General features: G+C 37.3%; 3 protein-coding genes across 5 annotated transcripts; 1 reads left to right on the top strand and 2 right to left on the bottom strand.

Annotated features, from left to right (window-relative positions):
• Window positions 1-27,705: 27,705 nt before the first annotated feature.
• On the bottom strand, window positions 27,706-30,677 carry LOC133520357 (pickpocket protein 28-like). Its single transcript, XM_061854733.1, has 3 exons — window positions 30,484-30,677; window positions 29,434-29,601; window positions 27,706-28,689 (listed from the first exon to the last, which is right to left on the bottom strand). Exons 1-3 carry the CDS (start codon window positions 30,516-30,518, stop codon window positions 28,617-28,619), a joined length of 276 nt encoding a protein of 91 aa, XP_061710717.1. The 5' UTR covers window positions 30,519-30,677; the 3' UTR covers window positions 27,706-28,616.
• A 243-nt stretch (window positions 30,678-30,920) lies between these two features.
• Window positions 30,921-41,689, bottom strand: LOC133520356 (pickpocket protein 28-like). The gene is made up of 11 exons (XM_061854732.1): window positions 40,952-41,689; window positions 40,228-40,401; window positions 38,404-38,533; window positions 37,647-37,771; window positions 36,823-36,946; window positions 35,463-35,614; window positions 35,061-35,187; window positions 34,636-34,728; window positions 33,814-33,953; window positions 33,165-33,295; window positions 30,921-31,135 (listed from the first exon to the last, which is right to left on the bottom strand). Exons 1-11 carry the CDS (start codon window positions 40,954-40,956, stop codon window positions 31,062-31,064), a joined length of 1,275 nt encoding a protein of 424 aa, XP_061710716.1. The 5' UTR covers window positions 40,957-41,689; the 3' UTR covers window positions 30,921-31,061.
• Window positions 41,690-49,937: 8,248 nt separating this feature from the next.
• LOC133520354 (pickpocket protein 28) lies at window positions 49,938-60,996 on the top strand. Of its 3 annotated transcripts, none has more exons than XM_061854730.1 (14): window positions 49,938-50,895; window positions 51,555-51,719; window positions 51,849-51,978; window positions 52,772-52,893; window positions 53,578-53,716; window positions 54,256-54,407; window positions 54,553-54,715; window positions 54,913-55,005; window positions 55,440-55,579; window positions 56,101-56,231; window positions 57,464-57,523; window positions 57,970-58,132; window positions 59,735-59,893; window positions 60,147-60,996. In XM_061854730.1, exons 1-14 carry the CDS (start codon window positions 50,891-50,893, stop codon window positions 60,217-60,219), a joined length of 1,695 nt encoding a protein of 564 aa, XP_061710714.1. In that variant the 5' UTR covers window positions 49,938-50,890; the 3' UTR covers window positions 60,220-60,996. The 3 variants fall into 3 exon arrangements, with proteins under 3 accessions (XP_061710714.1, XP_061710713.1, XP_061710715.1); XM_061854729.1 differs by having other exon boundaries at window positions 59,726-59,893; XM_061854731.1 differs by lacking the exons at window positions 49,938-50,895; window positions 51,555-51,719 and having other exon boundaries at window positions 51,853-52,254; window positions 59,726-59,893.
• The last annotated feature ends 11,093 nt before the right edge of the window (window positions 60,997-72,089 follow it).

Here is a 72,089-nt window from a genome sequence, read left to right as displayed (position 1 = left end):
GATTTGGGAGGTGTAAAGGCTCTCCAAGTGTTCAAGAAACCTTATAGCTGAAGACTGTGATGGATGGCGCAAGCGTGTCATGGAGGGGAGAAGGCTATTTATGCAACCAAGCCTGGTTTAATGTGTTAGATAGCGGAAGGTGTCGTAGAAAGCAAACCGGGTCTGGAGCCTCAGCTGACATGAGCTTTCTCTGCCAAAAATGTGGGAGGTCGTGCCGCTCACGCATCGGCCTCCACAGCCATCAAACCCGTTGTCTAAACAGCAATGCTTAAATCGTCTGCAATAGACCCAAAGGCCTGTGATGATAATGTCACCGTAAAAATCCGTTGTTAGTGAAAACTAGTTGTGACTAATTGTTCAAAATTAATTTTAGTTAATACTGGTTTTGATTAGGAAAAACGCGTTTTCATTAAAAATGGGTTTTACGATAAATTTTTCATTCAATAATGATTATGGCCCAGTAGGTTTGAATTCTTCTCTCGCTCTAACTGAGCGTAAACGTGAGCGCAATATTGCATTTTTTGCACATTAAGCAATTTAAGCGTTTAAGCATAATATTGCTATTATTTAGGTCCAAAAAATTCATACTTTTAGTTTTTGTGCAAAATTCACTAAAATTATTTTAAGTGCATTTTAGACTGATTGTGATGTGATTTTTTTCTAACGAGCGAAAGTGAAAAGACCTCAAATTGCTAATTGAATTTTTGGCAACCATATTGTGATGTATAAAAACGGTACGGTTTTTCAAAAAGTTTTTCTATGAACCCACGGCACGTTATTACTGTTTCATTCGGGTGACGATTGCAGCAACGTAAATATGACATTCGGATTTGATCTGCATCAGTAACACTGCAACAGCAATTTCACAATAGTAAATAATATGTACCTAGAGTGTGCATCTAAATATCTCATCTGTGCCGCGCTTATGCAGTGCGTCACAGATGTTCGCTGACGCGCACGTAACATGCTTCAAAGCAGCAATGCGCCTGCGAGCCGCATCGCTGGTACGGCGCGTGCGCGCCAGCCCCAACACCATCCTAACTATGATTGCGGATAGGATCGACTGTCCGTACATAATGCATTGTTGCGGACTTCATAAGCCCAGTAACGGTGAATCGTTATGATTTTAGTTAAGATATTTATTGTTACTAACATAGTTTTTAAGTTTTATTGTACATAACTAACATTTTATGAGCCACATGCGCTTGAAATAAACGGTAATTTTTTTTTTTTTTTTTTTTTAATGTAACCTTTAATTTTTTATCAAAAAAAAATTGTAATCAAAAGAAAATTCAATAAAACCTTAAATAAACATTGTAGAAAATATATTGAATTCGAATCACATCACCCCTTAAAATACAGGATGTTTCGCCGCAGGGTAAATGACTCGTCGACACCTGGGGCACTATTACATACACTTACCTAGTGTTTGTCTCAACCCAACCTACATAAGGTCAACAACCTTAGGGTGAGGTGAAGTAAATTTTTTTTTTATACTACATCGGTGGCAAACAAGCATACGGCCTGCCTGATGGTAAGCAGTCTCCGTAGCCTATGTACACCTGCAACTCCAGAGGAATTAAAAAATTAAAATTATTTACAGATTATTATTATACTCATGATTTTTTTTTTATTATTATTTAGATTTTTTTTACAGGGCAAGATGAACACATAATAATAATATTTTGATTTATGAAACGGCCTAGAGAACATTTGTTTGGAATTTTTATATTTTTCGTTCTGCTCTCTGTGGCGAAAAAACTGTTTCTCTTTCTCTTTCCTATTCTTTTTTTGGAATGGACTCAACTACTGACCGAGCTTGTAACTGGAAAAGATGAGGGGGCTAATCGTCTCAAAGTAATATGAACCTTTTAAATTTGTTTAGGCAATAAGTGATTTTGGACATTCATTATAGTAACAAAAAAATCTCTATGGTTGATAAAACATTAAATTTGGAGATGTAAAAAACCCTCAATGCTAGAAAAAATACTAAAAACAAAGAGATTTGGAGATGTAAAGTGTCTCTAGTCGTCAAAATTAAATTATATGAAATAAGTGTTTCACGCCTGGATTTCGAATATTATTACAGTGAGAAGTTTCCAAGTAGCTCAGAAGGCCTACCGCGAACCACGCTCGACGTGCTGCCTCCCTGTCGTACTTACGTACGAGTTTACAAGTGCGACAGAGAGGCAACACGTTGAACGTGGTTCGCGGTAGGCCCTCTAGTGTAAATTTATTCGATAGCGAAACGTAACGTACGCGTTTGCGTTAAGTTAGAGTTTCCAAAACGTCTCGCTTGGCGCGCTGTTTCTAAATCCCATACAAAATGAGACTTCACGCAAACACGTACGTCACGTTTCGCTATCGAATAAATGTACACTAGGGGTACGGAAATTAAATTGGTTAATATTTTCTACCGTTTCTCTTGAGCCAACCGCTTGCTTGGCAAGCAATGGAAATAGTACAGGGCTTAGTGATGGATCACCGACCAAGATTGATACACTGCTGAACTGATAACCAAGGAAAAATGGACTTTAATACCTTCTAGTTAAAGTTGACAACTTGAACTTTTTGATACTTTTAGGTTAGTGATTTAGCACAGTGCGGTAAAAATTAAAAATTTGACTCTTAAGTACTGTTAGTTTAAGGTATAAACTTGCTTGATAATCTGTGCGGTTTAATGTGATACGAAGTTTTTCCCTTATACCTATATGTTTGGAACCGATCGTTATTAAATATCCGTTATTTTTCAGTGACCACTATTATTATTATAAAATAAGGGTGACAACTGGTAACTACAGTTACCAAAAGCAAGTGAGTGATATTAAAAAAATATATAATTTGTTATAAATGTTTACATGTACAGTCAGCATCAAAAGTAGCGGATCAAACAAGGTCTCAAAAGTATCTACCATTCTGTAATAACTTAACAAACAGTGATGGTTTTATATCTAGAACAATCAAGACTGTAAAAGATATACTTTTGAATGAAAATTTTAGAGATTTATCTATATTTGGGAAAGTTATCCGGGATGTCAGATACTTTTGGCACGTTGTTTCATCAGCTCCTATTGATGCTGACTGTACAGGGAGAGATCAAGTTAATTTTAATTAAATAAAATTATTTCCAGAAATAAAAATATCCATTACAAAACATGGCAGTAAGTGTAATACTAGTTGCATTTTTTGAAACAATTTTTCTTCACTTTAGATTTAAGCAAATTTTGCGTTTTTTATTGTATTTCTTAGAGGATATCCGGATGTTCGGAGGAAACTTTCACTCGCTCTATTTATAATAGAAAATGTATTTGAAAAAAAGTGTCAAAAATAAATACATATATTGATATTGAATAACTTTTTTTAGGTCCCTTGGTCCATATTTTTAGTGCACTTTAAAATTATGTTAATCGAGTATAAATATAATTATATATTTTTTTTTTTTACATTACATAACATAATAAATCACATTAAAACACAAATCATTTCATTTGACATACGTATGTATTTTTTTTATACTACGTCGGTGGCAAACAAGCATACGGCCCGCCTGATGGTAAGCAGTCTCTGTAGCCTATGTACGCCTGCAACTCCAGAGGAGTTACATGCGCGTTGCCGACCCTAACCCACCTCCCCCTCGTTGAGCTCTGGCAACTTTACTCACCGGCAGGAACACAACACTATGAGTAGGGTCTAGTGTTATTTAGCTGCGGCTGTATTTGTGAATTTAAAAGTCAAATCAGCCAAACAAAAGTCCTTAGCATTGTTTTAGTTAGAGTTTAGAATAAGGTGTTCCCTAAAATTCATCAAAACGCGCTACTCCCCCCGAAGCCAACGAGTCGGCAAACAGCTCTAATAAGAATTGACAACAAAATCTGCGCAAATGCAAATTGAATCACGTCACTTACTTGCCGATGGGGTATATCCGTCTCATTCGCACCCGGCCACGGATTATATAAATCTGTAGGTATACCGTTAATGGATACGAAATAGGAACAAATATTCATGTCACGCAAAACCTTCCCGGGATTTGAATCACAGCAGGAGGCATTTTTAACGCTTCAGCAGTTGCTTATGGGTCCGCTAGACCCAGTGGCCTTCATTATGAATTCTAACTTGTTCGTTAGATAGGTATCGCACGAAGATGCCGTTCTTAGTACCTTCACGTAGAAGTTCGTCGCGTCGATTCGTCGTTTTGCCTGTCCGTCAGCGCAGCGACGGACGTCTGAAGTCTTTAGAGGTAACTGAATCTACCCTCCAACATACTAGTATAATAAGTATCATAAGCCATTAGGTGACCTCGTCTTTACATTATACGAAACGGTTTTTTTTTTTAATGTATAAAAGATGGCTGTTCTGTCCGGAGTTCGTAAATAGCTGAAATTTGGAGTTCATTTACGGATTTTATTTTAGTACAAATACATTATAATCTTTTTGTTATTTTCTAATGAGTCAATAGTATGAATGTATGTATGTATGTATATACTTTATTGTACATAGAAATAAAAACATGAAAAACACAGTTAAAGAGTAAATTAAATACAACAAAGGCAATAGTAGTAGTTTAAGACAAGAAAGTAGCCATAATTAATTATTTTTGGTCCATTGTAATATTTAACAGTATCATATCTCCAATCTATCGTGTGATCCGTGCTCAGTAATGTCATTAGAAGGACTCCTAACGCGCTGATTATATTTGACGGGCTAATTTGGCCCCGTACTCCACATAGTTTAACAGTGGCATATCTCCACTCTATCCTGTGATCTGTAACGTAATTAGGAGCACTCTTAACGCGCTGATTATATTTGACGGGGTAATTCGGCCCCGTACGGATGTAAATGAATACGGAATGAATCCATTATGCCGCAAACAAGCCGCGGGGCTGGTAATTTAAGACGGGGGATTTTTAAGGAGTTGGTAAAGCGATAAAGGTTTCGCAAAAGCAATTTAGTATAAAGCTGTGATTTTTGTCTGTGTTATGATTTCAATATTTTTATTGTATGTTATTTGTACTCAGAATAACTAGTTTGTACTTTCTATGGCGGTAACTTAATGGATTATACGGGAAATGTGTGGAAATTATGGGACACTTGTTTAGGGTTCCGTACCCAAAGGGAGCCTATTACTAAGACTCCGCTGTCCGTCCATCTGTCTGTCTGTCCGTCTGTCACCACCAAAAACTACCTACGTAATTTGGTCGGGTTATTTGTTGCCCACAAAATTTACAGTGGGGAATAAAAAAATTAGACCGTGACAAGGACAAAATAATAGCGCTTTCTCTGCTACTTCTACAACATGATACATAATGACTATCCTTCGCGGTCACTTCCCCCCACTTTTTTTTTTTGGCTCATGCCTGATCCAGTTATACTAGATTCATGTATGTGATATTTTCAAATTTATTAAATGTGGTGTATAGACGTTTCGAGCGCTTACGTCATGGTGACGTCACTAACAGTTACAGTCAATCGATGTTAGACCGCCGAGTAGAACAGTCATACGATGATGAAGAGCCGGCGAACCGTTGGAAATACATAATATCATATGATTTACTGAGATAAAAACAATACATTACAATAAGTAACAAAAGTTAGGTTAGTCTAGCCACTCACATGCTTCATATTTTTCAGTGACTTCTATTATTATAATAAAATAAGGGTGACAGCTGGTAACTACAGTTACCAAAGGCAAGTGAGTGGCTAGACTCAGGGCCGGATTTAGGGGAGGGCATTCGGGGCTACAGCCCCGGGGCCTCCACAAAAGAGGGGCCCCCACAATAGAGACTTCGGAGAAATTACCATTTTATTTGGAAAATAATTTGGGGTCAGGGGGCCTCCACTCCTTTCAAAGTCAAAGTCAAAATATTCTTTATTCAAATAGGCCTAGCAACAAGCACTTTTAAATCGTCAATTTTTACAAATATCATCTTAATCTAAATATCAGAGCAATTTATTGATGCAGTTATTATTGTTCTAAAAAAAACATTGAACTATTATAGATATGGTAAACTTAATAATAAGAATTTCACAAAAAGATCGTCAAACATCATTGCCCGAGGCCTCCAGACCTCTTAATCCGGCAGTGGCCTAGACTGAGTCGGGTAAAATGGGTCCAAGTCTTACCCACTCTATATAATGCCTTGTCCGGAATAATAACCGCGTTACCATATTTCCTCCGGCGTCGCCCGGGTTATTTATTGGCTTAAAATTGTAGTCATCGCATACATTATGTATGAAGCCCGTAATTACCCGAGCTCCCCTTCTTGCTCTGTTCTCATTAAGCGACTGAAATAAATGAAAAAATCGAATAATTTTCGTAAAAGAAATAACTTTTCTTGAAAATAAACCTTGCATTTTCTATTTTGCACAATTATTCGAGAAATTTGGACAAGTTATAGAAATTAAATTAAATGAGAATAAAGGCGAATTATAGTAGCAACACTTGACTTGTCAGAACAATCGCATTTTTGTGAGATTTTTGTAGACATAATATTTATTTTAAACTTTCGATATTAATAATAATAAGTTTATTTCAGAATTCATTTATTCCATATTCACTTAAAATCTATACACATTTTTACATTTAAAACTAGGTGCACAGCATGTGGATCTGGTTCCGATAGTAATGGAAGGTACCATCCCGTCCTGCCACTGTCTTCAGGAGACTGTTGCGGCTACCGGCGATACGTCTCAGCTTATTTTTCGAAATAACTGGTTATTTTTAACGCTTACTATTTAGCATCAAAATGCATAAAACAAGACTCATAAAACTCGGAAGATAGTAAGTATAGAACGTGTTTCAAAGGTGGCTGGCCAAAATTTCAAGTTGCCGTATGGTGATCTGAACCCCTAGTGTAAATTTATTCGATATCGTAACGTGACGTACGGGTTTGCGTTAAGTCTCTTTTTGTATGGGATTTAGAAACAGCGCGCCGAGCGGGTCGTTTTGGAAACTCAAAATCCCATATAAGAAGAGACTTAATGCAAACACGTATGTCACGTCACGCTATCGAATAAATTTACACAACTGATTTAAAGTTCGCTATGAATGATCTGCTATGACGGATAAGTATCATTACATTAATTACGTCACGCTTATAGGGAGGGGGTCCAGAAAATGTGACATGTTGTGAAGGGGGAGGGGGGAGTCACAAACTTTGTGACGTCACTTTAACTTCATCAGTACCTAACCGAGAAAACATTTATATTTTTTTATTTGCTGTACATTTAAATACCGAGTTTTGAAACGATTTTTTTTATTCGTGTAATTTCTTTTCTAATAGGTTTTGTGTTATAAAACTACCGATATCTCTTTGATCAAAAATATTTTTTTATTAAAATAATAATACTCAACTAGTAAAACAAAATTGTCAAAAATGTAACGTGTCACCAGAGGAGGTGTTTGCAAAATGTGACCAAGTATGACAAGGAGGGTGGAGGGGTAAAAAACCTAGAAATTCGTGTGACGTAATGAATGGATGACAAATAACATTATTTTGATAAATCAAGACATCGATGTAAAATTATCTAATTATCTAGTTGTAAACGGCACAGGAGCTGGAGATAAAATTAAATTCAGTAGTTCAGCGGCTGGAGTGGTGGTTCCAATTAAATGGCCTGGCATTAAATAAGGAAAAAACTATGTTTCTCGTATTCCAGCTTAATGGCACATCCCAGCCACCCTGCCGGGTCACTACTGACCAGCAAACAGCGCTGCAAATGGTCCAAACGACAAAGCTGCTAGGCTTTCATGTCGATAGTGGCCTAAAGTGGGACCACCACATAGAAGAGCTCTGCTCCGAGTTGGGGCGCGCTTGCTTCGCGCTCCGTCGTCTAGCGAGCACGGCTTCGCGCGACGTAGTATTGTCGTGTTACTATGCGACTGTCCACAGTCTCCTCACCTACGGCGTGGAACTGTGGGCACGCGCCGCGGACGCCGGGCGAGCTTTCCGAATGCAGAAGCGGGCTGTGCGCGCCATTGCCGGGTTGCCCGACGATGCATCGTGCAGAGAGCTATTTAAGGAGTTCAAGATTATGCCCCTTCCTTGCGAGTTCATCTACCAGATAGCTCTCTTCACGCACAACAATTTGAGTACGTTCCGTCAACGTGGCGTAAACCCATCCCGCGAGATGCGCAGTAACAAGCTCGCCCACCTCCTCGTCACCCCCGTACACAAGCTACGCAAATCCGAAAGGTCGGTGTACGTCGTCGGCCCGGCAGTGTACAACAGAATACCGGATGAAATAAAAAAAGATGCGGCTTCTGCGGTGGCCTTTAAGTTGAAATTGCGCAAGTGGCTTCTTAGCAATACATTCTATTCCATAGACGAATTCTTTGATCTGCCTAACATATAAATATTATTCATTTACTATAATCTAGTCACTTGTATAAAGCATAGATACTTAAATTAAATGTGTAATAATTAAATTGAATAAAATTAATTAATTACCTAATGATATGAAAACCATCATGAACATGACATGTAACTTGGCGTTATAAATAAATTATTTGTATTTGTATTTGTATTTGTTCGGTATCACAATGTGAACACGGCGACTCGATGACACTTCACTTCGTTGACGGCTCGTGATTAATTCATATCGGGGTGTCCGTCAATGTTCGCCCTTCGAACATTGTTGGCCGCTAGTTTTTTACAAGTTTCTTGTCGATTTAAATGGAACCACGGTTTTTGAGTGCTATTAAAGCGATGAAAATATTCCTTACTTTCGTTGAAATCAAATTTTAACGTAGTATGTCAATATAGGGAATTATTATATAGATAATTAATAATAATAAATATAATAGGACATTATTACACAAATTGATTAAGTCCCACAGTAAGCTCAATAAGGCTTGTGTTGAGGTTACTTAGACAACGATATACATAATATATACATATTTATAAATACTTAAATACATAGAAAACACCCATGTCTCAGGAACAAATATCCATGCTCATCACACGAATATGCCCTTACCAGGATTTGAACCCGGGACCATCAGCTTCGTAGGCAGGGTCACTACCCACTAGGCCAAACCGCGGTCGTCAATAGAATAAGATACATAAATGGTTCGCAATGCGCTTGTGAAACATATTGTGTTGCAAACGTCATTGAAGTTAAAACTACAATTATTTAACTAAAATAACTTACCAGACTTAATGTTACACCTTACAGAAAAGCGCAGCCAAATAACACTAGACCCTGCTCATATTGTTGTGTCCCTGCCGGAGAGTAAGGTTGCCAGAGCTCAACGAGTGTGCGGAGTGTTAGGGTTGGCAATGCGCATGTAACACCTCTGGAGTTGCAGGCATACATAGGCTACGGAGACTGCTTGCAATCAGGCAGGCCGTATGCTTGTTTGCCACCGACGTAGTATAAAAAGCCAGCATAACTAACTAACTAACTATAAAAGGACAAGCGAGTTTACAATACTCAGTTTGTACGGAGACTGCTTGCAATCAGGCAGGTCGTATGCTAGTTTGTAACCGACGTAGTATAAAAAGCCAGCATAACTAACTAACTAACTATAGAAGGACAAGCGAGTTTACAATACTCAGTTTGTACGGAGACTGTTTGCAATGAGGCAGGTCGTATGCTAGTTTGTCACCGACGTAGTATAAAAAGCCAGCATAACTAACTAACTAACTATAGAAGGACAAGCGAGTTTACAATACTCAGTTTGTACGGAGACTGCTTGCAATCAGACAGGACGTATGCTTGTTTGCCACCGACGTAGTATAAAAAGCCAGCATAACTAACTAACTAACTATAGAAGGACAAGCGACTTTACAATACTCAGTTTGTACGGAGACTGCTTGCAATCAGGCAGGCCGTATGCTAGTTTGTCACCGACGTAGTATAAAAAGCCAGCATAACTAACTAACTAACTATAGAAGGACAAGCGACTTTACAATACTCAGTTTGTACGGAGACTGCTTGCAATCAGGCAGGTCGTATGCTAGTTTGTCACCGACGTAGTATAAAAAGCCAGCATAACTAACTAACTATACAAGGACAAGCGAACTTACAATACTCAATTTGTAAATTCCTCACCACCTAACGCTTAATCTTACCTTAAAATTCTCAGGGGTCGCAAACATTTCCCCAAAACTTCTTTTAACAAAACATTATTAAACTTGGCGCAACTAAAGCGATCCCAACAAGACAAGTCCCCCGATTACGCTAGCTATTAACCTGTCGTTGCTCGCCGTTTAATTCAATTAACACCGCTCTTCTGTCTCGCTCTGGCACTTGTTAATCGCTTCTTGCGTCTTGCTCCCGCACTGTAATCTGCCTTGCGGTGACCCGTGGTAACGGGTACAGATAACGACAGAGAAGTCATTGAGATTTATAAAACGTTGGTTTCCGACAGTTTTGATTTAAATCTGCTATTTACTATTTTTCTCAAATTGTTTTATGGCATTGAATTTGAAGATATTTTAACCTGATAATAATAGAACATCTAATTTAAGGTCACCTAATGTCCATCCGGTTCGGCTGAACGGGTATAAAAATGTGTCGAACTACCATATGCCCAATTTATCCATTGCAAGCACCGTAAACTCATTGGTCAAGAACGTGTATTTATAGCCCTAAGCCTGGTCCGCAGGAAGGAAAGGATTTAAACTTGTATACGTTATGTTTTAAGATTGATACGTCGTTTCATTTAGCAGAAGATTTGTAAATTCATTGCAGTGAATATGATTGCGCTAGTGAAAGCTCATCCTCATTCTTACTCATTATCATTCTCAAACGTTGAAACGTAGTTAAAGGGTCGCGTGACGGGTTTTCGTGACGGAAAAATCTTACACTTTTTTTATGCCTAGGACGGATGGGTCCAAGTCCGTACCGTCCGATAAGGAATTGTTCTAATTCTATGAAGTGGCCGCGTCAGTGTATTTATACAGAGTGATTTGGTTATGTCTAACCATACTCTGGGGGTTACGGGGCCTACCCCTAGTAAAAGTTCTTCAGTATGGCCTACGTATTGTGACACTCAAAGTATAGTCAAACATAACAAAATCATCCTTGTAGACGTTCGCACGTTTTTAACGCGAGTGGCATATCTTCAACTGCATAGTCTACGTGTGGTCCGTGCGGTTGTCATTGTTTAGGACCGCGGGATAAACTCGTCGGTTCAATACATTTATTGTCTACGGGTAAAAATTTAATGTGAGCTAAAGCAGAAGAGAGACAGCTGACATCGCGCTAAGCTAGCAATCAATAGAAACATTTTACGCTAATATGGTGCGCATGCGTTTATACTCTCCTAAGGCTCACGTAAATAAAATTATATTTATTTCCTACCACAATATTCAACACTAAGGTTTCAATTTCACTGGTAAATTTACGACTTTTATCCACCACGTTGGTAGTAGATTTTCACGAGTTTTTTTATCGTGAGTGGACTATCTTGAACGGCGTAGTTTGCGTGCGGTCCGTGCGGTTGCCATTGTTTGGGATCGCGGAATAAACTTGTTGTTGTAAATAAATGTGAATTAAAGCAGAAAATATTCAGATGACAGCCCACTAAGAGAAATATATAGCATTTTGCGTCGGTGTTATACAGAAATTCCCGCGTTTTTGTCGTGAGTGGACTATCTTGAACGGCGTAGTTTGCGTGCGGTCCGCGCGGTTGCCATTGTTTGGGACCGCGGGATAAACTTGTCGGTTTAGTACATTTGTCGCAGCTTTGTTTAACTTTGTCGCAGATTTAACGGTTATTTATTGTTATGTTGCAATGTTTCGGGAATGTTGCTAAATTGTAAACTTTATCTTAAATGTAAATCAAAGACATGTATTGTAGTGATATTCTGTAATGAAAAAAGGTACAATCACACTCTAGCACATTTAGAGCGACTCTGTTTTCACAAGCTTTTGGACCGATGTTCCTTATCGGATGGTACGGACTTGGCGGAAGCGAAAAAAAGTGTACGATTTTTCCGTCACGAAAACCGGCACGACCCTAAAACTTCGTTTCAACGATTGAATTAAAATTAGCAAGAATGAGAAAGAGGATAAATGTGAAAAGCAGTTAAGTATCTGTCAACTTCCTTTTTCCTTTTTATTTAATTTATGATCTTCGTGCGTAAATAGTCTTCATAATTTCCTACACAATTTTGGACACGGTATAATAATAAAGGCAACAGGAGCTTGAAAATCTGATTAAAAGCAGATTCATCTGAATTTGACACTACAAAGATTTCAACCAAAATGACAAATTACCCCGTCCCAATGCCTAAATCGTCATTAAGGGTAATACGTTACCCGAACTACCCTTTAATTACCCGATAGAGTCCAGCGAGATTTACCGCCGTAATAGGTGACAATATGCAGGCAATTTATGGACGGGGATCCTGGACTATATTAATGGGACTGCCCCTTAACTGCTTTTATTTGTAGGTATTGGGAATGGTTGGATGTGTAATGAAATTGCAATCAATTATACCTTGAATTTGATAGATAGATAAATCATTTTTTTTTTATACTACGTCGGTGGCAAACAAGCATACGGCCTGCCTGATGGTAAGCAGTCTCCGTAGCCTATGTACGCCTGCAACTCTAGAGGAGTTACATGCGCGTTGCCGACCCTAACCCCACCCCCCTCGTTGAGCTCTGGCAACCTTACTCACCGGCAGGAACACAACACTATGAGTCGGGTCAAGTGTGATTTGGCTGCGGTTTTCTGTAAGGTGGAGGTACTTCCCCAGTTGGGCTCTGCTCTAGATCTGGAATGACATCCGCTGTGCTGTGCCCTACCACACAAGGCGAGATGACATTCACAATGCCCATACCTCTCTTTTGGACGTAGTTTAAGGACATACCCGGGTCCGCAGCAGGTTGGCAGCTGCAAAAACACACCATATAAAGTTTAAATCATCATAACAAAAACACAAATTATGACAGTAATAAAATAAAAATGGCACAAAAGAAAATTGAGACAACGAAATAGAGATAAGCACACACAAAATGGAATAATTAATAAAAATAAAATAAATGTACCTACCTACATACTGTGTGCGTTGCAGCAGGACAAAAGGCTCACGGCTCAGCAATGAATTATGTTTCGGCTTATGTTTAGGTACATACCATTACCATTTTGCTAGAAGATCATTACATTTTTAAAATTTAGTTTTACGGTTTCGCGCTTTTGCCAATATGACACACTACAGTGCTTTGGCAGCCGCAACAGCATCCTCAAAATATTGTTAAACTCGTATTGGACTCTCAGTGCATTGTATGCCCTGTGTAAAATCTACCCACAGGCTGCAAGTGTAAAACGTCTGACAGACGTTTGAAAAGCGTCAATTGGACTCGTTCATTACACCTTGCAAATCTGCGGGCAAGCATATTACCACGCACCGCCATCGCCCTTCTCTCCATCTCTAGATCCAGTGAATCTTCTGTAAGGATATGCCCCAGTTATTTGAACCTCTCAATTATTTGACGACCGGTCTGGCCTAGTGGGTAGTGACCCTGCCTATGAAGCCGATAGTCCCGGGTTCAAATCCTGGTAAGGGCATTTATTCGTGTAATGAACATGGATATTTGTTCCTGAGTCGTGGGTGTTTTCTATGTATTTAAGTATTTATAAATATTTATATATTATATATATCGTTGTCTAAGTACCCTCAACACAAGCCTTATTGAGCTTACTGTGGGACTTAGTCAATTTGTGTAATAATGTCCTAGTACCTGGGCGACCGAGCTTTGCTCGGTTATAACTATTTATTGTAATATGGTGGTCTATAGGTGATAATCTTAACTACATTTTTTTTCTAATTTAAACTTGTCTAAAACAATAAAAATTAAAAAATTATATATAAACTTGAACATATAAAAAAAAACAAAAGTTAGTCACCGGGCGAGATTCGAAGCCGTAACACTTGTTTCTAGCCGTCCGCGTCTTAACCCGCTGGACCAGACGGACAGTGGCCGGCCACACGAAATTAGCGACCATATTCTGCGTCGAAAGAAAAACGCATGAAAACTCGAAAACACGCGTTTTCCCAAACATAAGACTAATCTAGATCGATTGTATACCCCCAAAAACCCCCATATACCAAATTTTAGCGAAATCGTTAGAGCCGTTTCCGAGATCACAGATATATATATATATATACAAGAATTGCTCGTTTAAAGGTATAAGATAATATTTATTTAATTATCTTTAAGGGAACGCCGCACAGCATGATCTTAGATGTTATTGTAGGGTTGTATTTACGGGCTTAGAAGACCACGAACTCGCTCTTGCTATTGCTAGGGTCTACATGGGGTCTACACAATCATACCACATTGAATTTCTTCGCAGATGTATGCAGGTGTCCTCACGATGTTTTCCTTTGCCGAAAAACTGCAGTGATAAATATCAAATAATATTCCGTATGTATTATAGATCGTGTCATTTACGAAGACGCGTGCCTTATTCGTATTATAAAGTTATTAAAGGTTAGATTTGACAGATCTGCGCGTCATCGTGGATGACACGAACTATAGTTTCGAAAAACTTATTGCTACGAGCCAGGAAAAGTCGAAATGTATTGCGAATTTTGTTATATTTGAGTGTGTCAAGCAACGACAATTATAACGATGATAGCGTCCATTGAAGATACGAGTAATATTTAATCAGTATGAAAAATAAGAACTGTAACTTCATAATTTTTGAACGTTATTGAACGAAAAAGTCATCATTTGAGGTGTACAAGGTAGAAGTACTAGTGCTCGACGCTGCACTAGTACTCGACATGGGCACTTTATGTCAAAGTGACAAGGATGAAGTTCGAATACAGAAAAATCTTCGCTGTTCAAATTTAACCTATATTTCCATGAAATAAAGTGCCCATGTCGGTGATTAGTGCAGCGTCGAGCACTAGTACTTCTACCTTACAATCTATTTTTTAAATATTTGCTCGTATTACAGGCCCGACTTGGCCTGTATGTCATATGTCATGTATAAAATAATTTCAGATGCTTGTCAGGTACATCTAATGAAAGCTGTAAAATATAAAATATGCATAATTACATTTTCAAAGCCTCATACCTAGTTTTACAGCAGTTGGGATTACTTGACATTAACCGGCTTAGCCAAGTTGAATAATGGTTTAGCTGTGCTTAGTTCTAAACGATGATTCATTTTAACTGCTTGTTGTAATCGGTTTAGTTTTAACTGAGATAAACGATTATGTTTTGTAGTTATTAATGCTAAGTATTATAAGTGTGCCTCAGATTTTTTTTTTCATGTAACTAGGTTGTTTTTTTAATTACTGGCAATATTTTGCGATGTGAATTGAATAGGTCATACTGACTCTCTGACTCTCTCATAGCAAATGTCAACGTCAGTCCAGCCAAAATGAATGATTTTTTTTTCGTGATTTCGGGGTTGATTCCATAGTAAAAGTTGCTAAGTACATCGTAAATTATTGCAGGTAACTAAATTTTTCATCCTGTATAGTCATCTATATATGTATGTATGTATGTATGTATCTGTGTATTTTTTTATATATTCATCACGCAAAGTATTGTCGGCAAATAAAAAAAACCTGTAACTTAGGCATGAGTATCAAATGCGATTTAAGGAAATAATGGAATGTACAGTCAACCAATTTGATTCCTAGGCCACTATAGAACCATGCCATAATGACTTCTACGACAGTTCTTATTGAGTGATGCATGTCAAGTATCTAGTAGTTAAAGCGACAAGGTTCTATAGTGGCCTAGGATTCTAATTGGTTGACTGTACCTAACTCTACCTTACCGTAATATCCAAAAATGTATAATTATATGAACTTAAACCTTAAACAAAACAAGACCACCTATTATCAATCTTTCGAGACTTATAGTTAGTCTAATTATCTCTCTTTCTGGCTTACACATATAAAAAAAAAAAAATATATATGTATATATATATATATATATATATATATATTATAGGACATTAGTACACAAATTGACTAAGTCCCACAGTAAGCTCAATAAGGCTTGTGTTGAGGGTTCTTAGACAACGATATATATAATATATAAATATTTATAAATATTAAAATTCTATTTTCCTTTAAAATTCATTTGTAGTTTTACATGTACCTATGTAAAATGTAAAATTGTTGGTGCAATAATGAATATTTACTTACTTACTTACTTACTTAAATACATAGAAAACACCCATGACTCAGGAACAAATATCCATGCTCATCACACGAATAAATGCCCTTACCAGGATTTGAACCCGGGACCATCAGCTTCGTAGGCAGGGTCACTACCCACTAGGCCAAACCAGTCGTCAAACCCCCCCGGTTTAAAGTAAAGAGAGTATTATTTTACATAACTCGAAGAAAAAGTATTGTATACAATAGTAATATAATCTAGCTATTCAATCTCGTACCTTATTTAGGTACACGGTACTCGACTGAAAAGTTCCCCATTATATCACTATTATATAAAATACTGTTAAAACTTAACCAAAGAAACAACAACATTCTTATTATCTGCTTGTATTTCCCTCCTAATTGACCTTTCAAAACATTTACCACTAGCATGCCCGTCCAAAGTAAAAAGCTGTATCTTTTCAAGAGACTCATAGATACTTACGACGTTATTCTTAGCTTCTTTTAGAAACATCGTAAAGGCAGATCTGGCAACTGGTTAAATCCAAACTATCCGCAACCTACTGTAAAGTACGTCGTACGTTTGCCCAAAAATATACTACAGAAAACGGGGTTAGTAAAAATTAGGGATGTGCTTTCTAATTCGATAGTATTTTTACCCAGCAGTGGAAACATCCTCTTAGTACCAACATTTTTACAAACTTTTATTTAACTTTCACTGTTAGTATGTATGTATGTAACAATTACATACTACTATGTTAGTGTTAGTCAAATTTTGGAAGCTATAATTGACCCACTTCCCGATTTTCGACCGAGCTGAAATTTTTGTAACTCAGATGATAATGCAATATTATGATGATATGGAGCTGATCTGATGATGGAGACAAGAGGTGGCCATGGGAACTCGATGATCAAACAACGCAAAATAATAATGTTTGGAGTTGTTTGAATTGTCTCGATGAGTATTAGTTGCCCGTGGAAAGAAAAGTACAGTCAGCGATGAAATCTTGTACCTAAAATGATTTTTTTGGCTTATTGACTTAAAATTTTTTGGCTTCTTCACTATCTGAAAAGTATCACTGAGAGTTACCCCTTCTGCATAAGATACACCCCTCCCGCAGCTTTAAATATTACCATTATTACCCAATACGCAATTTCCCGCTATTAAAAAAAAAATTCGTCACTGAAAGTTGTGGTCGGCTAAAGTTCTATGTGCGATTTTTGAGCTCAAGTCAGAATATTGTTGTTATTCCAGTGCGTTGGCTAAATTATAGATAAGTAGTATAGTAATGTATAGATATAATTCCATCGCTGAGACAGAATGTAACAAAAATAGTGGGGATTCGTTTAAGGGTATGTTGAATAGAGGGTTGGCCGACATGGATGACTTTTTCCTAATCACACGACTTTTACCTAATACAGAGCCCATCCTTACAGAAAATAGCAGCCAAATAACACTAGACCCTACATAGTGTTGTGTTTCTGCCGGTGTGTAAGGTTGCAAGAGCTCTACGAGGGTGCGGAGTGTTAGGGTCGGCAACGCGTAACTCCTCTGGAGTTGCAGGCGTCCATAGGCTACGGAGACTGCTTTCCATCAGGCGGGCCGTATGCTTGTTTGCACCGACGTAGTAAAAAAAAAACAATACCTAATATTCCCTTAAACAGATCCCCACTATTTTTGTTACACTTTGTATGTATGTATGTATGTCACTTTATTGCACATAAAACAGACAAAACAAAAACAAATCTTGTATCAAACAAACTCCATTTTGTCAACCCTAGCCAAAACATTTGAGGTAAAAATGCGCCAGTGTGCGCGCTCGTTTCTATGTAAATGTTATTGGCGTGTTCGTTTAATCCACGCGTTTCCCGTCCAAACTGCTTGTATCTGCTTTAGACCGGATTAGGGTTGCTAAACTCGACTCGATTACAGTCGCGGAAAGGGGTAATGTTAACAGTTTTTTGGTGGAAATTAAGTGCATAATGTGGATTTTAATTTGGGTAAATATTTTTTTATGATGAAATGGGTTACAATTGAGTTTGGGATTATTTAAAGTGGCATTTAAGGGATTTTTAACAAGGTTATGTTTAAGGCTTTCCCAAGAAAAAAAAAGTAGGTCCAGTTCATGTGAAATTAATATTAAGTCACCAGTCCGATTAGCATTTAGTACGATAGCTTTGCATTTAAATTTGAAAATCCTATCCTAATTTAAAATTGATTGTATTTGTACAATACAGCTAAATATAATAAACCTGTAGAGCTAAGATGGTCGGCTCTTTATCATTTGTCACTGTTTGTCATGTTCTAAAAAGTATGTAAGCGCGAAAGTGACGGGCATAGTGACAAGTGATAAAAATGGAACCATACTGCCACTGCTGTGCTTCAAATTCGACAGCTTAAATTGATGGCGCTTTATAGTAACTCTGGCTGTCAAAAGTTGACATTATACAGCTGTCATATAAGCATATAGCGCCTTGCAGCAACATCACCTTCTGCAGTCAAATTTGGTGAATTCTTTTTACACTTTTATAATACTATTTGCTTAACACCTTTGCATACAAACTTCTATGCAGAGGGGGTCACTTTTCTCTGCAGCTGACTTACTTAAATTTTGTCTGTTTTTTTTATTTTATACCGCGACGGTGGCAAACAAGCACACGGCCCGCCTGATGGTAAGCAGTCACCGCAGCCTATGGACGCCTGCAACTCCAGAGGTGTTACATGCGCGTTGCCGACCTTTTAAAAACCTGTACACTCCTTTTTTGAAGAACCCCATACTGTAGACCCTCTGGAAAACCTCGGAAGGGAGCTCATTCCACAGCCGGAGCGTCCGCGGGAGGAAATCCCTCTTGAACCGCACAGTACGCGACCATTTAGGTTCTAAGGTGTGAGGATGAACACCGTGCCGACGGCGAGCGGTGCGGTGATAGAAAGTGGCCGTTGGCATCATGTCAAACAATTCCTCAGAGCACAGCCCATTGTACAAGCGGTAGAACACACACAAGGAGGCAAAGTCCCTCCTTAGACTTAAAGGTTCAATACCGCTTGTGAGTTTGGGATCGTCAACGATTCGCACAGTGCGCCTTTGGACTGAGTCAAAGGGTCCAAGCTGGCATGCTGGTGCTCCTGCCCAAAGGTGACAGCAATACTCCATATGGGGTCTAACTTGCGATTTATATAGCAGCAGTTTTTGCCCCGGAGCTCTGTTTCTAACAAACCCAAATATTAAAATGAGGGATAGGGACAAACGATTCTAAACAGCCTGTTATTGACCGAAGCGTAGTATTTAACAGATGTTTAAGTATAACTTCATTTGACTTTATACAATCCCTGAATCCTTGTTTGACGCAAGAACACGAAAAACCTTAAGCTGCACCAGAAATAACCCATGAGTTACGACACATCGTTACAAAAAAAAACCTCCATAAACCAATTTTTATTGGTCGATCAATAATATTTTATACGCGCATTCAATAACAACCAACGTTGCTCAAGCGAATAAAGCAATAATTACACCGAATGGTACATAAAGAAGATTTACGCGAAACAGTCCATGGAAGTCGTAAAATCCTCGAAACGGGAGTTGTGTAAACATCCCTAGTGGGAAAGACTCGCATATATTTCGGGCTCAATAAAATAAATCCGGCGGCTCCATAATAACATTCAGAGAGGTGAATTATTTTCTAATCCTCGGTTGGGAAGCTAATAGTTCGCACGTGTTGGCATCCGGCTGAGTTAGGGAGGAAAACATCCCGAGAAAAACACGGTAATGCTCGCTTAATGCGCTCCACCTTAATAATTGTCTAATAAATTCGGCGGTAAAGCTAGGGATGTTATTACAACCAAACCGTAAGTCGAACGGTCTTTAAACTAGTATAAGGTACAGTCAAGTGGGGTATTGGGGTAAATTCGATAACGTGGTAGTTTAAAAAATAATTTGGACCTGGGTATGTCCTTAAACTACGTCCAAAAGAGAGTATGAGCATGTCATCCCGCTTTGTGTGGTAGGGCACAGTACAGCGGATGTCATTCCAGATCTAGAGCAGAGCCCAACTGGGGAAGTACTTCCACAAAAAACCGCAGCCAAATAACGCTAGACCCTACTCATAGTGTTTGTTCTTGCCGGTGAGTATGGTTGCCAGAGTTCAATCAGGATGCGGGGTATTAGGATTGGTAACGCGCATGTAACACCTCCGAAGTTGCAGGCGTCCATAGGCTACGGTGACCGCTTACCATCAGATGGGTCGTATGCTTGTTTGCCACCGATGTGGTATATAAAAAAAGTCGCTAATATCTGTTGAACTTAACATTTTACAACAGGCTTCTCGCTTTTTAATGACAAGACCTCCTGTTGTGTCCTGGTGTTGAAAATATAATATTAGTGGTGCAATGAAGAATATTCACTTACATCCATACTTTATACTTTGGCGATATTCACGCTACTACAACGATCATCAAGGCATCTTGGTTAGGGGAAGTCCTGGACCAGGTGGGAGCTTAGAACCACTTATTAAAAAAAGTGCCAATATCAAATTATTTATTTTATCAGCACTGAAATATCAACGATATCTATCTGGACGTGACAAACGCATTTAAAAATAGTTATTTGTGTCCCAAGGGAGGAAAAGTAGGAAATTGCGTGCCGCGTGTAAAATTGTTACCCGAGCCGAAGGCGAGGTGGAGATGGAATGTCCTACGTTTCCTCCCGTGGTACGCATACTATTTTTCTGCTTGACGGAGGCGGAAAGCGGCAACTTTGTTTAGCGCAGCGGGAGTAAAGTTGACGCTTTCCGCCACTTTTTGACACTTTTCTTTCTCCCACGCAATCAAGTCTCCTGGAGTCCCTCTACTGTTGCAACACTAGAAAGTGTTTTTATTTTAGTAAATATTAGCGATTTTCAAATGATTCCGCTTGTTAACTTACTCCGAAGCACCTTACATACTTATATGTAGTTACATTCGGATTGCGACTTCAGCAGCGTAGCTGGTGCAGCGATGTAGCAGCATGAAATATGGCTATTTTTCTTGATAAATTGCATTGCTGCTATTTGCCGTCCGAATGTAAACTAAAAGGTACCATTCGGATTGAGATAATACCAACGTTACTCCTGTGTCTGTAGCATTGACCTACCGAGGCTTCATTATTACTGGCAAACCCGAGTGTGCGACTATTCTGGGCTGTCTGAGAAATGGGATGCCAGCTCATAAAGCGCCAGAGAGCTGATTTATCTCAACGAGCGCTGCTCTATATACGATTGCTATCGTTTTAGTAAGGTCTGAGTGGACGCTCAAAGCGGAGCGTTCGGCGGGGCGTGCAGCGTGGCGTCGGGCTCACAAGTGATGTGAGCAGCGTGCACTAAGGCCGCTCCTATACGTTTGCATTTGTTTAACATGCACGCCGCACGCTCCGCCCCCATGCACGCCCAACTCGAGCGTCCACTCAGGCCTACACTTACGGCCTAAGTGGAAGCTCGAAGCGGAGCGTTCGGCGGGGCGTGCAGCGTGGCGTCGGGCTCACAAGTGATGTAAACAGCGTGCACTAAGGTCGCTCATATACGTTTGCATTTGTTTAACATGCACGCCGCACGCCCCGCCCGCGCCCCGCTGGCACTCAACTCAAGCGTCCACTCAGGCTTTACACTTCAGGGGCCCACTGATTGACAGTCCGCCTAATGGTATCGGCCTGTCAGTGAGAACAAAAAGTTGACAGTTCCGAACAACTGACAGGCCTATATCGTCCGGCGGACTGTTAATCAGTGGGCTCCTTTAGGGTACAAAAGCAAATACACAACGAATTGTGTTGCGACAATTCTATTCTAAAAGTGACAGTATAGTATACCTGCTTATCCGATGGACGTATGTATTAATGAAATTGCTGAGTGTATCTCAGGTTCCCAAGAGCCGTAGCAAAAAGCTGGATATAGATGAAAATCTATTTGGCTAGTTGTTAATTTTGTATCAAGGATGCCTACAAAATAAGAATAAGTTTTTGGCAAAAATGATTTTTGCTACTGCACTTTTCTTACCACGGGCAACTGATACTTATCGAGACAATTCTAAAAACCCCAATGAGAATTAGGCTGCGTTGTTTCATCACAGAGTCCTATAGTCACCTCCTGTCTCCATCATCAGATCAGCGCGATGGTACCATCATTTGTCACCCGACTTACATATGCAAATGGTTTAAGGCTACCACGACTTTGACAGTGAGACAGTGACATATTTGCTAACGTCTTCGTAACTTACTTTCTATACATCTCGCTTGCAGTAGGTTACGCACCGCTAGCAAATATGTCAGTGTCAGGTCAGTGTCAAGCTCGTGGTAAGGCTACTGCGTCAAAAAAGATGGTGTTGACATGGTGAAAGGCATTAGGTATGTATACCAATTTAATCTAACACCAGCATGTCAACACCATCCTTACTACATCACCAAAACTTCCATTATTTACCGCACAACAGATGTTTAAAGGTTTAAAAGTCACAAAGACGAACGAACAAATAACCTGCAATATTTTCACGCCATTTCACCCCACCAAGAATGCACGTCGCCTCAGATTAATGTAGCTCCATACATTTATTTTCAACTCTGTTCAACAAGACACTAGTCTATCCCCACCTTTATCCAAAACCCAACATACTCAAAAATCAACTTTATCAATTATTAGCTAAAGTTTAAATTCGCTTGATGAGTTTGGAACATAAAGCGTTTGTTGGGTAGGTGAGGTATGAATTTTCTTGAAGTTCTTTTCGTGTCTATCTGAGCACTTTGCAAGATAAAATGTGTACGAGATGGTGCATAGATCAGGCTCGCGGCGTCTGCAAGTGACAGCGGCGGTGAAGCTGGAGTCTTAGCTTAAATAGGGTTCTTTTGCTAGATGCAATTTACTTTGAAGTACATTCAAGAGGAATGAAATTGGATCAATTTCTAAAGCATGCCTACATTAAACCAAACAACTTACCTAATCGGTTTTCATTGTTTGTAATTTGATGTTATTTTTAAGTTTATATTGATAAAGAAATATTTTTAAAATATTACATTTAGCTTAAATATTGTCTTAGCTTAAATACGGTTCTTATGTACACGTTTAATTTATACTTGAAGTATACTCAAAAAGAATAAAACTGGGTCGATTTTTATAGAATATATTCAATAAAATGACTTCCTAAGGACCAGCCACACAAATGAAAAATCCAAAATTTGCCACTGAAATTTTAACCTATAGTGCAGGGAATAGAATTTATGTGCAATGTTCCAATTGAATACGATTTAAATTTCATCGAACTGATTAAGTCCTATAGGTTGGACCTTGGGCCTTGGGAGGGTAAGTTTTGTAAATTTCAATATAATTCATGTCCTGAGGCAGATTGATGTAATTATTTTTTGCTAAGAATTAAAAAAAAAAAATATTGAAATTGATATTTCTGAATACCTTGATTACCTATATACCTAGATTTTACACCATGTTTTATCTAAATAAAAGTTATACTTAGCAAAGCAATATTTGATTATTATTATTTTTATACTACGTCGGTGGCAAACAAGCATACGGCCCGCCTGATGGTAAGCAGTTTCCGTAGCCTATGTACGCCTGCAACTCTAGAGGAGTTACATGCGCGTTGCCGACTCTAATAAATAAATATATAAATATTATAGGACATTATTACACAAATTGACTAAGTCCCACAGTAAGCTCAATAAGGCTTGTGTTGAGGGTACTTAGACAACGATATATATAATATATAAATATTTATAAATACTTAAATACATAGAAAACACCATGACTCGGGAACAAATATCCAGCTCATCACACGAATAAATGCCCTTACCAGGATTTTAACCCGGGACCATCGGCTTCATAGGCAGGGTCACTACCCACGAGGCCAGACCGGTCGTCAAGTTGGACATTGGATGACTCAAGCATCTCAGCATTATCTTCCTTCTCTACCGAGTTCCAAATACGAGTAGGTATCACTGTTTTTCTTATCGTATAGGGAACCCCAAAAAGATGGTTCACGTCTAGTTTCCGGTGGCAGGTGCTGCATTAACTTCCTTTACAATCACCGGATACGGCGGACTGGGATATCACTTTGGTCTGTGGTGTCATTCCTCTATATACAGGGTGACTGGTAATTCGACCTATTCCTTAAAGGGGCCCACTGATTAACAGTCCGCCGGACGGTATCGGCCTGACAGAACAAAAAGTTGACAGTTCCAAACAACTGACAGGCCGATATCGTCCGGCGGACTGCTAATCAGCGGGCCCCTTAATACTTACCTTAGGCAACCTGTCCTGACCTTGAACCTCAAACGATAAAAAAAGATAATATGAAGGCAAACAAAGCACAAACAAAACGAAGGTTGGCACAAACAACTCGATTTCGGGTCAGGTCGATTACGATACATTTACTAATTTCCTATTTTTTATTCTGCATTTAATTATGTGGTAATTAGCCGTATTAACAGGAATGACGCGAGATTAATTCCAATTGGAATTGGTATGAAACAGGGTATATACCCATATGGGTGAATAGGTGAACGGGTGTTTGAGTGAATGGGCGTTTGGGAGAATAGATGAATAAGTGTACGGGTTAATGATTATTTGGGGATTGGGTGTATATTTGTATGGTTGTATGTTTTCAGTTTTTCCTGACCTATGTTCATACTGCTGAGGTGAAAAGTTGTAGGTGTGTGCCACACCAGACCAAAGTTTTCACACTTCGTACCTTAACAGTCCCTCTTTACGCTCAAGATTCTAAATTAGATCTAGGGATGTCCATGCGTTTGGTGATGGGACCTCTAAATTTCTATCCTTATGAGTACATTTTATCTTTAAGGGCAATCATCGAAAGTGGCCCAGCGAGCAAAAAGCCTGAGGGTGTGAAGAACCGCGGGAACAATATAGGCCTTTGTCCTTCAGTACACGTGCATGAAATAAGGTCTTTTTCGAGCAAGTGTGATGAAAAATATATTAACCTCCTGACGAGCGGTTTCCTGTCCGTAATACATTAGACACGAATGTAGATTAGACTGTCAGTTTAACACAGTTAAATTTTGTGATCGTAGTTTTGTAGAAGCGACCAACTTTTTATTTTTGTCAAAGTGACTTACTCGTACATCATAATTCAGTAGATTTGGTCGCTTTTTGAATTGATAAATTTAGTTGGCAGTTTTCTGCATCAGGTCATTTAAGCTGGCAAATTTAGAAACCCACTTTTCGGGAGATCAAATAAGTGCTTGATTTTTTTTGCGTTTTTTAGGGCTGGCGGCTTTAGGACGTCCGTTGGCCGCCGCGTGTGCACGGAGCGGGCGGTCGCACGCGGGTGACTTTGTAGGTAAAATCCGTCACACGTGTAAATTCCGTGGGCCTGCGGCCAGGGTAAAATCGTTCCAAATAAAAAATGTTGGTCCTGACATAGATAATTCTTGAAAAATAACATACTTTAACGAAAGAAACAACGTAATCAAACAAATGAAACACCGCAAGACTACACGTAATCGATTATATCGCTCGCTCAAAAGCGATAAAATTAAAAAGGCGGGACAGGAGGCGATAAAGAGATAAAAGGATACCGTTTATAACGTTGATTACGATAGCGCGACGCGATCCGTTAAGTGCTGTTCGGTAGCCGCGCGTGCAGCGACAGCAAAACCATTTTAATTTAGTTTGGCCAAACATTAAGTAAAAGTAGAAACACTACAAGTACGGCTATTACCAGTTAAAAAAAAATATTTCGGATAATAAGTAATCCATATAACGTATACAACTAAATTACAAAAACACATACACATGCACACGCACGCGCACACACACTCACAAACACACAAACAAACACACACACACACACACACGCGCACACACACACACACACACACACACACACACACACACACACATACACACACACACACACACACGCGCGCGCGCGCCACAAGCACATACTTATGGGTTTATATAAAAGTTATTATGTAATTCTTTATATCTCTTTTTGTCACATTTTTCATTGATTTACGTTTACGTTTTTGTAAGTAAGTAAGTAAATGTTTTATTTGTAAATATACGCAGAATGACATTGATGGTCAGTTTATATATGTACAGTTTCACTATATTTTGCCAAACGGCGTACAAAAAATATTAAACTTAATACTAGAAACTAAACTATCATGCTCACCGAGTACGAGTAATTATGTAATCCTACTTACAGCTATGACAATTCAATAATGAATATCAGGTACAAGGTAGTTTATAAGAATTGAATATGTCAAAATATAAAATATAAATTTGTATCATTACATATAATTCATAAATATTATGTCCATTAGATGTCTATTAAAAAAAACGGTTGTTACTTCATATCGAGCACGGATATTTGTTCCTGAGTCATGGGTGTTTTCTATTTATTTAAGTATTTATAAATATTTATATATTATATATATATCGTTGTCTAAGTACCCTCAACACAAGCCCAATTGAGCTTACTGTGGGACTTAGTCAATTTGTGTAATAAAATCCTATAATATTTATTTATTATTATTATTTTTATTGGACTAATGCTGTGATTTACTATGTTTTTATGTTTTCTTGGATATTAGTGCAACCTGATTCTAGTTTTAGTTCTAGTTTTAATTTCAGTGTGTCCTAGCTAGGACTCATTTTGTGGCATCAAGCTGACTGAAGACCTTTTAACACAATTCTGATTTGTGTATGATGATTTATGTCCTTTTTGTGCTTATAAATTCATCTTATCTTAAACATAATGGGGATCCGTTTAAGCCGTTTAATGGCATATCTATCCAGTATCCGAATCCGGTATCGTGTTAAGTGAGAAATAGATTATTTTTTATTCATAACATTTTTGGCCTTTGTATGGAGGGTTGACCGACTTGGACGCCCAGCCCCATAGATTTTTTTCCGCGTCAAAAAATGTCTTCTACTTTTCCTAATCATCACACGATACAGAATATGCCCTTGCAAGCGAGATGTATAGAAAGTTACGCAAACGTAAGCAAATATGTCAGTTTGACACAGTTGAAGGCTATACGGACATGTAAGTGAGAATGATTGGTTATTCGAAATAGGAAAAATAAATTCTACCTATTTCGTAGGTACATAAGATCCATGTTTAGTATGTAACACTCTAATTTATTTGTATTACAATTTCTAGCAACGACTACTAGTACCAGACAAATATATGTCGAAGAACGACTGAATCGTGCCAGCTATTGCTTTTAAGAAGCGTTTATCATGCTATATTCGACATATAGAGCAAGCCGACGCAGTTTCACCAAGGCGTCATAGAGTGCGCTGTCAAAACAATTGAAGTTATGCTGTAAATCAATCTCGAGACGAGAACGGGAGAAGATGACGTCGGTGGCGGTTCCTGGGTTAAACCCACGAGATAGCATGCTTAAGATAAGAAATGTAACATGTGCTATGATTTTATTTTTATCAGTCTTGTCCAGTATAGACTGAGTTGAACGTCGTATTTCATTGATAACCCTCGTCATCCACTATTGAAGGTTTTGATATGCTGTCTCTATGATACGCCCACGATTCCCGACTTTCGCACTTACTTGTTAGAAATTGACAGGCGTTGTGACAGGCGACAAAAATGCGATCGTGCTTAGCCCGCTGGGGCCCATTTCTCGAACGGACTTAGACTAATATTATTAGTAGTAAATAGTAGTAAATATATGTGTAAGAATTGCCAAGAGTAATAAATATATCAAAAATAAACTCGCAAATCAAACAGAATATAAAATATAGGTAACTATTTTAAGTTACGTTTTGCTGTCGGTACCCAGGTATCAGATGATCGGCGGCCGAGCGTAACCGGTTGCACTCAAATGATACACTTTTGACAGCTTAAAGATATACCAGTGGAGATATTGACAGCCACGCCACGCAATCCATACTGAAATGGACGTGTAGAAAGAGGATATTAACCTATCTTTTTCTGACAGATCTTGGACGGAGGGTAATGTTTACATGTCGTAACTACTTTCATTTAGGCAATATTGGAACTTTATTTTGATATTTAATAGTATGTTTAGCTTAATATGTACTAAGTAGAATTTTGTTTGATTAGTCAATAAACCCTTTGAAAATGTATGTATTTGACATCATGAAGGTGAGGTTAAAGAAGTGTACAAGTTTTTGTGTCGGCTTATGTTTCCGTAAAAAAAATTAACAACGTTATTTTATTAATGTATTAAAGATATAATGATAAATTCACCACAATAATTCAATTTCATACAACTGAACTATACTAATAATTATAAAACGAAATTTATACCTAAACGTGTCAGATGTAAGTACTAATATGTTTTACAATTAAAAACATTTTCAAGAGAAACAGACAATACGTTTAATTTATGTGCAAGTTGGTCCGGGCTTATGCCACTGTGAATCGGATGTGATACTTAAACTAATTCTTAAATAATTACTCAAACTACATAGTTGTTTCTTTTACATATTGAATTATACAAGAGTATCGAAAGATTTATATCGAAAAATCTATTTTTTATACACACTTTCCTTTAGCTTCTTCTTTTCATTTTTCATGTCGTTTTTCAGGGTACACCACAATCTGAAAAATAAATAAAACTGATATTGAAGGAAATAATAACCTTCAACGAGGCGTTAGTAATCCACCGAAATTAATACTCAATATGATACCGACGGAAATTGTTATTTACCTTAGAGAACATAAGTAGAAGATTTCAACAAAACCAAGGAAGGGAACCGCAAAGAAGAGACGGCTGAATGCGCATTTGTTGAGGATTATGATGCTGACCTAAATTATTATTGACATTACACTACAAAATATCAGCAAAGCTGAAGAAGATCTCAAGGAAAAGGCCCAACAACCATCAGTTTATAGTATGTACAGAAATAGAAGACCTCGACAATGTCGCGGCAAAGGGAACCTAGGAGGCAGTCGAGCACACGGTTAATAAGGATTAGTTTTGACACTGATGGATATTATTATTATGATGACCGATCTGGCCTAGTCGGTACTGTCCTGCATATAAAGCCGATGGTCCAGGCCTCGAATCTCTGTGTGATGAGCAGTGCTATTTAATCTAGAGTCATGGGTGTTTTCTGTGTATTTATGTATTTTTATACCTATAATTGTCTGAGTACCCACAAAACACAAGTCTTCATGAACTTACTCAGGGGCTTAGTCAATTTCAACGTTATTTATTTATTTTAGAGAACTGATAAGTACTAATAGATGAAAAAACATAAGGAGATTCGTAGATCTTTGCCTAGTAAGACGCATTTATTGTGGATTATGATATTTATGATACTGATGTAAATTATTATTTACCTTAGAGTACAGAAGTAGAAGATCTCAACAAGGCTGAGGAAGGAGAACCCGAGGAACAGGCCCAGAAGCCCTCCGCAATTGGCCAGAAAGTCCGTCAATCCGAACAGCTCCGAACGCCGCATTGACACGAAACGCGGCTCTTTGAAGTAAATTTCCAAACGGGAATATCTGTAATATGATTAAGCATAACACTTTTGTCCAAAGATATCTCCAAAATTCGAATTAAATTTAATAATAATAAGAATAATTCAGCCTATATACGTCCCACTGCTGGGCACAGGCCTCCTCTCATGTGCGAGAGGGCTCGGGCTATAGTCCCCACGCTAGCCCAATGCGGATTGGGAACTTCACATACACCTTTGAATTTCTTCGCAGATGTATGCAGGTTTCCTCACGATGTTTTCCTTCACCGAAAAGCTAGTGGTAAATATCAAATGACATTTCGTATATAAGTTCCGAAAAACTCATTGGTACGAGCCTGGATTTGACCCGTGATTTAAAATTTTATATTATTATATTGTGGTCGGCATATTGATATATATGCCAATTTCAAGTATGCACAATGCACTTAAATGAGGTTGCGATATAGTTTTCATATAATATAAAATCTGTTGAAACACAATCTCCCCGTAGGGATCAAACTATTTTGGGCCTAAATTTTGGGCAAATTTGACGGTACTATATTTTGCGGTAATATTATACATATTTAGTGGAGAAAGTTTTTGTACAGCATTCTAACTGGTCGCTTATAAGCTGATTCGTAGATTTTTTAAATACCTTCTTATGGGACTAAACATTCTCGTACAACCCCCAAAAATATTTTTGGTTGCTTATATTTCGTCGCAATTTCGGGATTGGTCTCATATTGAGAAATGTTCAGCGTAGGCACGCATGTAGCACATTTTCACCTCGTGGAGAAAATCTAAATTCCAATACCGTTCGAATATGAAAGAACGATAGAGGGGCAGATAATTAATTGCGATCTATGATGTTTTCCAATTGACCATGAAAAAAGTATGAACTTCAAATAATGAAAAAATAATGACTTACCTGCGATTACCTTTTAAAGTTCGGTTATCGATCATTTTAATGGAATTATTATATTTTTGTAAATCAAATTCTGTTTTAAGAATTTCAGCATCATAGTGAACACTGTCGCAGGACGGCAAACAGTTACATTTCCCATACTTCAGGTTATTCGATGCTAACTCATCTGCAAGAAATTTACTGAAGTGAACATATTTAATTATTCATAAATAATATTGGTTTTTAAATAGCAGCTGTAAAGTTACACATATCGTAGGTAAGTTGGAGTACAGTAATAAGGCCTGATATTTTAAAATGAAATAAATTTAATCTTATGAACAACATTTATCTTAAATTATTCTAAAATCTAGATATGTTATAGATCTCGTATATTTAATAATACTTGTAATAAGGGCCTTTTTCCAACAATTATATTGAGATTTAGAGCATAGACTACCACATCTTCATAAGTTATATTGAGAAAAAATACATTATTATAATGTAAGCTTTTATTTATTACGTTATGTGTTAATTCCTTTTTTTACCAGAGGTATCTTTTAGAAACCTACCCTTGTTGTGACATATGTATAGTTATGATAATTTTAATTGAACTTGCCTTGTGCTCTTTCTACGCAAATCTGTTGCTGGGCTGTGCATATTTCAGAACCATTGTCATCTGCAATAAAAATAGATTTAGTAGATACTAATGACCACCCGATCATGCTAAGCTTAAAGAAATTTAAAGAAACACAGAAAAGGCCATTAATTAGGCAACGTTTCGACCAGAGATTGCCTAAGTGATGACGTTTTCTGTGTTCGTTTAAATTTCTTTAAGCTTTAGCACAATCTCGTCGCACCGCCTTATGAAGCATTCCACAGGATGTGCTATACAGACGCATTTTAATTTATATAATCGATTTTTCTAAGGTTTAATTCGTTGTAAAATATTCTTAGCATTTTATACCTGTACCTACGTAATACTCGTAATGGTAGACGATTTATGAAATTCTCTTTATTTGAACATTTCATAAGTGTAAAAGGAACATAAAAACTGTCTTCTGAGGTGCCATTTCATTGTATTATGCGTCAGTTGATGTCTTTGGCGTTCAAAGGGTTAATAATTAAATTCAAAGAAGAGAAAAAATGATGATGATAATGAATGATAGTATCCTGAATATAAATAAATATTGTGGGACATTCATAAACAAATTGACTAACACCAACAGTTAGCTCTGTATAATATAGTATAAAAAAGCCTTCGACAGCGTTGAAACATGATCGATGATCGTTACTCTAATCTCATTAAGAAGATATATTATATACCAATGCTAGACTGAAAGTGAATTTGCCGCCACAAACAAGACCGGTGAATATCCAAAACGGAGTAGGACAAGGGGACACTCTCTCCCAAAAACGTTTTACCATAGTACTGGAGGATATATTCAAAGCAAAAAATAGGGGACTAAAAATCGAGACACTTCATTAACTTGAGATTCGCTGACAACATTGTCCTTTTCTCAAACATTCCAAATGATCTACAAGGTGTGATACGAGAACTCGACGAGGCATCATTACAGTTTGGATTGGAAATTTCATTTTATTTATTTATTTCAATCAATCAGTACTAACAGTTAAACCTTACGTGCTAATTGCGATTATATTTCTTAGTGTCTAACATGCATTCATTACTTTTAAAGATACAAATGAACTTGAATAAAACAAAAGTCATGACAATCGTCGCAGAAAAGAACAGTGTAAAGACTGTAATTACTGTAAGCCAAGTTGTAGTTGAAATAGTCCGTAAGTATGTATATCTGGGACCAGAGATTATCATGGGTAAGGAAAACCAGGACAATGAGATAGCGGGACGGCAAAGCAAACTCCAACTTAAAATTCGCTCTTGAAATGAACCTCACAACACTACAAAAGGCTCGCATATTTGACCAGTGTGTCCTACCAGTATTTACTTACGGAGCGGAAACCTGGGTCTTTACAAAGAAATCTTGCACAGATTACAAGTAACCCAAAGAGCGATGGAAAAAAGAATGATAGGAATCTCACTCAGAAAAACAAACAAGTGGCTTAGAGAATACGGTAAAGTCACTGATGTAATCAGGCGAATGTGAAAACTGAAGTAAGAGTGGGCCGGGCATGTGGCCCGACAAGACAACTGTTTGGTGCAAGAGGCTGGTAGAGTGGAGACCTTGGGGAGAGTCGCGCCCAACACGGAAGCCAAAAATGCGTTGGTATGACGATTATCAAGAGAACAGCTGGATGGAAATGGGTACATAGAGCGCAAAATAGACTAGAATGGCAAAGATTGAAGGAGGCCTACATCTCTAACATTGAAAAGGGCTTAAAATAAGAAGAAGAAGCTCTATAACGCTTGTATTGCGGGTACTCAGACAAGGATATATACATATAATATTTTATAAATACTTAAATACATACATAACATCCATGGCTCAGAAACAAATATCCGTGCTCATCACACGAATAAATGCCCTTACTAGGATTTGAACCCGGGACCATCGGCTTCATAAGCAGGGTCACTGCCCACTAGGGCAGACAAGTCGTCATAGGGCTCTCAGAAGGGATTTCCATTATTCACGGTCCAGCGCGGCATCTTCCATCTCCCTCGAACCAATGTTTATGTTAATTTTGATGGTTAATAATATGGCCTTAAAATTAAATACACTACTTACGCGGCATGTGAAACCACACACACTTGCACTTTTCGTATGTATACAAAGACAGGCACTCCAGTTGGCAGTTATCCGGTGTGTACGTCGCGAAGTACTTCAGGTTTCTATCTTTGGGAAAGTAGCACTGACGCCTGTGGACCGCGAAGAGAAATGTTCAATACATTATGCACACATAATCATGTCTTGGATTACGATTGGTTTTTGAAATCTTGAACAGGCTGTTGTCAAGAAATTGAGCTGGACCATTAATTTTTTTTTTCAATACGAGTATATACAGAAACGTCTGCTATACCACACTATTTATATACCAGAATATTTGAAACAGACAAAATGAAACCTAGAAGTCTTGATATACAGGCAGTGGATTTAAATTTTTTTTATTTTATTAAGTAGTACAGTCAGCATCACACAACGCTTCTAAAGTAAGTGATGGTTCTGTACGTAGAACCATTAAGACTGTAAACGATATACTTTTGATCGTGAATTTTAGAGATTGATCTATATTTGGAAAAAAAATCCGGAATATCAGATACTTTTGGCGCGTTGTTTCATCCGCTACTATTGATACTGACCGTACCTAACAACTGTCTCAATTAAGTAACAATCATATTATTAAATTCCATCTTATAAAATGAATTTCAACACTTACTGTTCAGGCTTGTAGTTGATCAAGCTTTCGGATGTATTGAGAATACTGAACTTGAGAGCCAAAGAGGTGACTTGTTTAGCAATAGCTGCATAATAATATAGAGAAGATTGGGGCAGGTCTGCCGGGTGCTGGAGATAGATCTGTAACGTGACGTTAAAATAATTTGAATTTCATTGTTTAAAAGGTTTTTCTATTGTCACTTATACGTATATCAAGCTGAGTAAAGATAATTTTAGTTACTCTTTTAATACCATATTAATTTGGACTTTTAAAAAACTCAGGACTTATTTAAGGAGGTTGCCAAAGAAGTTATTCGGGGATTTGGGAGTAGAAGGTAGCTGGGTTTTTGGGATTTGAACTATACCAAGCCAGTAATGTCGGTAGGAAAAAGCGACCAATAAAAAAATGTAGATGGGTGAATCAAATTTTTTTGTTTTGTTATCCTGTCCCGTTGTCCAAGGGACAACAGTGGCACAGTTTGTTTGAAGAGACGTTGTATGCGGTTCTATTAACATGCTTAGTAGGGGGCCCATTATGGACATTGGTTATAACGACCACAAAAACGCAAGTTTAATACATTTAAGTACCATAAAATCAGTATTTCAATGAACTTTTGTCCCCTGGACAACTAATCGTAACCATGGCAACGAGTGACGCTAAAAAGTTGATTCTCCCAGATGACAAAGGATCGATCTCCAATATGAATTTTGATAAAGATGGTTAGACATAAATCAACATCACGCAGCCAAGCTTTCTTCCAGTCTGCAGCTGATCACAATAACTTTTTATCAAACATCTGAGTAAATTTAGACCTATACTTACTTTCCAGCCATTCGAGAGGCTATTGCAAGAGTCATCGATGTCTGCGCTATCTTCTAGGAGTAAAATTTCTAGATCCGGGTGTGCACCATTTTCCTGGATAATGATAATATGATACTTTTATTTATTTAGTATTAATTTGTATGTAACTTTAACATGTGTTTTTCTCAGAAGGAAAAGTGATTGGCTCTCAGACATTTTTCACAACTGCAATGTCCAAGTTGATTAAAAAATTAAAGTTCAAGTAATAAGTCATTTTCAAAGTTGCAGTCAAGTGCAATGTAATGACTAAGGCCAATGTCAAAGTTAAAGTCGAAATGTTTTAGTTAGTCCTAAGATTAAGTTCTAGAATCAGACACTTTGACTTTTACTATAATTAATCGATAATTTGGATTATTTAATTTTACTAATAATCCATTTTTTCTAACCCTTCCTCGACGTGGATATTCCTTCGTCTTTTCTGTTACATTTTCACTGGTTGTGGTATATCCAGAAATTATGTCCCATTTATTTATAGGAGTTGTAGAATTCAGGTATTTGTAATCGCTTTGAATACTGAAAACGACCATGAAAAATTAATAAATGCTTTACATGCGGAAGTCAAATATGCAAACATACAAAAAACGAAACTCATAAATAGTCAAATATAGGAACGACATACAATATAATTCAAATACTCTTTATTGCACACCTAAACACAGAAACAATACAAAGAATACAGAAAATCAAGAAGAGGTAAACAACAGGCGGTCTTGCAAACTATATAAACCTTGTATACTTAAGTTCTTTACTAACATTTACAAATGCGAGTATGTATTGAAAATACATACCTTTTGATCTTGAAGATGTCGTTATAAGATAGGGCGTTGAAGTTAAAACACACACCTTCACGAGTCAATACTTCTGTGAAGTACTGGTTACATGACACGAAACTGCCTCTCCATCGACATGTATACATTGTTTCCTTTAGCTTAGGGGCCATCTAGAAATATGAAAGTTAAAAAAATATGATTGTTAGTTTACAGATAATTATATTTTTTACGATTATAAGTGCCAAAGGGGCCTTCTTTGACACTTATATTGGTATTTTACGTCGTTTCATCGAGTCGTTTTTCACAGACTATGATCTGTTATGAAGTAAAGGTTATTGCTAACAACTTTTTGTTTAACAAAAACTTAGTATAAAGGTCTCCAGAACTGAAACAATGATCCCTTTGAATTAAATCATTTATTTCAATTTATGGTCTTCCGGTACAAATGTCATTTCTACCCTAAACAATTACAAATAAAGATAAATTATTAAAATCACACAATTATTACAGTACTAAAAAATAATTTACAAAAAAATACATAAAACAAAAAATTTGAAAAAAAAACCACAAACACTAATCCAAAATAACGTCGTCAGTCAAAAATCTCACCCCGAGTCATCCCAGGCGCAAAGGTGGCCAAAACGCTCGTCGCATTACCGCGTTGAATCGCGATGGATAATCTCTGCACCAAGAATGACCCGGAGCGGGGATTAAGGCCTCTATTTCGTAAACGGTTCCTAACCTCATTGATGAACTCTCTAGCCTCTAAGCACCAAGAGCCAGCCGTTTCAACCGCCAGAGCCACAAACAAATAGCTGTGCAACCCCGCGTACTTCTCTCGTTTTCTCAGCGCCGCCACCTCACCAGCTGCCCCTGATGCCCTTGTAGTGCGATGCAGCAAAAGTGCTGACGCATGTAGCGTCCCAAAGCAAGCACTTTCCTTTCTGCCAAGGCACTAGCGTCAAAACGTCAGGCCTCTTACCATCTGACTGGCTAAGGCCTGGGGGCTCGAGCATGCATGGGACATTTGCCGAAATAAGCGCTCTCCGGAACAGATCGTTTAAAGCGTGATGGCGTGGGAATCTCCCTACACAACGACCACAACTCAAAGCGTGGTGGCCATTGCTCTCCACCATTGTACCGCAGATGCATAAGTGAGGAATACACACATCGCAGCCCAGGCGAAGAGCCACTCGAATTAAATAGGTATTAGCCATAAATATATTTATGTATTTCTTTCAAACTTTATTGCACATAACAAAGTTCACATAACAAAGTTCAATCTAAGAATTTTCTACCAGTCAACCATAGAGTGAAGCAAATATACGTCAAGGTGGGTGCAGAGAGAAAAAAGTATCTAAATTATGATTATACTTACTCTTATTATATTGTCTACTAGTGATTTATTCGTTTTTGTACGACGTTGCGTTAAAATAGGCCAGGAGAATTTTTCACACACTAGGTAAGCATCCTCCAGCATGATCTTCTCTTTGTCAAAAATTCTGTGGAAACAATATGCAAACATAAAATTTATATGTTTTACAAGAACCAAGGAGTAAGTGAAAATTCCAAATTTGAGTCACGAGCCTAGTTAGAAACACATTTTTTTACCACACTAACCGGAGGAAGAGCAAATTCAAATGAACGTTATTAAAAAATATTTATTATTTTAAAAATCATCACTTTCTAAGTCAATGGTAACAGCCAACATGATCAAAACATCTCAAACATTGAAAAAAATTACTTTGCCAATCTTGTAGATAAAATGCAACTTTCTCATCAGTTTTTGAAAAACCAAGAAAACCTTTACGAGCTGGTGTGGTGAAAAATAATATACCAGCCTATTAGTAAAAAAGAGTGACATCTATAAAAACATAACAAGTAATTTTGTTTATCGTACTAAAAAGAGACGTCTGATACCGAATATAAATAGTGTTCAGGGATCGGACCGGTTTTTTGCAAACTTCAAAATAACCATATACATTATACATATTTCGGTTTATTTTATACTCCAAATGTAGGACTCCGTTGTGTTTTTAGATAACGACTTCGTATTACTAGATTGCCCAATTAGAAATGCAATAATTAACAAAGAACGAAAAACAATCGTGTCCGTTCCCATACAAAAAATACCAGTTTTCCGATTTCCGATCCCTGGTAGTATCGAGAAATTTTGAAACTCGGTCATCAGGAGGAACTTACTCATTATCGATTTCGCTCATATTTTTAGGTCTGCCCCGGCGATATTTTATCCTTCTGTCCGTATAGTTATAAGCTGACGTTTTACATTTCCATTGCGGGCATATGGTTATTGATGGAAACGGTACCTGTAATAAATAAATGGTCGAGAGACAAAAATATAAACAGCTAAGGGATGGTAAAAATATATTCTGTTAGGAGAATTTGTTTGAATTGACTATCCCATGACAAAGCAATCGATAAAAGTGCATTTTCACTTAAAATTACACCAAAAATGGTGTTAGCTTTTGTACAGAAACAGTGAAACAATACTGTGCATCAGTAAAAAAACCTAAGAAAGTTAAATTATCTAATTGTGTCCTGTACTTGTAGCGTGCTTATGAATAATAGGGATAAGGTCAGGCCAGCTTAAGAGTGTTGCTGATAGTACAGTAAATGCCCCAATGTAAGTACCCCATCGCTACACTAGAAGTAGTATGTAAAGTGGACATTTATGTTAGGGCACCCACTGCTCGTGGTAGAATATTCACCATCCCAGGACGTCCCTCAAACGGCACATTGTTGGGGACGCCGTTTAATAGTCAGGCTCATCCCCTTTTTCCTCAGTACAAATATATCTTTATCATTAAAGAGTCCATAGGTGAAAGTCTTCCCCCCCCCCCTAAATCCCCTCCAAAATCAGCCTACCATAGGCCCGGGGGGCCTAAATGCCTAAATGCATTCCTACAGCGTCAAAAAACAACCAATTGTAAAAACTTACCTCTCCAACTGGAACCAACTTCTCGTTAAACGACACGATGACAGGGCTATACCACCACTTGTGCCACACTCGTTCGATCAGGATAAAGCACAGGACCACACTGGCCAGAAAAGTTAATACCCAAAACACTCTGCAATCGAAAAAAGAAGCAAGAAGTCATTACTGCCAGATTAAAGCTGCCTTACGCCACCAACCAACATTTACCAATAGCATTTGTGTAGTCCACATATTTCATTCGGTCCACTGGATTACAACCAATCCTATTGGTTAACAATTCCACACGTCTTCTCTCATCTCTGCTCATCTTCTGCTGAGGCAGAAGATGAGCAGGTTTTCACTGAGGTGAATCGGCAGCCTGGATGTATTTTTTGTGCATTTGCAAGAAACAAGGTAACAAGCTTGAGTTAGTTATATTCGGATGGCGATTTGGCAATTATACTACGTCGGTGGCAAACAAGCATACGGCCTGCCTGATGGTAAGCAGTCTCCGTAGCCTATGTACACCTGCAACTCCAGAGGAGTTACATGCGCGTTGCCGACCCTAACCCCACCCCCCTCGTTGAGCTCTGGCAACCTTACTCACCGGCAGGAACACAACACTATGAGTAGGGTCAAGTGTTATTTGGCTGCGGTTTTCTGTAAGGTGGAGGTACTTCCCCAGTTGGGCTCTGCTCTAGATCTGGAATGACATCCGCTGTGCTGTGCCCTACCACACAAGGCGAGATAACATTCACATTGCCCATACCACAAAAAATAACACTTAAAATGCGAAATGGAATGAAAGAAATCATCTAGCAAAGATTGAAAAAAGATAAAAACAGTACGTCGACGTCATAATGCCATCATATTTCATATTCATTTATTCATAAAATTAAAATTTTACATGTCATTGGTGTAATATTAATAAGTATGTCATTTAAATCACAATTCATCAAAATAATTATCATCAAAAAAAAGAGTAAAATAAAAACAATAAATAACACGTAATAAATAATCAATACAATTTACATAGTCAAAATTAAAACATTACATTAAAATTAAATTGAATTATTATTATGTTCCGACATGTCGTAAAATGCACTTGTGGTCAGCCATTTTTTTACTTTCGCAAAGAATGTCTGATCATTATCAATATTTTTAATGTTGTCAGGTAGTTTATTGTAGATACCTGGCCCCGCAATGAATACTGTTTTGTTGGATTTAGCAAGTCGACAACATGTTGAGTCTAACATATTTTTGTGTTTTAGTGTAATACGTGAACTTTTAAATGTCTTAATTGGAAATAGTTGAATGTTACTCCTTATAAATTTAATTATGTAAAATAGGTACTGTGATATTAGTGTCATTATGTTGCTGTTTATGAAGAGTCGCCTAGCGGGTGATCCGTGTGGGGCATATGATATAATCCGTACTGCACGTTTTTGCAAAATGAATACACGCTGCCATTCTGCAGCCGTGCCCCAGAATTCTAGACCATAGCACATCACCGAATGAAAGAGCGAGAAGTAGCTAGCCCTTAGCTGCTGGGGAGGTAAAATACGCGCCAACCTGCTCAATGCGAAACATGCACCAGACAATTTGCCACACACAACATCTATATGCACGTTCCACTTCATCTTTTTCACTCTTGGTTGATCTTAATAAGGATAAAGGAGGTAGCATTTTGACTTCAGCCGTCACTTAGTTTTGCAGCAAGTATACCTACCAAAAGATTGGATTTATTCTTAAGAGAATTAATTTTATATCAGAGCTTAAGATCCTTTTTAAAGCAGCTTAGTAAAATTGTCGAATATAAATTCTATGATTATGAATATCAAAAAATACTTCTCTATAACGGTGAGCCCAACTTCAGTGATGTACCGAAGACCATGGAGCGTGGTGTTCTTTGCGAAGTCTAAGAAGAGTTCTATGATGAGGAGCTTCTGCCTTTTCCTCCGCTGCTTTTTGATGTGGCACACCTTCCCAAACTCCCCTGGCACACCTTCTTCTTCTTCTTTTCTAAAATGTTTTTTTTACGTGATCGTCAGCAAATGAGCAGACGAGCCGCCTGATGGGAAGCGGTCATCATCGCCCATGGACATAAACAACATCATATTATTATCGTCGGTAAATAAAGGTAATAAAATAAATTCGCTATAAACCCTATAAAAAATAATAAAATAAAATAGATTCGGTAAATATCCCTACCAGGATTTGAACCCAGAACCATCGGCTTCGTAATTGTCTCTTCCAGCAAGGCCAGGCAAGTCGACATAATTAAACTAATGATTTGGCGATCAACAATATTAGAGAATAAGAGATTCGTAGTGATAGAACAAGATTCGTGATGTTACGACATTTTAGAAGATGATATATAATATACATACCTAACACTGGATTAATATTCTCAAACTAATAACAGCTAATATTCTGTTATGTGAATGCTGCCTTTTGCTTCTTTAAATTAGGGTATCTATCTATTACCCTACCCCTAACATAACCTATCAAGTTAACAGCACGACGAGATTGTGGACTCTTAGTTATTAAACGAAATAAAAATGTTTCTTACTCCATTTCCGGACACGGCTATTCACACTCAGCGAGTATTTGCCACTGAATTTCCTTAAATGCGATGTAATATAATTAATTGTGGTAATTGGGTCAAAAGCCACTTCTAATTACATAGGATAGGCAAATAGTACCTATCATTTATTATACTAAATGAGAGCCCTGGGAGTAGTGATACCAAGATTTCCTATTTTACAGGACAGCAACATATAAGAAAATTAGAAATTCGGAAGTTATACTCAGTGTGAAAATTCGGGACACGTCATAAACAGGTTGTGTTTGAAATAAACTTAGTTTTTATAGTTTGGAAAGCTATTTACGTCAGTAGACAAAGGCGGCAAATTTGAAAAATGTAGGCCTAGAGGGTTGTCCACCCATAGAAAGTTTGAATTTCGCGCCTTTTTCTACTGACCAGAGTATATTAAGCACGCTGTACATTTCTCTCTTACCTATGAATTTGCTTAACGGCCTTAAAAATATCGTATTGTCTATTAATCTGTACATACTTATAATAAACACGGCAATGCAGGTTAAAATTTATGCGCTGAGTGATAATTTATCAGGTTTTAGTACTGAATGATCAAAGGGGCCAATGTTTTGTAAATAATGGATTTCCCAAATCTAAATATACATAGATGCTTATTGTTAGATTCTAGATTTTTAAAATGGGCCTGCCCCTATATCTCGTGTCTAACTTCAGATTGAAAATCAGGAAATCCCAAAATTCTCGAATAATTCATTAGGACACCTGGTCACCCTACTTAAAAGACAAGTGCGTCTGTAATATGCTAAAAATTTACACCTGGAGCGGCAATCGAACCTAACAAATTGATTTCAATTTGAATCCCTTTTGCAGTCAGCATTAACATGTGTTATTGACCAAGCAAGCACGACGTGAGAGTGAAGCGGTTTCTTTCCTGGACAAAAATGCTTTCGTATGTCTGTCTGGTTGTTGCGTATAAACCGCATTTCTTAATCGTTTCTCGTAGAATTTTGTAAATTATTTGTTTTTATATTTGGCGATTTAGATTTTGATTTCTTTTTCAAAATGGCAGCGCCAAAAAGTATTCAATTATAATCTGTGACGAAATCGTGAATTATACAACCCACAGGGCCACTAATTCATTACATAATCAGCTGACTGGCTGACAGGCCGCTGATAGGACGGCATAAGCAACACCAAAGAACCCACTTATGCTCTGCTAATCTTTGGGAATCCAGAAAGCTAATACCGGGAAGGGAGTCGGCATTCGCACTATTTCCCCTCTGCCGAAGCACATGCCCAACTAGGCATAGGGCGGTACGTGTTGTGACTCGCCCGTACAAAAAAACAGATCGAGGTGTGCGAGATTTATCTTTGACGTATTTTCTATGTATTTGTGTCGTCATTACAGATTGTATTTTGTATGTAGCTAAAAAGTGCTGTGTGCACGTTTCCCCCACAAAAAAAGTGGCTGTGACATAATCGGACAGACAGACGGATATGACGAATCTATAAGGGTTCCGTTTTTTGCCATTTGGCTACGGAACCCTAAAAATCGCAGAACAACATATCGCTTGGGCTCATCCCTTCCGACGTCTCGGAAGCCGTTGTTGCTCGAAACCTAATGCTCATTCAACATTCTTCACGCAAAAGGATGATTACAAGCGATATACTCGCCTGTTTTTAGTGTGTCATGAATGTAAGAAGTGGGGAAACGAGCGAAATACATATAAGAATAAGATGTGTCAAACTGTAATTAATATTTAATTTTCGAATGCCGCTTTTGAACGATGGTGACAGTGGTGACAAACGGCGTGTAACGCCGCGCCCCGGCTCTGCAAATTTTATCAAACAATATTTCCATTAGTGTATTAAGCCTAAATATGTATGTTTCTTAGAAACATTCATGTGTTTTGTCGTGGACACAGAACTTACATATGTAGTTTTTGTGTTGTTTATGTACACGTTTTAATCAAGTTAAAATACCATGAATAAAATCAAAAGGAAACTTCACTATATTCTCAAGTAATAGTTGGATTGATAGAAAAAGTTCACAGAAACAGGCCTATTTTTCATTTGTATATCGCTAACCAGCATGCCATAACAGAATCATTTTAGAATATATAGCTAGTTATGCAGTCGAGAGATCTGAATAATATGTGAAAATCCGCAAAACGGTTAACTGGGTGGATCAAGTTTTTAGTGTCACTCGTTGCCATGTTTACGGTTATTTTGTCCCTTGGACAACCACTCTTGAAATGATTTAGGGTATTTTAATGAATCAAATAGGTACAATAGTTTTTGTATTAACGAAACGACCAGGCCACATATTTTGACTAAGCTGTAGGGTTAGGCTAGTAGAGTGAGAAGCCTGGGTCTACATGAGATCATTACCTCTTGTGTAAATGTAGTCGATATCGAAACGTGACGTACGTGTTTGCGTTAAGTCTCATTTTGGATGGGATTTAGAAACAGCGCGAAGCGGGACGTTTTCGAAACTCAAAATCCCATACAAAATGAGACTTAACGCAAACTCGTACGTCACGTTACGCTATCGAATATCGGTTTCGTCTTGGCAACATTTTGTATGAAAATGTTTTGGTGGGATTTTATATTCCCTTCTAATTTAGTGACAGTCAACGCTACAAGTAACGCTGCTGCCATCGTCATCCGAACGTAACCATAATACAGTATTCTAGGCGCATTTACAACGCCTCAGATCATTACGAGGAGTAGCCGCGATAACATTCTGTTTTATCGCGGCTGCGGAACAACTTAATAGAGCCTTATTCGACCTAATACTCACCTAGCTCCTTATCTTTATCGATAATAGCGGATTGTGCCACCACTATCTGTTTGACAACCCTACGCTTTAAACACGTCGTAACTACCTTCTTGTGTGCATTGAAATTTGAACTATATCGGCTTCTAAATTGAGCTCAAAATTGAATAACAGAGATCATCAACTAAACGAACGTAATGACATGGTCGTATTTGATAGGGTTGCCGTCGCAAAATAAAACTTTGTCGCAGTAAGCCGTTAAGGTTGCTTCATATTCAAGCGGTGTTGCTATCAACATAGCAATTCTGGATCAGATAGGTCGTATCGAGATGAAATTGAAATCGTTAGGAATGGCACCGATCGACGGGTAAGATAGGCATACAGGGGTTTTTAAATTAACTGAGTTCCGACGGTTTTGCCTGGTACCAAGACGTTTACATTGTTTTGAGTAATCAAATTTAAACTGTCATAGTTTTATATTGAATAATTAAACGTTTTTTTACGGAAAAAGGCCATGAAAAAATACATATAGAAACTAGATTATATTTACAAAGGCGGAGTCCAAAACCAAAAACTTAAAAGGTTAAAGTTGGCGCAATAGAAAGAAAATACAAAAATGTGTCTCATTTTTATTTATTTTCAAATGTACATCGTTACCCTGCATCAGGGATCGGAACCGTTTTTTGGAAAAACTTTGAAATGAACATACAACGTGTCCCAAAACTCAACGATAAGCCGGCACCAGAGGATGGAGCTGCTTATGATTAGTCGAGAAAAAATAAGGAAAAAAATATATCTCAATTATTTTAGAAATTACAGAAAAAAAATGAAATTCATCGAAAATCGACATCCCTAATGGTATTTTTAACGACCATGTCACAAATATTCAAATATTACTGTTTTTTTTTTGTTTTTGGAAACTTAAGTAGCCCTGCTATCTAACACAGTTCTTAAAAATACCAAAATACATGTAGTTTTTACACAAAAAATAATCAAAATTCATTTTGTCCCTACAATTTTGAAAGATTGTTTCTTACAGTCCACTTTCAATCATCATGGTGTAAAAAAATAGTATCGACACCACTATGGCAATTATTTTCAAAAGTTGACGCAACTAACCAAGATTCCAAAATGGTATAATACTTTAGGAAACCTAGTCACAAAAAAAAACAACGAATTTTTAAACAAGAATCGACATTATTTAATGTTGGCGGTAATCACTTTTACTGTACCCAAAAAAGGATTTTTGTTGTTGAAAAATGTTGAATAAATGCAAAGAAATGGTACAATTTTTTTTCCTTTTTTTTAAATTCATTTACTACATTATTAATAAACGCTAAACAATCCAGAATACGGAAAAAGTCCAATACACAAAACACAATCACAGTCCAAAATAATGCCAGGTCAGTACAGTTTGCAGATCACCAGTCCAAAAAGCAAAGCCAAGAGTTGTTAGTATGAGAGCCACATCAATTAATACGGAACGGTGCACAGCGAACAAAGGATCAGAGTGTACTGACTTGAAAATTGTATTAACTACCCACATTTTCCATTGAAATTTTAAAACTTGCAACAACAACCCTTTTCAAAAGTGATTAATATCAACATTTAAAAATGTCGGTTCTTGTTTAAAAATTCGTTGTTTTTTGTTGTGACTAGGTTTCCAAAAGTATTATACCATTTTGGAATCTTGGTTAGTTGCGTCAACTTTTGAAAATAATTGCCATAGTGGTGTCGATACTATTTTTTTACACCATGATGATTGAAAGTGGACTGTAAGAAACAATCTTTCAAAATTGTAGGGACAAAATGAATTTTGATTATTTTTTGTGTAAAAACTACATGTATTTTGGTATTTTTAAGAACTGTGTTAGATAGCAGGGCTACTGAAGTTTCCAAAAACAAAATAAAAAACAGTAATATTTGAATATTTGTAGACATGGTCGTTAAAAATACCATTAGGGATGTCGATTTTCAATGAATTTCATTTTTTTTCTGTAATTTCTAAAATAATTGAGATATATTTTTTTCCTTATTTTTTCTCGACTAATCATAAGCAGCTCCATCCTCTGGTGCCGGCTTATCGTTGAGTTTTGGGACACGTTGTATATTTCGGTTTATTTTATACTCTAAATATAGGACTCGGTTGTGTTTTTAGATAACGACTGTGTTTTTGGATTGCCCAATTAGAAAGGAAATAATTAACAAAAAACGAAAAAATACCGTTTTCGTTCCCATACAAAAAATACCGGTTTCCGATCCCTGCCCTGCATACCACAACAGTTTAATTTTAGTATAAAATAGCTAATAATACAGCCGAGAGATCTGTAAGAGTAGAATAATTTTAGAGTAATGAAATAAAGGGTAAAAACATTTCTAGATAGCCATATCGTCCATCGCAAGATTTTCGCAGCGCGCCATATCTTTCTTTTTTTTTTCAAAATTCCTGGCTTTACGTCTCTTCTTAAGAGCCCGCAGCAAGCTCAGTTTTCCTTACAAACGTAGTTACGTTCTCATTTTAAAACGACTAGCTAGATTACTATGAAATTTTGTACTTACAATAGGATAAGGTATATCTATGCATGTAATTAGTTTATGTAGCTTCAGATACCATAGTTAAAAATACAGTACCATAGTCATCACGGCCTGGCGGTGCGGCGGCAGCAGCTGAAGCTCTTAAGCGCCGCAAATATGCGGGTCTATCAAGCAACCACATATTTACGGCGTTTGCAGTTGAGACTTTGGGACCTTGGTGTCAGGATGCCCATAGGTTATTTAATGAAATAAAAAAAAATGCTCCTCGACACCACTCGAGACCCTAGGGCTGGCTCATTCCTTGGCCAAAGAATCGGCATTGCGATTCAACGGGGGAATGTAGCCAGCATTATGGGCACCCTTCCGCAGGGAACAGATTTGGGGGACTTTTTTTGTTAGTTTTAAGTTAGTTTTTATTTATTTGTGATTTATTATATAAGTCATTCTTTTTTTAGTTTCAATTTTGTCTACTATATAATAAATTAATTAAATGGGAAAAAAAATACAGCTAATTTATATTTTTCATACAAAGCTTGTTTTTGCTCTGTTTCGTTTGTTTTATAAGCTGGCGCTATAAAAACTAATTGCCGGTATAGATATACCTCATGTCATTATTTGTGTAATAGTACATTACTATAGAGGACGGGAAACGAAGGGTTGCAGGCCAAGTAGATATAGACGGCCGAGCGTAGCGAGGACGGATAGGGAGACGCGGCCGGCAACCCCGTTTCCCGCCGAGATTTGTATAGTGCTTTTCTCAAACTTGAAATTAAAACAAAAAATGTAGTCAATTTGTTTTGTGGCGACCTACTCGGCTCGTCACTCTACCAGCGGTGCCTTGCGCGCGTATTCCGCGCGCAGGGCAACAACGGCGATTTGTTGTGCATATTCGTTGCTAAGCAACGGTAGCGTACCTATATTTGTTGATGTTTGAATGCCAAGACGTTGTGTCACAATTTGACGTTAAAAAACAAAAGAAGGTTGCTTTACAGTCCTAGGTGTGTAAGGCAGTATGAAATTCCTTTACATATCATCTTCACTCATCGCACCTGATATGTAGTATTTCTGGAGCTAATTTGACGTAAGTCATGTCATCATTTCATACCAAGTTTGAGAAAAGTGTTATTACAATCCAACACGTAGTTTTAAAATGAGAATGAAACTTCGTTTGTATGGGAAGGTGAAATTTGACCGAGCTTGCTACGGATTCTTAATAATGTGGAAAATGGTACTAACATCGCCGTCACCCCAGTGGTCGCCACAACAAAGCCACCAGCGTCTAACCAATTACCCGATAGCAATAATCAATCTACTCAAATGCCGACGCATCGAATTCTTTTATCCGTCAATCAAACGCACGATTGTCTTCAGACAATCGATCCAATCACCGCATCTTCTTCTCATTAAAACACTCGACACCCTTAATGCTGGATGTTAAGTGTCAGTTTTGAATAATTGTTTATTTATGGAAGTGTAAAGATAAGGTTGTAAAATGTTGATGGAAGATTGAGTGACGTGCTATCGAGATAATGCATGCTTTGTGGTTCGCGTCGCTACCGAACGGCTTTGGTTTGACTCATGACTTCGATTTAATGATAAGTGTAGATTAATGATAAGTGATAGGTATAAGTAATGTGATTATATTTACGGAGTCTGCATTAGACTGAAGAAGGAGAGATCTAGGAGAGCGTATATGAATCAATTAAGGAAAAACTCAATGTCATGTCACATCAGGCTGTCAAGGAGAAGGCATTACACATGGAAATTGGTCCACCGACAAGACTTAAATATATGATAACCACGCGTCTGCGTCAGCCTCTACCGTTATATTATAAGCGTCTCATTAGTGTTTATAGTATTTTATGCAACAGTTGTATAAGAAGGGTCAAAAAAGGCGAGTGGCGTGAGTTACAATGTGAGCCGGAGCCGAAGGCGTAGGCGAACATTGTAAAGGAATACGCCACGAGCATTATTTGACCTACTTATACAACGTTGCATACAATATTTTTCCTACGAGTCAACAAAAATAAATCTTAATTTTGGTAAACAAAGCAAAAGTATATAGCCAAGACGCGCGAGCATACCTTGTTACGCGCCCAGCCTGCCCCGGGCCACGGCCGGCCGGTCAGCGACACCTCGTAACTCATGAGACCCTAGTACTTGCTACTTGCTAAATTAAATTTTTGGACAGTTTTTTCTCAATTTTGGCCACCGTAGCCTACGGAGACTAACAAGCAACGCTAAGCGGTCTTCGTAGTCTATGGGTGTTGCTATATTACGGGTGTCACATACGTGTTTCTGACTTATGAAGTAATTATATTTACTATGCAACCAAATGAATATTTTGTAAGTTGGCAGCAATGCACTTAGTTTAAAACTGTATTCGTTTTGGTTTTGTTAGGTTGGTAGCCATTAATCGCAGTAACGTTATAGCGATTAAAAGCACAAGAGCTTTTATGAGGAATAGACAATATAGACTTTTCTTGAAACCTTTTATGTATGTTCTTATATTCGTGTTAATGAATGCATAAATGACAGATAACAGTAGAGGAGTAGGAAAAAGTATAAAAAAATGTATCTGTTATTTCTGAGGCGTTTATTTCACTCTGAACAACATAGCTACCTTTTCTCTTACATTAGTACTGATTAATAGCCATTTTTATTTCGTACGTACTTACAATTAACTTCATGAATAAAAATTGCAGTAATATATTATAGACGTAGATTTATGAATCTACGTCTTCCCACGTCCACTTTCCCGAATGAAGGTTGAGGGAGGCGATGGCTGAGATACACGTCATACTCGTGAACGGGTGCTGTTTGTGGAGACCGGTCTGTTTAAGCTTACACGGGGTACAGGTTATGTTAAAGTATATAACTTTACTTTTGAGTGACATTAACGTGAGACACTTCATTCGGTTCTTGTCTGTTTTATTTTTTTTGTCTTTTAATTATTTATATAAGAATTCAAGCCTTGGCGACCCTCTACATCTCTAAGGATAATTTAATATATTTTTTATATTTTATCTCTGACACTTAGAGACTTATACATCTCTAAAGAATTTTAGTATTTTATGGTTTTATTTTTTTATCATAGTTTTTTTTGTGTAATTTGACATTTAGAGACAGTATACATCTCTAATAAAGTAATTATTATTTCATAGATTCGATATTTGTAATTGTTTATTTTATTTTATTTATTGTTTGTAAAAATGGACATGTAAAAGTGCCCCTGTGGCCTATTTGCTGAATAAATGTTTGATATTTGATATTTGATATTTGATATTTGATATGGTGTCAACAATATCGGGTTATTATAGGGAAAAATCCCAGTTGATACCCCTAGTAGCAGATGGGGGAAAATCCCAGTTGTTACTGGTAACAACTTGGTGGTAACAGCTGGGAACAACCCACAATGTCGGGAATAATATTTTTATTATTAGAAGACATGACATGTTTTAAGTCAAAGTCAATGAAGATTTACTTTGGGTCAGTTTGATCACGCCTCCGAGGTGACCTTTAGATTGTGGCTGCAGCAGTAGCATCACTACTGAGGGCCTACCGCGAACACCAAAGTTCGTAAATTGCGGCCATCTTTTTCTATCGTTCTAATTATTCTTTAATTGGAGTGAAAAAAAAGATGCCCGCAATTTACGAACTTCGGTGGTCGCGGTAGGCCCTCATTTCTTCAGTTTACGTATAAGTTATTTAGTTTAAGTAGTGCTCGCGAGATCATCATCTCACAGAGTCACTAGTTTATTTAAAGTTATAAATAACTTTATTTAGCATTTATTTGTAGCATACAATTAACACCTACAGTTCAACCTTACGTTTGTTACGTTTGTTTATATTCACCACATATTACATCACATTAATAACCGGGTCTATCATCATCATAATTTTAAGAACAGAAGAAGAAGCTCTTGTCGGTGGAGTAATCGACATTCTGTTCTTATCTCTGCCACTGTTTTGAGCTGCTGATGCGTCACTCTTTGATTTCTTTTAGCTTGGTCCAAAAATGTATGTCTCGGTCTTCCTCTGCCTCTATTTTTTGCTATTTATCTTTAAATTATAGACTTTATGTAAGTATCTTGCCGTATCAGGTGCCCCAACATGTTTCCCCTTCTATTTTCAATCATTCTCCTCTCTTCTCTCACCTACTACATCTACTACTTCTGTGTTTGTTTTCCTCTCTTTCCAGCTTATACCTTTAATTCTATTCGCCGGGTCTAAGCGAATTTATTTTGTTTTCTTTATTTACCGACATTTTGAGACAGGTTACATTGGTTATGGTCGCGGCTAAATGATATCTCAACAAAATGTAAAAAAAGAGATTTGTGTTACTTATAAATGTGTTTTAGTGTGTGGTCAAAACGTTTAAAACGTTTTAAATGTTATATAGGTATTCACCACACTTTGAGATAGGGTGCGCCGCGCTGTCAACGTGATCTTTACCTTACAGGTGAGTTAATGCATATTATTTGCATGACATACAACCCCCCAGGGCTCTCAATTAACTCGGCGTAAACATTGTTAGTGTCCAAGCTAATTAGAAGTGGCTTTTGACCCAATTACTTATAAGCGCAATTAAGGAAATTCAGTTGCAAATAGACTTGAAGGGTGAACAGTTGTGTCCAGAGATGGAGTAAGTGACAAAAGCTTTCTTTTCTTACTTAGACTTTTTTAGTCAACCTAGTGTCCTTGAAAGAAGGCGTAAAATCAAGAAATTAGAAGATACCAAAGTTATCGACTATCGTAGGCTGAAAGGGCGAAAGGAACATAATGGCGAAAATGAGTTATAAATGCAGTTCTACTCAGACTTGTTCTGTATCGATGGTATATTTAATTTCTCGATATCTTAAAATGTCCCTTACGCCTGACGAAACCATGGTGCTTAATTTTTCAATGCATTATCTACGATTTTTTACGTTATATCTAAATTACTCTCAAAATATACCTACTTCTATTAAAACATTTAAAAACAAGGCCTATTGCGAATTTATCTGCGACCATGACCTGTGTAACTTGCGTCGAAACTTTAAGGTAACAAAATAAATTCGGGATAGACGCGATTGTAAATATGTTTTGATGTGTTCAAAACGTGAAAGTTTTAAATGTTAAATATACCTATTTTTGCTAGTCGAATCCCTCGGTAATGATACTAGCCTATTTATACTAGAATTTTACTGCTACAGTATGTTAGTTAATGAAATAAAGAACAGCCAACTTTAAATCAAATTTTATGGTTTGAGACACAGTAACCGAAAGAATATTTTATGCTGACGATAATGATAAATATTTCAGAGAGGAAGAAGGTGTATCCGGAGAGTTTGGGAAGGTGTGCATCAGGAAGCAAAGGAGAAAGCGGCAGAAGCTCCTCATCATAGAACTGTTCCTGGACTTCGCGAAGAACACCACCCTCCACGGCCTGCGGTACATCACTGAAGTTGGACTTACAGTTGTAGAGAAGTAGGTTTTGGTATATTAGTCTAAAAAGATCAAACTTGATCAACTGATACTCAATATTAATAAAAACTTGTTACCGAACTCACACACACAGAGTCACACTTGTGTGTAATTTTACCGATTTGGTTTCAGAGTGTTTTGGGTCCTAACGTTCGTGGCCAGTGTGGTCCTGTGCTTCATCCTGATCGAACGAGTGTGGCACAAGTGGTGGTACAGCCCTGTCATCGTGTCGTTCAACGAAATGATGATTCCTGTCGGAGAAGTAAGTCAGAGTGTTTTGGGTCCTAATGTTCAGAACCTGTAGTCCTGTGGTTTATTCTGATCAAACGAGTGTGGCACAAGTGGTGGTACAGCCCTGTTATTGTGTCTTTCAACGAAATGATGATTCCTGTCAGAGAAGTAAGTCAGAGTGTTTTGGGTCCTAACGTTCGTGGCCAATGTGGTCCTGTGCTTCATCTTGATTGAACGAGTGTAGCACAAGTGGTGGTACAGCCCTGTCATCGTTTCGTTCAACAAAATAATGATTCCTGTCGGAGAAGTAAGTCAGAGTGTTTTGGGTCCTAACGAATACTCTTTATTGGCACACCTCAGTAAAAATATACGAGAAAAATAAACAATTGATTAAATTTAGAGGCAGACAACAGACGGTCTTATCACTAAAAAGCGATCTCTTCCAGACAACCTTTGGGTAGCGGAAATAGAGAAGTTAATCGAAAAAGTAGGTGTTGCTAAACCGTTATGAAGCCTTCATTCACACACACAATTACAGTGAATAAACATACACATATAAGGAATACAAATAGACATACATAAACATACATATCAATACAGTGTAGTCCTGTGCTTCATCTTGATCCAGCGAGTGTGGCTCAAGTGGTGGTACAACCCTGTTATCGTGTCGTTCAACGAAATGATGATTCTGTCGGAGAAGTAAGACAGACACATTATAATGTAATCTTATTAATAAAATTATAGGTTGCAATTTCGCTAGGGATTTTTTGTTTATAATTTACTACGATTACCATTTTGTACATTAATATAACTTTGTGTTACAGGTACCATTCCCATCCATTACAATATGTCCGCAGTGGAAATGCAAAACGTCGGCTTATCGATACACGGAAAAATTTGTAAAGTATGGAAAACGACGCAAACCCAATAACAATATCGATAGAGAGTAAGTTTTTAAGAGTTATTACAATTGAAGTTACGCTCTCATTTCAAAACGAAATTCAGAAATAACTTGAAATTTTATTTCTAATCTGGTACTAGTTTTCGTTGCTAGAAATTATGCTGCTTAAAATGTTTACTCCATCTCTTTTCTTTGTACTACGTTACGCTCAAGAACAAACTCTGAAATAACTACAAATTTGGTTTTAGAGCGAGAAATTTTAAGGATAAAATGTTGACTTCCTCTCTTTTCTTTGTACTAAAAAACAAATTTTATTTAGCTACGAAATTTAGCAGCAAAAATGCATATCAATATACTTCAATGTTTATGTCGAATTTAATGTTATTTCAGGACATCGATTTGTATAATATAATTAGGTATGTCACGTAACTATTCATGCCAAGTTTCATGTAACCTAAGCATGTCGTTTTAAAATAGTGGAGTAACTTACAGCTCTTTTTTGGCAGCGTGCGGGTTTCTATGGCATTTTCTGGAGAAAACGTTGTTTATCAAGAACATAGGCACAACTCAAATTGAAAAGCTATTGAATTTAATATCATGTCCTGTACTGGTAAGATTTGAAATCGAATGGCGTTCCATTTTGTTTTATGCCAATGTTCTTGATAAGCAGCGAAAAGGGTTACAGTAACTGAAATTTCTTCGTTCCTTTTGTACAAGTTTTTTTTTCAGGTCTTTATTTTCATCAGAAGTTAATGAGGAGGATGAGAGAATATTACTTGAAGATGCTTTCTTGGTCTGTGAAAACTTTTACAGATACTTGACGCTTCGAAACAAATCGAATGAATCTCTTGTAAACAATTTAATACACGTAAGTAAACACATTCAAAAAATAAAGTATTAAATATACCGATTACCTTTTGTTTTATAACAGCCTCGTAGCTTAGTATCCTGCAAAGCTGGTGACTGGCGAAGGGCCTGGGTTCAAATCCCGGTAAGGGCCTTTATTTGAATGATTATGACGAATATTTTGTTCCGGATATAATTATGTTTTCTATTTATACATGTCCATTCACAGTCAAATCCCTACTACACATAAGCCTTATTGAGCTTACTGTGTAACTGGAACAATTTGTGTAAGATTATTCCATATTATTTATTATAATAAAGTATACAGTATTATGGATTAACCTTTACAGTATTATGGAAAGCATAAATTAAGAGTTTTTAATTACTTCTTCTTCATTTCCTCATGACTGAGGGTCGCGACTACATGAGGTCATTATTTGGTGTACGAAGACTCCATTCTACACGATTTTTCATCGTCCTAATAATAGGTGCTTGCAGATCCCAGGCAGGCTTTCTTTACTAATACACAACGCTAGTGCTTTACAAGTATTGTGTTTTCAGATGGCACCAGATGTAGAAGAAGTGATGCTTTCCTGTTCGTGGAGAGGTCAGGGGGTGCCATGTGGAGAGTACTTCAAAGAAGTTCTCACCAGCGAAGGCGTGTGCTTTAACTTTAACTCTTTATCATATGACGACATTTTCAGAACCAAAAGGTACACTTTGCAATACATAGTGACACAGCTGGACAAAAGCCTCCCGACTTTTCTTCCTTGTATCCCCATATTAAGAAGTATCCTACCAGTTGTGTTGGTAATTTTATTATTTAAGCAAAATATTTATGATATTGGTTGCTTTTAGCATTCAAAACGAATACATCTATCTAAATGCTTCAACCCCAGCAAATAAATGGAATATTATTTCTGGATATTCGAGTCCAACTTCTAAAAGAAAAAAGAAGAAGACAAAAGGAAAAAGAGCAAAAGTAGAAGATGATTCAGAAGAATATCCACGGCGTGGCCAGGTTAGACAAATATTTAAATCATTTTTCCAAAAATGAGAATATCTAACATTCGGTACATAATAATGTTGTGTATGTAGTTAGGTATGCGTAATGAAAGATTTGTCGAGACAACAGCAATACATGTTTATTGTATGGTTAGCATCAAACACATAGATAGTGCCGGCCTAAGTAACAAAAAATACTTATGTAATTTCCAGGAAAATGGTGCGCGACCGGATCTAGAAATTATACTCGTTGAAAACGCGACAGATGTAGACGAATCTTGCAATAGTCTGTCTAATGGCTGGAAAGTGAGTATTGACTTCAAACACTCATATTTCGTACTGAATCAAATAGATATGACCTTGGTCAGAATTCCCAACTAAAATTAAAACATCGCTTAGCATGGTATGGGCATATGATGCGGAGAAATGAGAGACATAAAACAACCAAGACAAAAGGGGCGGACTCTGTGACAGACGATATGAGAATGAGAGATGTGAATTATGAGATGACGAGCGACAAAAACATAATGAGATGACGGGCGCCAGAGAGTACATGAAAGAAATCACAGACGACGAAGTGAATGGGCAAGTGAATGATAATGATGGTCAGAATTCCTATGAGACTGAAGGGCTTAAGATAAGCTAAGCTAACTTTTAAAAAATCCTTAAGATCATAAAAAATCTCCGACGATCCGAAGATCTTCCCTACATTGTACTAACTGAGCATTGCCTCATTTCAGATCTACCTCCAGCACCCAGCTGACATGCCCCAGGCGTCATTGTACTACTACGCAGCCATCCCCGATCAAGTCACCTCTTTGGCTCTAAAATTCAGTATCCTTAATACGTCGGAAAGCTTGATGAACTACAAATCTGAACAGTGAGTTTAATTATTATAAGAACGTGTTTTTGAAATTGTAAATAAAAATAGTATATGTACTGTGCGAGTATATAAAAGGAATATAGATGAAGAAAATGAACATGCACAGTGCTGATCAGTTTTTTATTGGAAAGTTGTGGTAGTAAATATCTGGGGGCACGGTGTGTAGTAGGGGATACCGTCACATGGGCATAAGGTGAAAAATGTATTTACTGTTGATTACTCATCTGTTATATAGTTCTTGTAGTAACTCTAAGGCCAAGCTACATATTTTGACTAAAGTTAGGCCGTGTAGAGTTAGACGCTTGGCTCTACATTAGATTTGATAACTTATTGACAGTGCGACCCATATGGTCTCCTCTTGGAAGGTTATTTCTATATTACTCCAAAATTATTAACCTCTCATGCTTTAAAACTCTGACAACGCTGAAGATTTCACTTTGAAACCTAACTCTTGCTCAGGTCTCAATATTACAACAATTTCACTTCCTTGTTAAAAATATAACAATTTTTCAAATCAGGCGTCAATGCTACTTCCCCAAGGATCGCAAGCTCCAGTACTTCGCGACGTACACGCCAGACAACTGCCGACTGGAGTGCCTGTCGCTGTACACCTATAAGCGGTGCGGATGCGTGTGGTATCACATGCCTCGTGAGTGCTTATCACCTCAGTTTCCACTACATTCTGGTTTTTTTTACTATAAAGTAGTACGCCATACTACTTCTATGCAACAACCAAATGGGCGTCCCATACAATTTCCTATGGGCAAATAATAAAATCTCCACCATCCACTGCTAACTACTATCCCCCTTATTAACAAGATTTAGCAAACTTCTTTTAAAATAGGTCTTTTGTAATACATATGTCAAACCTTCTCAAAAGCATGCTAGATTTTACTGATATTATTGAATAACTTCATATATTTCGACAAATATAATTTACACTAAATAATGCTATTTCAATATTATCAATATAATTTATTATTAAAAATAATCCAGTTAAAATTGGAATTATTAAACATAATCCTACTAAAGATCCAAAATTTCATCAATTGTTGGATTAATATTGTAGTTTGTTAAAAATAAAACACCGTTACACAGGTTGCAAATGTAATAGTATCAATTAGTATGAAATAACACATTATTATCGATAATTTCTCAATAATATTTGGGACCTAAGGGCAGTTAAGGTGTAGTGGTCTTATGCTTTTTAGGGTTCCGTAGCCAAATGGCAAAAAACGGCACCCTTATAGATTCGTCATGTCCGTCTGTCTGTCCGATTATGTCACAGTCACTTTTTTCCGAAACTATAAAAACTATACTGTTCAAACTTGGTAAGTAGATGTATTCTATGAACCGCATTATGATGTTTACACAAAAAAAGGAAAAAAAAACAATAAATTTTGAGGGTTCCCCATACTTAGAACTGAAACTCAAAAAATCTTTTTTCATCAAACCCATACGTGTGGGGTATCTATGGATAGGTCTTTAAAAATGATATTGAGGTTTCTAAAATATTTTTTTTCTAAACTGAATAGTTTGCGCGAGAGACACTTCCAAAGTGGTAAAAAGTGTGTCCCCCCCCGTAACTTCTTAAATAACAGAATGAAAAATCTAAGAAAAATATATGATATACATTACCATGCAAACTTCCACCGAAAATTGGTTTGAACCAGATCTAGTAAGTAGTTTTTTTTAATACGTCATAAATGGTACGGAACCCTTCATGGGCGAGTCCGACTCGCACTTGGCCGCTTTTTCCTTTTTAAGGTGTTCTGATGCCTGTCATGACCGGGTCCGAAATTGGAAATAATATTGAAATATAACAATTGATTTTTACTGCTGCCTATTTTTTAAGGTTCCTATTTAAATGTTTTATTACAGACCACAACAGTTCAGAAATATGCACAGCGCAGCAAAGACGGTGCGTTGAAAAGGCACAAGGTATAAGTTTTATCAAAAGTACCCATTTTGTTTTTTTTATATATATATACTACGTTGGTAGCAAATAAGCATACGGACCGCTTGATGATAAGGTGTTACGGTAGCCTATGGACGCCTGCAAATCTAGAGGCGCATTGCCAACTCTTAACACCCAGCACTCTCGTTGAGCTCTGGCAACCATACTCACCGGCAGGAACACAAAACTATGAGTAGGGTTAAGTGTTATTTGGCTGCGGTTTTCTGTAAGGTGGAGGTATTTTTCCAGATGGGCTCTGCCCTAGATCTGACATCCGCTGAGCTGTGCCCTACCATAAAGCTAGATGACATTCACAGAAATGACATACCTCTCTTTTGGACGTAGTTTAAGGACATACCTAGGTCCCGGGTCGGGCTGTACTGTACGCATTTTTTGCGTAATTCGAATTTAAACTTCATTTTTATTTCAGATGACTTGGCTTCAAATAAACTAAAGCGGAGCAAATGTAATTGTTTGCCGTCGTGCGACAGTGTTCATTACGATGCAGAAATACTCAAAACTAACTTTGATATCAAAAAACATATTAAAGCTATGAACAAAAAGTATGATTACACTATATCAGACAACTACAAGTAAGTATTATTTTATTTTTATGTACAAATCAGTTTTATTACACATAGATACAACTACAACGCAAAATTATAAATGACATTAAATATAAATTATGTCCGGAATGATTTTGTTCACCAGAATATCACTGAAAATTGTATATTACTGACTAAAAAATATGCGACATCTGTTTTACTGACAAATGCCTTCCTATAGTCCCCATGGAATGTTATATTTAAAAAAATATACAAAAAAAACTATGGCGTCAACTGTCATCTTATTTTGATATTGTAAAAAAGGCAACACCTGATTAACGGGCTGTTTTAGTAACTAGTCAAAATTGTTCTATAGACTTCATGAGAAAAACCTAATATAATAATGAATTCACCTCTATGAATTTGGGTCAATATTACCTTAATTATTGAAGGGTCATTCTACTTTTTACTGTATTTTTTTTGTCTCCAGAAGGCAGTTGATTTATATATTTTTGATTGCATATCAATTTAAAGCACATTTGAACGCCGCACTAACGATACCTTGCAACCAAAGTAAAAAATTCAGTATCTATTTTTATATATTTTTTATCAGTAACACAGTTGTCATTATAAGGCAGGCTAAAGAGCTGGGACGGTAACATAGTTGTATATTTGCATACTCCAGCTCATAAATTCTAAAACAAAAACCATGGGTCAAATATTGACGCTTATTCTGTGCTTATCATTTTTAAGTAGCTAGTGTAAGTTTTAATAATAAATAATAAAATAATAAATATTATAGGACATTATTACACAAATTGACTAAGTCCCACAGTAAGCTCAATAAGGCTTGTGTTGAGGGTACTTAGACAACGATATATATAATATATAAATATTTATAAATACTTAAATACATAGAAAACACCCATGACTCAGGAACAAATATCCATGCTCATCACACGAATAAATGCCCTTACCAGGATTTGAACCCGGGACCATCAGCTTCGTAGGCAGGGTCACTACCCACTAGGCCAAACCGGTCGTCAGAACGAATATTAAAAATTTCAAGATTCTTTGAAACCGTAAAAACCTGCAGTGAAAAGTAGAATGACCCTGAAAGCATACCTATAAAGTTTTTTGACATTACTCTTCCCGTATGACTGTAAAATTTATTTGACGACTAGTGCTGCTGTAAAATAATTAAATTTATAGATAGTCACTTTGTTAATACCGACGTGAGCTTGTCAAGACACTTTTACTATTGGGTCGTGTTTAAGCTCCAACTTCCCTTAAACCTTCAAAGTAACTATATTGCGAAGGCCGAAGGCCGAGCTCCGCGTAGGGCCAAAAGCCCGGAGCGTCCCATTGGATCGCCCAAACACGCGAGGCCGAAGGCCGAGCTGCGGGAGTGCGTGTTCGCACGCGGACCATTCCTTGCAAGCAAAAGTCAAACTACACCACTTCTTCCCTTTGGAAACAAACTTTTACACCTAAACAACAGCAACAACAACAAACACTACAACAGCAACACATTAACAACATGACAAACAACAAAACAACAAACTATAACAAAGTGACTATCTATAAATATAATATATTTAAATACTGATTATTTATAATTATAATATACTCATATTGCAGTTATTCAAGGTTGGAAATTTACTTCAAAGAGCCCCGATTCGTGTCCATGCGGCGATCAGAGCTATTCGGATTAACTGACTTCCTGGCCAATTGCGGAGGGCTGCTGGGCCTGTTCCTCGGGTTCTCCTTCCTCAGCCTTGTTGAGATCTTCTACTTCTGTACTCTAAGGTACCTCTGTGGGGCTTAGTCAATTTGTGTCAATATATCCGATATTTATTTATTACAATTAAATAAAAACTAACTAAAACTAACAAAAAAGTCTCCCAAATCTGTTCCCTGCGGAAGGGTGCCCATAATGCTGGCTACATTCCCCCGCTGAATGGCATTGCCGGTTTTTTGGCCAAGGAGCCAGCTCTAGGGTCTCTAGTGGTGTCGAGGAGCATCTTTTTAAAATCTTTAATGCATTACGTTTTATTTCCAGATTATGGTGTACACTGAAAAAGGACATCAAAATAGAAAAGAAGAAGTTGAAGGAAAGCATGTACAGAAAATAGCTTTTTTTACAGAATACATACTGTACCTTTTTATAATGTCTGTAAATCTTTCTCAAAAACTAAAATGATTTAATAATTATTTCTCTAAGTGAACGTTGTATTTTGCCAATAAATGTGTAGTATGTGTGTAGTACGTAAATAATTGTTACATTCATATTTAAAAAGAAATACTTACATAATATTTTTTTTTATAAAAGAATATTTAAATGAAGCACAAAATACGATACTCGATAGCCTTGAATTTGTACAACAATCCCCCCTTTTGATAAAAGAACCGCGTCACCTATCTTCCAGGGAACTCTGAAATTATACGTCGTCAACGTCGTCGGACTGACGACCGCGCGAGATTTATTGCGCCGGCGCATCAAAGCGGACAAGATGGCCGCCGCCGCCATGTTTAGATCGCGTCGTGTCTCGTTAGAAGTTTATTATTCAATCAGCTGCCTTATCTGATAGCTTCGATTGCAGCGGCGAATTAAGTGGAGATAATTTTGCGGAAAAAGCGAGGCGTCAAGTCCTGGTAGGTTACTTACTACTCACTTACTTGTCCTTAAATAGACCAGTTTTTTTTTGGGAAATCAATATGATGAATTTGCTGCTAGTTAAAATTATAAATAACAAAATAAAATCTCTGTCTTCTTCGTCGTTCTTTTTCTATCAAAAGGTTTTAGAACCTTAAATAGGCGTAAAAAATGATTCAACTGATGAGCTGTCTTCCTACTGCCCAATATTCTTAATAAAGAACACTTTATGTTATGTGGTTCCTGTCGAGGAGTTCTAATATGCTAATGCTTTTTATTAGGAATCCTGAATTTCCTTAATAAAATCATTTATTTCAAGCTTTCGCTCATCATTTAATGGTTGGGCAAGATAAGGCTAGAGATATCTTATATGTGCAAATTATCTAATATTGGATATAATATTTACATTGCAGGAACCAGAAAAATGGGTACATGCCCATTTACATTAAAAAATACAATAAATATCACGTTTTAAAGTAAACGGTACCAAACAGCTCTTTTGAATTCTTAAGACCATCTTTATCCGGAGGATTTAACAATTGGAGACTCCTTGTCTGTAATTTTCTGTACAAAACAGCCTGCCGATTTTTTGCGGGGGAGGACGTCAGATGTATGTCAGATATACGTCAGTCCATACAATATATATAACCATTGGTCGAGGATTTCGACTGAGGCGTAAGCTCTTAAAGCCAACTCCAGCTGTTAAATCCTCCAAGTCTTTGTCACAGTAGCACCTTGATATCCGACATCAAGTTATTCGTACCCGATTAGATGAACGTGAATGAGCACCGTGTTTATTTGCCTCACGTAATATGAACAATGGGGCAGTTATCCGTTTCCGTGAACTATGCCGGTGGTCCGTGCAAATATTATAAAAACGTACCTTAATATGAAGTGTGAACTACTAATTTTAATTGCCTACTCAATTGGAATAGAATATAATAGATTATACATTTATTCGTAAGCACAAAGAAAAGAAAATTATGTTTTTACAAATCAGAAAATTGTAAAAGGATGAAAATGCCGCGAAATGCCTTACGGCAGAATATATTAGGGATCAAGAATGTACATATTTATAACATCTACTGTAACTAACATAATTATGTTCTTGTGAATAAACTTTCATTCATTCATTCAATGGTCTCATCTCAGCGTGATGCTGGCGACATACAGCGCTAATCTTCCGATGAGACCATCCGGTAAAACAGTCACGACAGGTAATAAAAATAATGAACAAAAAAGAAAAAATATAATAAGCGCTGGTGGCCCAGCGGTAAGAGCGTGCGACTTGCAATCCGGAGGTCGCGGGTTCAAACCCCGGCTCGTACCAATGAGTTTTTCGGAACTTATGTACGAAATATCATTTGATATTTACCAGTCGCTTTTCGGTGAAGGAAAACATCGTGAGGAAACCGGACTAATCCCAACAAGGCCTAGTTTACCCTCTGGGTTGGAAGGTCTGATGGCAGTCGCTTTCGTAAAAACTAGTGCCTACGCCAAATCTTGGGATTAGTTGTCAAGCGGACCCCAGGCTCCCATGAGCCGTGGCAAATGCCGGGACAACGCGAGGAAGAAGAAGAAGAAGAACAAAAAAGAAAAAATCTAATCGAAATCAATACGAGAATGGAACTGAAGGTCTAAAGTAAACATAATTTATGAACAGAACCCTAAAATAAAAAAGAGCAAAGAACCCCGATAGGCAAAACAAACACTTTTAATACCGAATGCACCAAAAGCATCATCTCTATTATTTTTCGACAAAGTATTGTTTAAACAATATATTATTTCATCAAACATCACCCCACACGTTTAGTAAGAAAACACTTCACTTTGGCTACCAAAATTTCTATTCCACACACGCCTAATTTATCTTTAATCCTACAATATAAAGTGCATATTACCATAGCCAGTTTTTAAGGAGCGTTCAAATCAGTTAAAAAGCAAACAGTAGCTGGCCACCCGCGGGTTTTAAGACGTCAAATTTAAGTGTTAACTGTGTAAACACGATTAACTAACTGTAGGTAGGTATAGCCCATCGATCATTTGAAATACACTTATTGTCAAGTATTTAATGTAATAGTGATGTGGCTAGCCGATTATCTTGTTACTTACTACCTACTACCGGCGATTTTAATAAATTGACAATTACTTTAAGGCAAAAAAAATTCGAGGTCAATACGTATCACATTGAAATAATATTGTATGTTTCACTTAGGCCTCATCATATAGAAAATAATTTGTGATATACATATATTATATTGCCTGACTTAAAAGTAAAACCAAAATATTTTCTAAAATATACCTTAAAATATCACAATAACATGCTAAAAAAAGGAATGTTAAAAAATAATAGTGATACTCATAACCAATCTAAGTAGCCATTTTTTAAATTGGTGCAAAACTCCGAAAGCAGTATTCTTAATAATTGGAATAAATTTTCACCTATGATTTTATCAAAACAGCATTATACCGTACTGAATATTTCAACTAAATATTAAGACACAGAACATCCCTGCGCTCTCACGTCACAGTCGTGTACAATTTACTCTGACCATTGTTGACACAAGCTGTCAAAACAACACTCGCGCTACCGTGACGGGCGAGCGGCTGGAGCGAGCACTCGACTTTGTGTAAACACTCCAAGAGACAATGATTCAATTAGTATTCGTACCTACGAGGTGATTCGCGATGAAATATTTTTGATACTGAAATCACGTAATTTATGACTTTGAAATTAACATTTTGTGTTAAGAGTATGAATTATTAATTTATTATAAGTAAATGTTTTTTTTTTTCAATATAAAAAGTACATGGCCATAACGCCATAATATAAATTACTAACAGGATCTATCAAGTGTTCAACCACTTAACGTTTTAGTTACTTGTACAGAAACTAACAACGTGTGAAGGTCGTAAAATTCAAGAGATCATAAAAGACACCAAATTACGATCCTCTGGTAATAATTTCAAGTGTCTACAACATTATATTAACCAATAATTACATTGCGTAATACTATACGAAAAAAAAATGAATAAAATTAAAATCGTTTATTTCCGACATAAAAGTCCATCGGGGTTAGCATAATTATTACTATGTCCACATAACATTAGAGTTAATATTATAAAAACGAAATAATACAATAAAATTTAAAAAGATAAATAACATAACAAAACTAACTAAGCCTATAATAAATAATAATAAAGCTTGATTCAAGTTGTTATTTAATAGTACATTACGATACAAGTGCGAAAAATAGGTAATTCGCAACGAATGGGGATAAATTAAAACACGACCAAAGGGAGTTTTTTTAAATCGACACGAGTTTCGAATTACCTATTCGCACGTGTATGAGCGTGTTTTAAAACAAATATTGAAAACCTGACTCTCACAGATCCTGATCTTTTTGAATCTTTCCAACTCAGAATCACTAGCATATTCAAATGCAAAAAATGTCCCAATTTTTAATTCCACTACGTCACGCACATACAAGTGAAAAAATTGTCACATTAAAACGTGACGTAAAGGAACGGACATTTTGGAACATCTTTATTTAATGGTCGGATGGAGAATGCGGACGATTATGTGTAGAATGAGCCCAATACAGGTTTTCAGTATTTATTTGTACTATATACTAACATCATCATTTGATGATTTGTTTGTATCATTTGATATTTACCAGTCGCTTTTCGGTGAAGGAAAACATCGTGAGGAAACCGGACTAATCCCAACAAGGCCTAGTTTACCCTCTGGGTTGGAAGGGCAGATGGCAGTCGCTTTCGTAAAAATTAGTGCCTACGCCAAATCTTGGGATTAGTTGTCAAGCGGACCCCAGGCTCCCATGAGCCGTGGCAAAATGCCGGGACAACGCGAGGAAGAAGAAGATTTGTACTATATACTAACATAATTGGTTTCTACCCCTGCATTTTGGAAGAGCGGGGTTTTCTGTCACAAGCATATTTCGTCAGCGTCAGGTGACAAGCAAAACTCACTAATTACTTAAAATTAATAAACAATTAAGAACCGGGCAAGTGCGAGTCGGACTCGCGCACGAAGGACTCCGTACCTACCATTATTTATAAATACGGCAAAAAAATTATGTTTGTTGTATGGTATCCCCCTTAAATAATTATTTTATTCTGTTTTTAGTATTTGTTGTCACAGCGGCAACAGAAATACATCATCTGTGAAAATTTCAACTGTCTAGCTATCACGGTTCATGAGATACAGCCTGGTGACAGACGGACGGACGGACGGATGGACGGACAGCGAAGTCTCAGTAATAGGGTCCCGTTTGACCCTTTGGGTACGGAACCCTAAAAATCAACCTTATTTTGGCAGTTGGTTCATAACCATAATGACAATTTGTTCATTATTGTTATGAACTTGCGGTGGTAAATTGGTAATTAGTGAGTTTTGCTTGTCGCCTGACGAACCCATAATATAGGTTATTGTAACAACACTCACAAAAACCAATAAAATATTTTCATCTTTAGAAAACGCCCATCATACCTACCACAAAACATACCTATGGCACATAACAGCGACATCTTTTCGGCATTCAACTCGGGGGCACGTTTTCTCAGACAAAAACCAATAAAATATTTTCATCTTTAGAAAACGCCCATCATACCTACCACAAAACATACCTATGGCACATAACAGCGACATCTTTTCGGCATTAAACTCGGGGGCACGTTTTCTCAGACAAAAACCAATAAAATATTTTCATCTTTAGAAAACGCCCATCATACCTACCACAAAACATACCTATGGCACATAACAGCGACATCTTTTCGGCATTAAACTCGGGGGCACGTTTTCTCAGACAAAAACCAATAAAATATTTTCATCTTTAGAAAACGCCCATCATACCTACCACAAAACATACCTATGGCACATAACAGCGACATCTTTTCGGCATTAAACTCGGGGGCACGTTTTCTCAGACAAAAACCAATAAAATATTTTCATCTTTAGAAAACGCCCATCATACCTACCACAAAACATACCTATGGCACATAACAGCGACATCTTTTCGGCATTAAACTCGGGGGCACGTTTTCTCAGACTGCACATCCTATACAATTAATGAATCATTGCTTATAGACACTTAAACACATCAAGATTGTTGGCGCCGCCTGGTGTACCACCAGACCACCACCGTAATTACCGTCCTCGCCGCAGGCGTGTCTGTCCGTCCATCCGTGCCATTACGTCCTTCGAGTAGATTTTTATGAATCACTATGATCAGTACCGTAATAGCTTAATAGTACGCCGCCGATTTCCTTTTGATTTGTGGATAATTGTGGTTATTTTCAGCCAACTTTAATGATGGACTATGAAATATTGGCTCTCTAATTATGTGTGGGTTCTACAGTTTCTGGAAAACGGAACTGTACCCCTAGTGTAAATTATAGTATGGCGTTTGCGTTAAGGCTCATTTTGTATGGGATTTTGAGTTTCCAAAACGTCCCGCTTGGCGCGCTGATTCTAAATCATATACTTCAACTTCAACATTTATTCAGCAAATAGGCCACAAGGTCACTTTTACACGTCAACATGGAATTTACGTACAAGCAAAAACAAGCACATCAACAATTAATTAAGTATAAAATACAATTACAAAAAAAAAACTAAAATAATAATAATAAAAATGATGAGAAGGACAAGTCCAGTAAGTACCTAGACTTGGCTCACGAGATAACCGCCATGTGGGACGTTGATTCGACGATCATTGTCCCGATAGTCGTTTCAACGAATGGTCTCATAGCGAAGAGTCTCGACCAACACCTTGAGAGACTCTCGCTAGGTGGTTGGATCAAGGGTCAGATGCAGAAGGCGGTGATCTTGGACACGGCGCGGATAGTCCGGCGGTTCCTCTCTCTGCGGCCCTGACCACCGGCAGCTTGGGCCCTGCCCCGCTGCTGGCGGCACCCTAGGTTAGGTTTTTTATAATGTGTTTATATGTATTTTGTATTGTTTTGTAAGTGTTTTTATATTTTACTTTTATATTCATATTATAAATGACCTAGCCTAAGACCAAAAATAAATAAAGGGAATAATAAAAAAAACAAACAGAAACAAAAATAACTAAAATTATTTAGAGGTGTAAAAATATCTCTAAATGTCAGAACTAAATGACTTTTATCAAATTATCCTTAGAGATGTATAGAGTCTCTAAGAGTCAAAATTCCGTATAATTAAAACATTCATTAGGTTAAAAGAAACATACGAGAACCGAATGAGGTGTCTCACTGTAATTATATACTCAATAAAGTTAGCTTAAACAGACCAGTCTCATATACAAAATGAGACTTAACGCAAACTCGTACGTCACGTCACGCTATCGAATAAATTAACACAAGGGGTGCTGTTATATAGACCAATTCGAATTTTAGTTATTGAACCATTTCCGATATTATTCTAATCTGTCAGTGTCAAATGTGACGTTTTTGGTTGAAGAAATGTCACTTTTGACATTGACAGATCAGTATCATATCGGTAACAGATTATATGACTTATTGGCCTGATAGTTATCAGAAGGTTATATGTACCAAAACATAGTCCCGCCGAATTTCTTGCGCCGGCATCTCGAGGCTGTGGTATAGAGTTAGAACCCGTGGTAGCTTTTGACATTCATAAGTAAATTAATAATAATAATAAATAAATAAATTCTTTATTCAGACAAAGTGGTCCACATTTGTTGATTTGTGTATCTTATAAGCTATAGTTATTTACTACTTGTACAAAAAAGTAAACAATAAAAATAAAACGACAACAAAATTTAAATTTAAATAATAAACAACCCCAGAAAGGGGGTTTATTAATGCGGACATCCAATGTCTTTGCAAAAGACTGTCTGGCCTATCCGCTAACATACTTAGTATGCTGTTGGGACTACCCTGGAGTCCCTGGTACCCTGGAATTTTATTTATTTATGTATTTATTTAAACTTTATTGCACACATAAAGAAAAATGTACAAATGGCGAACTTAATGCCAAAAGACATTCTCTACCAGTCAACCATTGGGTCAAAAAGAGACATTTGTGTATGTTGGTGCAGGAAAAAATAATAACAAATAATAACAAATTGAAGAAAGGCTTTAACTTTCAACAACATATCATGTGAAGACGACGAAATTTTAATATGAATGTTATTATTCGTACCGATTAGCAACTTCAACTGCCAAATGCTTATAACAATAATTAAAAAATACTGACTAAATGTGGCCGCAATTTGTCTGACTAAGAACTCCGTTTGAATAATAAGTCTGTGACTTTTAATAGTGACAAAATCATTAGAAATAATCATTAGGATTACGTTTGAGCACATCTACACTCGTTCACGCAATAAAGGGAACGTTCAAGTTATAGCCAAAAATATACAATCCATTTTGAATCTTATTAACTAATTAATAAAGTCTAGAGAGATTTGCGTTAAGATTCCGTTCAGGTCGTAAATTCAGTTAATGCAGGTCGTTTTATTTAATGCGAAGACTTAATTACTCGACAGTCAAGTTACTAATCCAATGACATCCGTTTGGGATCCAAACTTTATGCCAGTGGGTGATGTGTTTGGGAGAAAGATCAGAGACTGCATTTTAGCGACTAGCAACGTACGTGTGGGATTGAAATTGAATTTAACGTCTATTTCATTTAGCTTCCATGCTAGTGCGAGAATGCGTATGTAAGCAAACCGTTTTTAGGGTTCCGTAGTCAACTAGGAACCCTTATAGTTTCGCCATGTCCGTCTGTCTGTCTGTCCGAGGCTTTGCTCCGTGGTCGTTAGTGCTAGAAAGCTGAAATTTGGCATGGATATATAAATCAATATCAATAAAGCCGACAAAGTCGTAGAATAAAATCTAAAAATTTTTTTTTAGGATACCTCCCCTACACGTAAAGTGGCGGTGAAATTTTTTTTTGCTTCAACCCTACAGTGTGGTATATCGTTTGAAAAGTCTTTCAAAACTAATAGGGGTCTTCAACAAACATTTTTTGATAAAAATAATATATTCGGAAAAAAAAAATGTGTCCCCCCCCGCTAACTTATGAACCATAGGTCAAAAAAATATGAAAAAAATCGTGGAAGTAGAGCTTAAGAAAGACATTAAATGAAAACTATAGCGGACATGATCAGTTTAGCTGTTTTTGAGTTATCACAAAAAGTTTCCCCTTCATAGTAAAAAGACGTAATATCCACTGTTCATACCTTATATAATGTCCTATTATTTAAGCTTCAGTTTAGCTTATTATGACGGAAAAGTAACTACGGAACCCTACTCTGAGCATGGCCCGATATGCTCTTGGCCGATTTATTCTTGCTGAATTTATTTTGTTGCAATAATTGTAGTTGACCGAAACGTAACTGGTGACCGAAGAGCTGGCTTCCTCGCACAACGTATCAGTATTGCGATACAACGAGAAAATGCCGCCAGCATCATTATCACAATGCCTCAAGGGCCTTTTTTATATTTTATCTAGTTATTGTAATCCTCTGTATATATCCATTATGTATATTATTATGGTAAGTAAATAAATTAAAGTTATATTAATACGGAAATTATTGTATAATTTAATTATTATTGTATAAGCGAGACGATTTCTATGGATTAAAGGATATACTCAATTTTCTATGAAAACTTACTAGTTTACATTACAAAATTTATTAGTAAAATATACTAAAACAATATTTCATTAACTAGGTAGAATACTGTCAACCTAAAATAATTTTCCATGTCATCAGTTTACGGACTTTACGGTAGCAGTTGTTAAATTAAAAATCCTAAATATAAAAATAACGATCAATTTAAATGTCATGTGTGCAATTGAAAAAACCGCTAAACGCTGTTATTTTTCAGTCCCAGGCGGCTTTTACACAAAAATACGAAGTCAAAAACTTTCAATACTTTTGAGCTTAAGGTAATTCATAAATCGTTTGTGCAAAAAAAGTCACACTTTAGCTACTTAAAAACCCGCTTAGCCTAAAATTAAAGGCACCGAAACACCAATTACCGCACCTGATAAGTGATAAGACATAAAGTTCTCACAGTCCCACTTGACTTTATCTCAACTTTAGACAAGTTTCGTTTTATCGCCACCGACATATGCTCGCTTTGACACTAACTGAGGAAAGATAATTGCTTGCTTTAGATTTCAAGTGGGTTGAAAGCGTTTTTGTTGGTGACAAAAAGTCAAAATAGCGTGGTAAAAATATTTATTATGGGTCCTTAAACGAAATTCGTTGCCTGATTAACGTGATCCGTAACATATGGGACTGGGTATTCTCATATAAATGAAGTCAGAGTGCTTTTATAGCGGGCGACCGATTCAGAACTTGTTACAATTTTGATCCTCCGTTATAAAGATGATCAGAAAAGACACATGAAGCATATCATTCATCCCTCTGAGTGGGAGGTGTAAGCGGCGAAGCGTCCGGAGTGGAGACGGCTGGTGCAATTGAAGGTTGATGATTTCGAGGAGCGAAGAAAAGTAGACCTTGATAATAAGCGAGATGCTCTGAAAGCCCGACCACCTACAGCCTTAACGCATTCACTGCCAACGGTTTTGTAGCGCTACACGCGTAGCCGATTCTAGCGTTATCCCGCTTTGTAGAGGAAAACGACTACGAACAGAGCGCCCGCCGAGCGGGTTCCCGTCACTCAATGTGTTAACCTATAGCTACGTAGACGGTCTTGTCATGCCCTCGGTGTGGACGAGTACTGCAGACGAAGATTGGCTACTGCAGTAACACGAGGGCGCGCGAGCGGGCGGATCAGCTTAGTTCCTGCACCTAAGGGATATAATGCAGTCGCTGTGGTCAAAAAGAGAAAGAGAGAATTTTGATACGACCTGCAGTGCTATTATTTTCGCATTTTTATCGCCTGTCATTTTCGCACGTACATCCTTGTTATAACGTGACAGGCATGGTGACAAAATGATAACGATCGCTTACGCTGATTAGTCCATGCGAGAAGAAATAAAAGTCGCGTATCCCCAAGAAGATCGTCACTGCCGTATCGAAACTATTAGTTAAAACATAACAAATTGTGAAATTAGAATTTATCTTCAGGTTGACGATGAACCATGAATGGCACGAAGTGCTGGTGTCCTAGAGGTAAGAGCATGCGACTTACAATTCGGAGGTCGTGGGTTCAAACTCCGGCTCGTATAAATGAGTTTTTCGGAACTTATGTACGATCGATTTGATATTTACCAGTCGCTTTTCGATGAGGGAAAACATCGTGAGGAAACCGGACTAATCCCAATAGGGCCTAGTTTAACCTCTGGGTTGGAAGGTCAGGTGGCAGTCGCTTTCGTAAAAACTGTCGCTTTCGTAACGTAACGAATGGTCTGGCCTAGTGGGTAGTGACCCTGTCTATAAAGACCATAGGCCCAGGTTCGAATCCCGGTAAGGGATATTTGTGTGATGAACACAGATGAGTCATGGGTGTTTTCTATGTATAGAAGTATGTATTTATCTATACTATAACTATGTTATCGTCGCCTAGAACCCATAGTACAAGCTTTGCTTAGTTTGGGGCTTATAAATACGAGTATTTATTGTGCCTACTCCATTTCTTGGGATTTCCTTGGGCTCCCATGAGCCGTGGCAAAATTCCGGGACAACGTGAGGAAGATGATGATGATCAAGGTTGGCGATATAGCATACTGTCAAAAACAATGTCGAATCGCATCTCTCCCGCATGCAGCATTCTACTCGCGTCCGCCCGTGCTGACCATATTTGCAAACAAATGCCGGAGAAAAAGCCCGTCGCTCAGTCAGACGTCTACGGTCAAGATAGTGATTTCATTTATTTTAACATTGTCGCCGACATTTAGTAGGGGTTCTTTGGTGAGGTAATTTATTATACTTGTTGTGGGTAGAACTATAAAATAAAAGGAGTTGTCATCCAACCGTCGTTTTCATACACAACATGGTGGCAGCGGTGGTGTTTTAAATTACGTTAAATCGAGTTTACGTTCGCGTTTGGTGCCTAAAAGTGCAACAAAGTTAGGTATTCAGTGTTTTGTTTAGTGATCATACGTAAAGTTAACATGGAACACGCGAGACCGCCGTCGGAGCTCAGTTTGGATGGCAGCCCCGTCAGCCGGGCTGACGCATGGCGGAAATGGAAAACGCAGTTTGTTTTGTTCTTAAAAGCATCTGGGGTGCATAAGGAAGAATCAGCTGTGCAGTCCAGTTTACTCATCAATTTGATAGGGCCGGACGGCTTTGATGTTTATCAAACACTCTCATTCGAAAGCGAATCTGACCGAGAAGACGTCAACGCGGTACTTAAAAAATTTGATGAGTACTTCGGAGTGAAGTCAAATCTAACATTAGCTAG

This window comes from Cydia pomonella, chromosome 8 (assembly GCF_033807575.1).
Source record: "Cydia pomonella isolate Wapato2018A chromosome 8, ilCydPomo1, whole genome shotgun sequence".
Classification (NCBI taxonomy): Eukaryota; Metazoa; Arthropoda; class Insecta; order Lepidoptera; family Tortricidae; genus Cydia; species Cydia pomonella.
This window is presented reverse-complemented; position numbering and strand designations above follow the sequence as displayed.

Coding starts and splice junctions, on each gene's coding strand:
- LOC133520357 (XM_061854733.1), bottom strand. CDS start 30,518: ATGATCGATAACCGAACTTTAAAAGGTAATCGCAG. Junction 29,602..30,483: donor ACTTTAAAAGGTAATCGCAG/GTAAGTCATTAT, acceptor ATCATATTACAG/ATATTCCCGTTTGGAAATTT. Junction 28,690..29,433: donor TTCTACTTCTGTACTCTAAG/GTAAATAATAAT, acceptor TTTATTTTTCAG/ATTGTGGTGTACCCTGAAAA.
- LOC133520354 (XM_061854729.1), top strand. Junction 51,720..51,848: donor GGACTTACAGTTGTAGAGAA/GTAGGTTTTGGT, acceptor ATTTGGTTTCAG/AGTGTTTTGGGTCCTAACGT. Junction 53,717..54,255: donor TTGTAAACAATTTAATACAC/GTAAGTAAACAC, acceptor TTGTGTTTTCAG/ATGGCACCAGATGTAGAAGA.
- LOC133520356 (XM_061854732.1), bottom strand. Junction 35,615..36,822: donor TAGTAGACAATATAATAAGA/GTAAGTATAATC, acceptor TCATATTTCTAG/ATGGCCCCTAAGCTAAAGGA. Junction 33,296..33,813: donor ATCAACTACAAGCCTGAACA/GTAAGTGTTGAA, acceptor CGCGGTCCACAG/GCGTCAGTGCTACTTTCCCA.